We start from the raw sequence: 72,089 nt of genomic DNA on the forward strand, positions 1-72,089 counted from the left end.
AATATTTACATAAAATGTTTTAAGAGTCATTTAATTTTTCAACTAAATTTAAGCAACAAAATTTTGAACAATTTGGGATTGGATAACACTTTTCACACCATTCTTACTCCTATAGCTATGAGGAGAAAACAAGGGAGTTGATGTTTTCTAGAAATGAAACCAGTGCTCGGATTCAAATATCTGAACTGGTTCTCTGTGTGAATGGAGGCCTGGGCCTCCGAGGCCTAGAAGGGACTTTCAGAAGTAGCATCCATGCACTTCTGGTGGGCCATTCTAGGTCTGGGAGGCCTCCTCCAGGCCTCCGAAGCCTAGAATGGACTTCCGGAAGCAGTGTGCATTCAACTGGTTCTAAGAATTCAATAAAATTTAGCTACCTGTTCTGCCAAACTGGTGCGAACCAGCTGAATCCACCACTGGATGAAACAGTCAAGATATTTCAAGCATAATATTCAAACCATTTCAGATTTTCTGTGGAGCATAACTAAATTAAAACACATCAAAATGCAGCACCATGTGTTTTTTCTTCTCTTATTTTTTCTATGAAGGGATTGTAATTCAAGGTCATTTTCCTTTGATGCAAATATGATACACTGCACTTTTAAATAATACACAGCAAAACAACTATTAGTGAGGTCTTATTTTTCTACTGCAGCCTTTTATGAAAGGATCCATTTTTAACAATACATTTGCAATATTTTATATAAGAATTGTACAAGTAATATAGTATTTTCATGTATTTTATGTGACAGGATAAACCGGGGATTTTTAAGACTTCAGAAAGCTTTTTTAAAAGACACACATACACATAACACTCCTTTACTTAACTGATGCTCCTTTAGTACAAAAATAAGCACTTACACTACATTTATTTAAACTTTAAATTACTTCAATTTTTTTACATAACTTTGAAATATATTCTTTAAAAAATATATAGCAAACAAGTGCAATATTTCAAACTTAAAAAATAATCTTTAACCAAATCTGTACAACAGATAAATAAAATATCTATAGTACTTGGATTATAACATAACAAAACACTCTATCCTAACAAAACTTCTCACGATCTCATTTGTACATTCAACTCCTGACTTTCCAGCCATTACATCAATGTTAAACAAAACTGGAGAAAAAAAATGCAAATCATTAATGGTAAAACAGAACTTTTCACACCTTTTGAAATAAGTGATCAGCTAAACACAGGACTTACACAGAAGCTAATACAACATAAACATTTAACAGTTTGAAACCTATTATTATTTAGTGGGATTTCCTCTTTTCCTTTCCCATTGTTTAGTATAATCTATTACAATGGGAATTACAAATTCCTTATTCCATACATCAAAACACACTAATAAATAAAAAGCCCTATAATTGCACATACGCATAGAAATAACACTGTCTATTCATTCTTCAAGTGCTAAAACTGGATGCAACATGCAGACATTAGGGACATGTTGCAACTGGTATCAAAGCTAAGTCCCCAATGAACATATAAACATACTTCCCAAGGTATCACTTTTTTTTAAAAGGCAGACATTTCTTTGCCAAACAACTTTCCCCAAAGCACCTCAAAATGCTCATTTTCAATGCAAAAAAAAAATTAAGTTATGTAGACTACACACACCATTTCACCATAAATTTCCAAACTTAGTGTTGAAGCTGATACTGATAGAAAGCAAAGGGGAGATTTTTTTAATGTGAATATGTATCTTGAAATCAAGAACTACATATTCCACACAAATGTCAGTATACTGGATAACACTTATCTTATTCTAACTATAAATTGCCTAGTACTATACTTCAAATTGCTAGAATTAAAGTGTCAGTATTGGCATATTCCACTTAAATTTTTCAGATTTTAAGTGACATTATTTCCTTCAAATTCAATTACTATATATCTTACATCTGCATAGCATGCTTAAGAACAGATATACTACTATGAGAATATAACTAAACAGTAATGGAACTTGGAAGGCATATATAAAACATAATGAAGCATTTTATATTTTAAAGCCTTGTAATACTATTCCTGAACTACCTATTTTGCACGGGCTTGTGCATGATTAATTTTCAAAAAGAAACTGCAACAGCTTCATAGCCCTTTTAAAACAGTGATTGGTAAAATAGCTTTGAAATTCCTATATTTGAGGAGGGGTTTTTTTTGTCCTTATTTCTCATGCAGTCCATGCCAATTTTGAATAAAAAAACTTTCTCCCAAGCCAAAATGTAATTCTTACAGAAATCACAGAGCAATCATAGCTAAATGCCCAACTTCTTTGAAGTGTATCAGATAAAAAGTTCTCTGGTTGAAATTATTTTTATAAAAAAAGAAAAAAGAAATAAAATGTAACTACAGCAGTAAACCAGAAAGGAGAATTTGAAGGAAAATCACATTAAATATTAAATTTCCAATGAACATTTGAAACTAAGAGACTTGAAAATACTGATTAAAAATAAATAGTGAAAGAAAAATAAGACTGCTCAAAATAGTCAAAGTGAATGTCATTCATTAAATGTAGAGAAATTGCTGAAGATCTACTGTACCAAAATGTGAAGCAATACAGTTTGTAAACATTATTTTTCAGTGCCTTTTCCTCAGTTCTTGAGAAGTTCCCCAGAAATAATACATATACCAAGAAATTTAAAATAAATCACTAGACATTTTGTTCACAGATTCTATGCAGGACTTTGTTGAAGCCTTATGCTCTTCAATGATTTCTCTATGTGATTCCAGGAATTCAAAAGCCATCAAGAGAAGGGTTATGTAATTTGTTGCAGCATAAGCAGTTTGTTTTTTCCATACACTGGATGTAAATAATTATTAATCATTTTAAGAAATGCTTCCAGAAAAAGTTTTAAATGTCTTTAGCTGAGCTCATTTTGCTTGATTGTTACATTAATTTTAGAAAAGTTTGTAAACAGAATAATCCACCAGTAGAAAAATCAATTTTTCTCCCCATACAGTTGTATATAATGCATTCCTATTTTCCTGAAAGGATGTTATCCTTAGGCAACATATACATGTTTAGTGGACTTCCTATGTTTCTCTTTCTTGTGCTCCCCAGGAACAGAAAGAAAGTTGAGGGAGTATGTAATTCCAGCTGACTTTCATTTGATTCAGGAGGTATAAAATGAAGCTGAAGCAATGTCTGAAGGATTTAGTGGAAGTTAATTTCTTCACTATTTTTGAAAAGATGATAAAAAGAGAAATCCAGAGAGAAACACAGATGCCCATATTAACCTTTTCAGCAGCATTACATTATCTTTTGGAACAACAATCTGTGCAAGATCGTTTGTGATCTGGGAAATTTCATGAGCCACACACACAAATATAAAAGTGCTGACAATAATATTGAGCATCGGGGTTCCTGGAATAAGAACCAAGATTCCCTTTGTATCTGCTGCCAGCCAGATGTGATACTGACAGATGAAGAGCTGGAAAGAAAATATAACAATAATCAGAACTATGTGATACTGTAAAACATCTGAAAGACATTTGAACACATGGACTGTTACTACAGTCTGTAAGCTTAGTGAAATAGATTATGTCTACAGCAAAGCATCATCTCTACACCACCAACTGATGAAAAAGCAAATTCCCTCTAGTAAGGGTCGGTGGCTTATTCAAGCTGGAATACAAGTTGCTTTCTTTATCCATAGGGAATATGAAATCTAAATTCTTTTGTACAAATGGGGAAAAAATCAATTATTTTAACCATTGAGTGGTGGCGCAGTAGTTAAGAGTGCAGTATTGCAGGCTAACTCTGCTGATTGCCGGCAGTTCGATTCTCACTGGCTCAAGGTTGACTCAGCCTTCCATCCTTCCGAGCTCAGTAAAATGACCCAGATTGTTGGGGGCAATAAGCTGACTCTGTATGCCACTTAGGGCTGTAAAGCATTGTGAAGCGGTATATAAGTCTAAGTCCTATTGCTTTTGCTATGTATTAGTTCTGCCAAAGCAACCCATAATGTTTTCTTCTGCGATTTTCCCCACATAAACCATATGGCGACATTGGTTGAAATGATAGAATGAAACATCAGCCAGGTCATTCAGGAGGCTTCCATGCCTGAGGGTAGATTTTAACGTGAGCATCCTAGTGATACTCATGTTAAATTGCTACATGACACTGTCTCTCAAAACTGTCCATCTTTGCACAACTATCCATGTGGTTTCAAGGCCTGATAGTTATATATCATCTTTTGAAAAATATCAGGTGTTAAAGCAATGAAATGAGAAGCCAGATAAAGATATGGTCATAGTCAAGTAAAACCTGAATTTTCATTTATTTCTATTTAACTTTACTTCATTTTGCATCATATTAAAAATACAATCCAGGAAGAGTATAGAACACAATCCAGATTTTGGGGGTCTCATAAGTGTGCTATGTGATGCTTTACTAATGAATTCTTATTAAACCCAATTTAGATGTTTCACCTTTAAAACTAGAACTATGTCATGCTACTTGCCTCAAGAGAAATTCTGCCAAACCATGCAAAAAATGAACTGTACACTGAACGAGCATAGCCAGGTATATTCCTAATTAGAATGAAAGCTAAAATCTGAAAGACAAAAACAAAGTAGCATGTAAAAAATATAGTTTGTTTATGCTATGCATTTAGGCTACACAACCAAATGATCGTATAAGAAATTCAAATTCTGTTAACATGAAAATTATCAAGGAATAGGCAAACTGCTAAATTTTATCATATACTTGAGTATCTTTACAAATACTTTCTTCAAAAATGATGATGATCTATTAGTCATAAGTTATGTCCAACAAAATTATTCAGGTCATGGTGAGTTCAGCACACTGAACAATTTTTGTTCCAAGGGTTGCATATATTGCTTAAGGACTGCATGATTATCATGCTAGGGTACAGTGCGTACAGTAGCTTCTTGAGGCTCTCATATGATACAAAAAATAAATTTGGAACAAAGAAGAAATTTGGAAGGATGGAATCTTGGAGAAAAGATTCACTAGAGACCCTGAAGAATCCTATTCCAATGTCTACCAGGCTTAATTTGAAAGAAAAAGAAAATCTTAAATCCAAATTACTTCTTTAGGAACTGAACTTTTAGAATCTAAAACAGCTAATTCAAAAAAGCCAACAGGAAAGAACCGCACATTTTTCATCTGCTTCTGTCTTTTGGAAGGTAAAATTAGATAACAAAATAATATATTTCTTATGTTAACATCTCTGCAATGAAATCAAAGGTAACAGGAAAGAAATGAGAAACATTTTTCTCAATGTAATATGTTTAATTTAGCTGATTCTAGAAAAAATATCTTGTACACTCTTGAAAACTATTTTGAATCTAAACAAGTCTTAAGAATGAAATATTCTTAATTTGGACTTTACTTTTACTGTTTGGACTGTTGTGTGTTTTGAAAAATAGATTATTTAGAATCTAGTTATGTTGCACTTCAGTCTTTAAATAATTAACCTAGTATATACATAACAATATATGATGTTTTCCTGGTAAGCTAAACATCAATAACAACATTTATTAAAAAGACTAAAATAATTTCTGGTGATATTATCTGTATATTAAAATTTTGGACAAGCAGTGATTATGTATCCTAGCAAAAGATGTTACATATGTGCATAAGTGTAGTCAGTAGCATATGCTTTTTTAAAAATATCAAACATGCAAAGAAACAAAAATAAGTCCAAAATATCTGTATTACATCCAGAAATGCTAACTTTGCAACCAATATTTCTCATCCATAACTATGGCACCATAAGGATACCTGCATACATGCAAATGTTTCTCTGGGATCAGTAACACAGCAGGGATTGCTTTTTCCTTCCAGTAACATATACCTAAAACCAGCTTATTGCATTTGGCAATTGTACTAAAAAAAATATCTCATTGTCAACCAATATAATTCATTTAATTTGAAATCAAGTGAAAAATTGATTTAAATTATTTTATTAAAACAAATTAACGGCAATTCTTTTATAAGAAGTTGCCTCAAACAAAATGAGTTTGACATGCCTGCTCTAGATAGTTGAATGCTCCAAAATAAATTCTAGACCAGGCCTGTACATGCAGCCTACCAAGCACCCTTGGACAGAGCACAGACTTAAAAAAAAAGTAATAAAATCACCACCACTGCCCTGAAAGTCATGTTTCCTAGTGCCTCCATGGCTTACCATGATCACAAGCTCCAACACTGTAGATGCTCCTCTAGTCACCAAATCATTGATTAGCCCACCAGCATTCCTTTGCGGACCACAAAGATTTTTAATTTATCAGTGTGGGCCTTTCTACAAGCTGCACATATCTCTTCTAGATTTTCCTCTTGCCTTTCCGAGTTAACTCCTTGGTCTGTCATTGAGCAAGAATTGACTTTGTAGGGAAGTATATTACCATTTGATGTATATTTAACATATGTTCTACCTTTATTTACCAATTATATAATATTTGTATGCAATCCACATGGCGAGGTTTAATAATAATAAGTTGGAAGGGACTTTGGAGGTCATTTAGTCCAACCCCCTGCTCAGGCAGGAAACCGTATACCATTTCAGACAAATGGCTGGCCAGTCTTTTCTTAAAAACTTCCTGTGTTGGAGCATTCACCACTTCTGGAGGCAGGTTGTTCCACTGGTTAATTGTTCTAAATGTCAGGAAGTTTCTCCTTAGTTCTAGGTTGCTTCTCTCCTTGACTAGTTTCCATCCAATGCTTCTTGTCCCGCTTTCAGGTGCTTTGGAGAATAGCTTGGCTCCCTCTTCTTTGTGGCAGCCCCTGAGATATTGGAACACTGCTATCATGTCACCCCTCACCTTTCTCTTCATTAAACTACACATACCCAATTCCAGCAACCGTTCCCTATATGTTTTAGCCTCCAGTCCCCCAATCATCTTTGTTGCTCTTCTCTGTACTTTCTAGAATCTCAATATCTTTTTTATATCGTGGTGACCAAAACTGGATGCAGTATTCCAGGTGTGGCCTTACCAAGGCATTGTAAAGTGGTATTAGTACTCCACGTGATCTTGATTCTATCCCTCTGTTAATGCAGCATAGCACTGTGTTGGCTTTTTTGGCAGCTGCAGCACACTGCTGGCTCATATTTAAGTGATTGTCCACTAGGACTCCAAGATCCCTCTCACAGTTACTACTATCGAGCAAAGTACCACCTATACTATACCTGTGCATTTGATTTTTCCTGCCTAAATGTAGAACCTTACTTTTTTCACAACTGAATTTCATTTTGTTAGATAGTGCCCAGTATTCGAGTCTGTCCAGATCCTCCTGTATCTTAAGCCTATCTTCTGGAGTATTGGCTATTCCTGCCACTTGGTGTTGTCTGCAAATTTGATGAGTTCCCCATCTATCCCCTCATCCAAATCGTTGATGATGTTGAAGAGCACTGGGCCCAGAACAGAGCCCTGGGGCACCCCACTACACACTTCCTTCCATGTAGATGCAGTTCCATTGAGGACCACACGCTGAGTACGGCCTGTCAGCCAGGTACGAATCCATCTGGTGGTGATGCTATCTAACCCACATTTTTCTAACTTATCAAGTAGTAGGTTATGATCTACTTTATCAAATGCCTTACTGAAGTCCAAGCAAATTATATCTACAGCATTCCTCTGGTCCACTAGCTTTGTCACTTGGTCAAAGAATGCAATAAGATTTGTCTGGCATGATCTGTTTTTGACAAACCCATGTTGGCTTTTAGTGATAACTTTGCTTGCATCAAGGTGTTCACTGATTTGTTGTTTGATTATCTTTTCCAGAATCTTCTCAGGTATTGAGGTCAGGCTGATAGGTCTGTAGTTTCCTGGATCTATTTTTTCCCTTTTTTGAATATGGGAACTACATATTGGGGCAATTTACAATAGAAATATATATATATATTTAAAATCATAAGATTAAAACATAAAAGCAGGGCTTTTTTTCTCATAGAATGCTCAGAATGACGTTCCAGCACCTTTTTTTGCACACACAAAAAAAGCTTTTGCACAAGCTATGCTACTCCCTCTATTGGCTTTCAAAAGCCTATTGGCTTTCTAAAGCCAATAGGAATTGCTGCTGAGCGCACCAAAAGACCTGGCTAGCAAACGTTGCACCGGCTAGTTGTCTGCAGCGAAAGCGAGTAGGCAGGAACTTTGCATCCCTCCCTGATGCCCAACTACACCATCTCAACTAGGTAAGTGAGGACAAGGAGTGGGAGGTGGGTTCTGCGGAGTCCATGTGCATTCCATCCTTGTGCTCACCCGTGTCAGCCAGGCTGGTGGCCTACCTGGTGCTGGACCTGTGCCACCGTTGTCTCGCCCTGCGTGCATAAGTGGCCGCCCTGCATCACCTGTCCCGCACCGCCTCCACTGCCCGACCCGCAGAGCCCTGCTGCTCCGGCCCCGGGGAGGAGCCTGCCGCCAACACCCCTCGTACCTGTGACTGCAGCAGCGCCGCCCCACGCCACCCACCCCCGCCTCCTGCCTCCCGCCAAGATGAGAGTTCCGGCACTCTCTCTCTCTATATATATATAGGTATAGATATAGATAGATATAGATATATAGATATCACAGAGAATATAATTACCTGCATAACTGAAACAGAAGGATGCATTTCATTGCATTCAGTTTTATTATTACAGCTACTTGCCCATATGGAATATGTCTATAAATATAAAACAAAGTTATGAGCCAAATAAAGCAACTATTTTTTCAGCTATTTATGAAAACAGATATTGAATTCACCCATAAGAGAAATATCCATGCAATCATTCAAACTTAAAACACTCATCATCCCTTTTCAGGAAATGGCAAGTCTATATAAGTGGCTATTAGCTGACATGCTAGATCAAATAAGTCTCCAATTTAATAAAAACAGTATTTAGCCATTGCAGTTTAGAAACTTACCAGAAAAAACACTACTGAAATAAATAAGAAAATATTTGAAACTTTGGTAGGAAAGAGTGGTTCTCCCTTTCCTTCTGAGAGGACCTGTCGTTTCTGAAAAGTTAGATAAATGAAAGCGAACAACATTCCATGGAAAACAACCTATAAGAAAAAAGAATACTGCTTTATCTCAGCATTTAGCAAACATTAATTTAACATTACAGTTGGAACAACATTAAATGTTTGTCCCTTTTTAAAATTTTATTTTCCTTTGAAACTGAAATTATAATTCAAGCATAATTTTCAGTAATAACAGCATAACTATGGTCAGATCACTTAAAAATATTTATGAAAAATTTAAAAAATACATACATATCGATCTAATTTCCATCTAAACCACCATTCATAGACGCTCCCATTTAGTTCAAAAAACATGGACAATGGCCATATGGAAAAAATCTTTTCAAATACATCCTGTAAGAAACAAACATATATGTACACAACAGCTATATTACAGTACTAGGTATCTGACACAAATACTCAATTTCTGTGAGTAGAAATATATTTAGATGAAAATACAAGATTCCATACTCTTATCATGCAATTGATGTAAAAAGTCCACACACCCATTAAAGTTTTCAAGAAGTAAAAAAATAAGACCAAGATAAATCACTTCTGATTCCCCCCCTCACCTTTAATATAACATATAAACTGTACAATTCAATTAAAAATATTAGATTTAAGTCTTTTAGGGGGAAAGACAACAATAAAAACATACAATAACCTGGCTGATAAGTGTGCACACTCTTACCCTAATACTTTAAACACCTTTTGATTTTATGACAACATTCAGTCTTTTGAATTAGGAACCTATCACTATGGCACATCTTGCCTTGGTAATCTTTGCCTTCACTTCCTTGTGAAAGTAATCCAAATCTGTCAGACTGAGAGGGTATCTCTTAGGCACAGCACTTTTCAGGCCACCCCACATATTTTCAATTGGATTTGGGTTCAGGCATCTTTGCAAAATGAAATAATTTCATATTTCAATATAATGGCCAAATATAATAACCCATTCAATTCTCAAGTCTTAATATAATTAGATAACCAAAACTATTATTACAATAATTGGCTCTCTGAAAAGGAAATAATACTTTAAGATTTATCATACAGTATGCATATATATAAGGCTGAATTTCTCCAAGTCTTTATAGGTTCTAGACCAGGGCTTTTCAACTGGTGGTACACGTACCACTGGTGGTACGTGAGCACTGGGCTGGTGGTACACAGCGTCACCTTCCCCCCCCCCCCACATTGCACCCATGCACCACCCTTGCTGCATCAACCCGCCGGGATCTCTCTGTGGACTGGAGCCTGTCGGCGGAGGTCAGGGCCGGCCATATGCACCAATCAGGTGGCAACTCCATATGGCTGGCCCTGACCTCCACTGATGGGCTCCAGTCCACAGAGAGCTTCCGGCGGGTCGATGGCTTCCCAGCGGCAGCCCGGCCAGTGAGAAGGCTGGGAGGGAGGTGGTGGCCCGGCGCTGGGGCTGCCAGGGCTCAAGCGCCAGGATCAGCGCCACTTTGCAGATGATCAGCGCTTTTTCGGGGCTGCCAGGGCTCAGCAAGGATCAGCACTGCTTTGCAACTGATTGGCACTTTTTCAGGGCTGCCAGGACTCAAGCGCAAAGATAAGTGCCACTTTGCAACTGATCGATGCTTCTTTGGTGCTGTCAGGGCTCAAGCGCCAGGATCAGCGCCGCTTTCCAGTTGATCTGCACTTTTGGGGGGTTGCCAGGGCTCAAGCACCAGGATCAACGCCGCTTTTCAACTGATTGGCACTTTTTTGGGGCTGCCAGGGCTCAAGCACCAGGATCAGCACCACTTTCCAGCTGACTGGCCCTTTTTCGGGGCTGCCAGGGCTCAGCAAGGATCAGTGCCGCTTTGCAGCTGATTGGCTCTTTTTCAGGACTGCCAGGGCTCAAGCGCCAGGATCAGCGCCGCTTTGTAGCTGATTGGCACTTTTTCGGGGCTGCCAGGGCTCAGGAAGGATCAGCGCCATTTTGCAGCTGATCGCGCTTCTTCGGGGCTGTCAGGGCTCAAGTGCAAGGATCAGTGCCGCTTTCCAGCTGTTCGGCGCTTTTTCAGGGCAGTCAGGGCTCAGCAGAAGCACCAGGATCAGCGCCAGGCTCCAGCTGGAGCTGCTGAGCCCCAAATAAGCACCTGGAAAGCAGCACATTTCTGCTGAGCCCCGAAGAAGCACTTATCACCTGGAAAACAGCATTGATCCCTGCTCTCACACACATACAAACACGTGCAAGCAGTTACAGCTGAAGGCGTTTCAGCCTTCAACTATGGCTCCCAGTCCTCCACCATTTGCAGAGAGACAGAGAGGCACGTGCACTTCCCTTCTCTCTCTCTTTCATGCGGCGTTGCCCCCTAGCAGGGCTCCTGATTGGCCCTGCGCCCGCTCCTCTCCCATCGCCCTTTGCAGGCCTGCCGTAGAGCTAGATATGAAGCACAAAGGGAAGGAGCCGTGGAGGTGGTCGGGCGGGTAGCGAGTTCCCTCTGAAGAGTTCCCTCCAGGCTCTGCCCCCACCTGACGCCCCCATCTGAGGGTGGATTTCTGGCTTCCCTCTGCATGTCTCCAATAAGGAGCAAGGCCCCTCGCATCTTCTGAGGCAGCCAAAGCCCGCGTGGGAAAGAACGATCTTTATGGAAGCAAAATAAGCCCAATTTCGGGACTTTCAAGGGCAACTGCAATGGAAGTGTGACTGTGTCTGATACCCCCCTATCTTGGACTTCAGAAAGCGGTTTTCCTAAACTGAGAGTGCCTGGTAGCAAGAGGAAATAATGGGGAAAGGAGACGAGGTGGGATGGGGTGGGGTAGTTGGAGTTGTTGAAGGCTCTTGGGGGTGGGAAGGGAGAGTCACGTTGGAGGGGGGACTGGACTAAGGAGGCTTGAAGTTCCTTTGCAAGAACGGGGGCGCTCGATTGATTTATGTACTATTTTCCGGTGTATAAGACGATTGGGCGTATAAGACGACTGGGCGTATAAGATGATTTTGAGATGATTTTCATGGGTTAAAAAGTCGTCTTATATGCCGGAAAATACGGTATGTATTTTTTCCCCATTTTATGATCTTTCTTGCTGCAGTTGTTAAGTGAATTACTACAGTTGTTAAGTTAGTAACATGGTTGTTGAGTGAATTTGGCTAGCCCATTGACTTTTCTTGTCAGAAGGTAGGTAAAGGTGATCACATGACCCTGGAACACTGCAATGATCATAAATACAAGTCAGTTTCCAAGTATTTGAATTGTGAGCATGTGACCATAGGGATGTTATAACAGTCAAGTGAAAAAGGTAATAAGTAATTTTTTCGGTGCTGTTATAATTTCAAACGGTCATTAAACAAACTGTTGTTAAGAGAACTAATTGTAATATGATCCATGTCTCCATGGAAATCCATATATGTATCTGTAAATAGTGTAGCATATGGTAAATAGCAATATCTGCACGCCTAAGTAAATTATTGCATTATGTAACAACACAAGCATATAACCATATGTCTCAAACATGAAAAAAATATAAAATTCATGCTTCAGCTGTGTTTCTATAACTGTACACTTTTATTACAAAAACAAACTTTCTGATTATTTTGGGATTAAGTTATATTATCTATACAATTGTATACTTACACTTGTGAACCTTTCTAAAAATATTTTTGCATAAATATGATTTCCAGACAAATCCTAAAACTAGATAAAGAGAACCCAATTAAACAAATGAGTCAAAATTATATTTGTTTAGTTAGGACATATAAAGAATAGATCATTTTAGGTCATATTTATCCAGAAATACTGAAAAATTCAGTATGGTTCACAAGCCTTTAAGCTCCACAATATCCTTTTGTCTGCGGTGGTTTGGCAATTCTTGTAATTGTTTCAGAATATGCTTTGTTTTGTTTGTTTCTTTGTATGGGTGTGCACACACACATATCCTTAATAAAACATTCAAATATTCTTTTCCTTGACTTCTTTTTTGAACATTTTTGTTCTAATATTCTACTACCATGTTTAGTTATAGTAAATGCAGAAAAATAAAAAACATAAAAGCTTTTAAAACTAAATATCTAACACTCTCTCTCCATAATAAAAGAGCATAGGCTAATGTTCATTATGAAAACAGATGCACCATTCTTTGGACTGTCAGGGATTTCAACACCCAATTTGTCAGAAAATGGTTAATCCATTACCACAGAGCTTGACAAAACTCCCTGTTCTTTTCAGACACACTAAATTGTTACTTTGCTGTTTCAACATTGTGAATGCATTCCCTACAGTGTTAATTTTAAGTTGAATTTGCATTCTACCACACTAAAGTACAGTACAAACCTCGGAGTACGCTAAAAAATAAATGCAGACAAACAGGAATCCTAATTTTAACAGCAAGCCAGAATGCCAGAAGAAACTACCTGTGGAAAAGCAAGAACGAAGAGAAATAATTATTCATTTTTAGAGAAATATTTCATATTATTTTTAATACAGTAAACACCTTATGTTATATGCAACAATCCTGTAAATCCCATGAATAGGTCTGTAGATTGAATAACACCTTCTTTGGGATTTGGACGATCATATATTGAGCTGCAAGAGTACTGTGTTCATGCTGTAATTCATCATCTGTATGTTAGCCCTCCCCCCCTCCCCATCTCCAATCTTCCCAGCACTTTTCCTCCAGACACTCCATTCAGAAATCATCACAACCATCAACAACACCTGATCACATTATCTCCAAGGAAACCTTTCTACTGCATTGAACTACTTCTTTCCATAGTAATCATATCCAAAGAAAGAAACTCATTTTACTCCATATACATACGAGGGCAATTTGGAAACAAACCTCCATTTGGTTATCAATGACAGACACTCGCAGATACAGAACCTTTAATATACACATTAAAAAACTACAATATTCCATTACTTTTTGACATAATCGCCATTCAAATTGAAGCACTTGTCATAATGTCTTACAAGGTTTGAAATACTTTAGTAGTACTTGCTCGGTGCCAAATCTGGGCTATAGGGGGGTGATCAAAAACATCCCAACAGAACTGCTTCAAAAGTTCTTGGGTGCATCTAGTGGTGTGCAGCCGAACATTATCGGAAGTTAGCATGCCCCGATGCTTGTTACAGATGGCTCATCTGAGTTTTCATAACATTTCACAGTAGACTTCTGAATTGATGGTCAAACTATGCTCCATGAACTTCACTGGAAGTACTCCTTTAGCATCTTCACATTTTCTATGGCACTACTTCCAGTGTGGTGTTGGTTCACAATAATGCTCACCTGCACCGCTAGATGTACCCAATAACTTCTGAAGCATTTCTGTTGGTATGTTTTTGATCACTTCCCTATAGCCCAGATTTGGCACTGAGCGACTATTACTAAGGAATTTCAAACCTTGTAAAACAGTGACAAGTGCCTCAATTTGAATGGTGATTATGTCAAAAAGTAATGGAATGCTGTAGTTTTTTAATGGACATACCGTATTTTCCGGCGTATAAGACGACTGGGCGTATAAGACGACCCCCTACATTTCCTTTTAAATTATAGGGCTTGGGCTATACTCGCCGTATAAGACTACCCCTCTTCCAACGCACACCAAATAAAAATTAAAAAACTTCAGATTTGATTTTAATATGGTAATTTTAATTCAAATGCCTATGACATGCAGGTGCTTAGTAGGAAAACTGTCACTTATAAACATAAGTCTGTGTCATCAAACATGTAAACATAAAACAGTGCAAGTGGATTAAACTATAATAATAATAACAAGAAGAAGAAGAAGAAGAAGAAGAAGAAGAAGAAGAAGAAGAAGAAGAAGAAGAAGAAGAAGAAGAAGAAGAAGAAGAAGAAGAAGAAAAAGAAGCGGCAGTTGGAAGGGACCTTGGAGGTCATCTAGTCCAATCCCCTAAGGCAGGAAACCCTATACCATTTCAGACAAATGGCTGTCCAGTCTCTTCTTAAAAACTTCCAGTGTTGGAGCATTCACCACTTCTGGAGGCAGGTTGTTCCACTGGTTAATTGTTCTAACTGTCAGGAAGTTTCTCCTTAGTTCTAGGTTGCTTCTCTCCTTGATTAGTTTCCATCCATTACTTCTTGTCCTGCTTTCAGGTGCTTTGGAGAATAGCTTGACTCCCTCTTCTTTGTGGCAGCCCCTGATTCCAGCAACCATTCCCTATTTTCCTAATTCACTTTTTCACTTTTCCTAATTCACTCTAAAGCTTTCCCTGCGCAGAGCCTTAAGTAACACAAGCTGCCTGCAATTAGTGCAGGTTTGCATCCCACCAGGCTCAAGGTTGACTCAGCTTTCCATCCTTCCAAGGTAGGTAAAATGAGGACCCAGATTGTTGGGGACAATAAGCTGACTTTGTAATAATGCTGCTTGGGGGGTGTGTGAAAGCCCTAATAAACAGGCATATACACAGAATGAAGGCTATTGCTAAGCACATTGATTTGTGCTTTAAATTGTAAGCCACCCTGAGTCTTCGGAGAAGGGCAGGATATAAATGGGATTAAAAAAAAAAGACCAAATGGGAGATCTGCTCCAGGTTTTCCAGCCAGCCCGCCCAGTTCCTGAGTCAAATGTGTCCTTAGAGCTAAGCCGCTGCTCTGGCTGCTGGCTTCCCCACCTGCCTTTCAAGTTGGGATATACTACAGCTGGTCTTCAACTTTAGAAGAAAAGACGCCCAGACCCCAGCCTGTAAAAAATCACAGACTGCAGCTTCTTCTCCAATTGGTCCCGCTTTCCCTGCGCAGACTAAATGGGAGATCCGCTCCAGGTTTTCCAGCCAACCCTGTCCCTAAATGTTCAGCACCCGGCGTATAAGACGACCCCTGACTTTTGAGAAGATTTTCATGGGTTAAAAAGTAGTCTTATACGCCGGAAACTACGGTAATAAAAGTTCTGTATCTGTGAGTATCTGTCATTGATAACCAAATGGAGGTTTATTTCCAAATTACCCTCATAGTTCAGTTTGGGCCAAGACCACCTGAAAACCATTGTTTTGTACACAAAAAGAGTCACATATATAACTTGTAATAAATTCCTATTTAGCAAAGATGGGGAAATGAATAGAGAATTTTTAAGATATTCAAATGCTGGTAGAAAAATAATGAGTATTAGGTGGTGATTGTTAGGTATGTTAACAGTTCTTTTGGTGTAAAAATGAAATATTTACCATTGGCTTTCTTCAGGATAATTTGAGGCCACAGAGCTAATGTAATATATATAATTAAAAACCAGAAAGTGACTAGAGGAACGAAGTAATAGAACTGATAAGACCGATCCATTACAATACACAGCACCACAACCAGGAAGTTCAGTCGAAACAAAACCTGTTAATATTGAGAAAAATACTTAAGTATATGGCAATGAAATATTAAATAATTTTATTTGTACATTTTAATAGAATTTTAAACTGTCTTTAATTTCATCAGAAGTGTCAGACTACTTTAAGTACACTTGCAGTTTAGATTACTTCTATTACAATTTAGAGGGGAAATAATTTTGTAGTCCAGGCTCTAAAAAAGCTGAGTTAAACCTGAGTTTTAAAAAATCATAAAACTCCATTAAAGAATATTTTCTTGTTTAGCCAACAGGAGTCTGTATTCATTTTGGAATACATATTCAAAATATAGATGTTCAGATCTTGGCAAAATATCTCCCTTTTACTATGATAGAGCCAGTCAGATGGTTTAAAGCAGATTTGCAGAATTCCAGTTCAACACAGTAAGTTAAGATTATTTATACTGCCAGTGCTGAAAGTATTCCCCACAATTCCTATTGCATGCAGGGACCTTAATGTTAAAACTTATTAACTAATTGATAAAACTTGAACAATAAAATTAATGGAATGAGTATTAATATACCAGCTCACTTAATTTGGGGGAGGAAAGCAAAATAAGATAACAAGCTCTCTGTTCACTGTTACTGAAAATCACTCACAAAAACAGTATATTCTACTTTGAGAGGGGAAAACACATTACATTACACTGTCAGCTAATGATTAGAGATTTAGAAACATATTGATCATATCAGTTTTCTTCTCTACAATTACAGCACCTGATACATTGTAGATGGTTAAAAAAAACAGAAACAAGATCTTGCTATTAAAGGTGTATCATCTGAAACTTTTAATACTCTTACTCCCACAGAGCAATTTCCAAGTTCTCCAACTTAATCATTTTGCAGTCAAGTACATACATATACAAGGAATTAGCAAGATAAAAAAAATCTCCACCCAATAAATTTAGAGATAAACTGGAAGATAAAATCAAGATCTTACTGTGAAATTTTCTATAACCTATTATGGTTTGCTTTCAAAGAAAAGTAGTTAAGGCCTAAATTTTGATTGTAAACAGCTATCAAGGGACTGAAAGTATGATGGGATATATTGGACAAGCCATTACAAGATGAGTTAACACTTTTGGTCCAATGTCTTTTTCCTGTGGCCATGGATGTGGAAGGAGCTTCTCCATGACTCTTCTTGTTGGGAGGGAGAGGCAATCACTATCATTGGTCTGCTTGGTTCTCAATCTTTATCCTGTCTATCACTATCTCTCACTTAAGGCTGAAAAAAGCAGCTTGATACAATCCACATATCACAATTGAAAACCCCACTTCTGGCACAAGTATTAATCTTAAACATGGTTCATGGTCCCCAGTAGTTCCCAAATAATAAATAGCTCAAGGACCCCTTTGATATCACTGTGTGGTTCTGCCAATTTTGCCATCTTTCTGTTTCCAGTAGCATCTTGGTAAGTCAAAAGATCCACAATAATATATCTTTGATTTTCCCCCCCATCTTTTTTTAGTCCAGATACAAATGAACTGTTGCTTATGTTATTGTTTTTATTATTTACTGCCAGATAGCTTATAAAATTTTTAATTTGGTTGAAAATAATAGTGATTCAAGAATTCTAGCAGGCAATTTAAAACTTGGAACCAATGTTTATTTGAACTTTAGATTAGGAACTAGACTCTTTTTTTCTTTATAGTGCGTGAGATCTAGATCTCTTACAGACAGTCTGCAGTTACCAGCTTTATAAAATAGTTGCTTATAATTTTAATTTTATTAGGCTGAGAACAAAGTTTCCATTATTATAATTTCTCATCTCAATATTAAAATGAAGGAAAGTTTTTTTCCTAAAAGGCTCAGCTGTGTATCAGTTCTCTCCAATGGGTACAAAAGTCCAGGCATTTTGAGATTGAGTAAACACTTTCCTGTAAGTTTTAACTTTGATAAAATAGATCTACCATTCACCATTAGCACTAATGATGAATTTGAATCTACACTTGAAAGTTTGGTATAAAGAGGGATGCCTGGTTCAGAGGAAAACAAGATTCTTTGCACAGCTTCAATGGATGTTACAAGAAAGCTCCAAACATTACCTAACAGCAATAGGAACTAATTGAATTTTGTAACTATAGTCAGAGGGACGCGGTGGCTCAGTAGGTTGGAACGCTGAGCTTGTCGATCAGAAGGTCGGCAGTTTGGTGGGTCGAATCCCGCGTGCTGCGTAACAGAGTGAGTGCCTGTTATTGTCCCAGCTTCTGCCAGCCTAGCAGTTCGAAAGCATGTAAAAATGCAAGTAGAAAAATAGGGACCACTACGGTGGGAAGGTAACAGCGTTCCGTGAGCCTTTGGCGTCTAGTCATGCCGGCCACATGACCACGGAGACATCCTTGGACAAGCACTGGCTCTTCGGCTTTGAAACGGAGATGAGCACCGCCCCCTAGAGTCGGAAACGACTAGCACACATATGCGGGGGAACCTTTATCTTTAACTATAGTCAATCTTGATCATCATATATAAATTGCTTACCTGACACACTCTATAAATCCCAAAATCTCCTTTAATCCAAAAGTATGAAAAGTGTCCATAGCCTGTTTGGAATAGATATGCAGCAACCAAAACACGGATGTGCATGTATACTGGCAAGAACTATAACAAAAACATAGGAGCATTAAAAAATATCAAATAATTCTCACTGATTAAATTCCAATTTAAAAATAATGATATATGTAATGTGATTATCTTTCCATTTGATTTTAATTTTGGCTCAGTAAATTTCTGTATTACTAGATGTTAAAGCTTCATTTCCAACATTTTGTCTCATAGGTCTTTTCAATACATCCACAACTAACCATTCATTGGTTTCATGATGAAAGACAGATCTTTTTATATGTATGCATGTAGAACTTAAGAGTCAGATAACTTAAGCAACATGAAAGCATTTGTAATAAACAAAGAAAATGTTATAGATATGTAGACTGGGCATTACTCCAACTACTGCATTATAAGAACAAAATAATGACTCTTCTTAAAACTATGCACAAAACCCCATAATTAAAACAGGTCTTTTAAAGAGCAGTCACACCAGTGAGGGGATAAATGGTATTATATTTCATTTGCATCAATTAGTATTGTTTAATATTACGGTATCTTACGGAGAGATAAACTTATCACCTATTCAGGATGTTTTTCAAATCTCCCCAATAGAAAATTAAAGCCCTCTTCCACAAGTGGATGTATTCTAATTTGAGAACCATAAAGATAAGACAAAGAAAGCATAATAAATGTAGTATTAAATACACAAAATATATTTAATGTTACTTTTAAAATATACAGTCATTTTCAATAATTGATAATAATTGATATTTTATTCACATATTTTATTCATACAAGAAAATAAGAAAACTTGGACAAAGGTACATGTTTCAAAACAATTTGTAACCATCCCCATGAAACAAATGTTTTAAAAGGTTATTTTAAATTTAATGTTGTAGTCTAAAGGTCTATTTTCCTGAAAAATAATTATATTTTAAAAAACTACTTACTGTGCTTGCTCCAGAGATATGATAGATCAAAATGACAAGCTGCATCCATCCTTTCCATTCATCAGTCTGTTCCCTATTTAACACCTTAGTCTGTGCAAAATAAAGGAAAAAGTAGTTACTGTAAAGAACAATTATGTAAACCACAATACTACTATACAGTAAATACATCTGAAATTAGCATGCTTTAATTACAACAGCAATTAACCATAAGTATGCATGCTGAAATATTTGACAGAGACTGCAAGACAAAGGACTGCACAGAACGCTATGAATAAGCGGCAAGACCATCAAACCTTTTTGATTTCAGCTAACAAACTTAATATACTTCTTGCCAGTTAGCTTTTTAAACACAGCAGAAAGTGATTTCTGATGCAATATTCTATATGAAGAACTTTTAGGGGAAGAATGGCCACAGGCATTTTAGGTACCTCTTTGCTTAAGGTCACTGGCTGACTAAATGTTGTCCACTGAAATAACATTGTCAATAATTTTGGGTAGAAAGAATAAAAATAGGATTAAATAATAAACTATATTTATACAATTGCTCATAAAGTACAATTTTCTTTTTAGTGATTTTACAACATAATCTCTTTAGTTTATTACGCTGATTCAAGTCCCTGCATCCAATGAGACTGGCTTCCAAGAAAATGCATGGGACTAAACTCTCAATTTATTTCCCAAATAAACTCTTATTTCCGATTTTATTGAAGATTTTAATATCTAAAAGCAGTGATAATGAAACAATAAAGGCCACTACTCTTTGCAATTACTGTTTGTTTTATTTAATCTAAGTTCTTAATTTAAGCACAAAAAAGATACCTCTTTAGTAGTCTCTGTGTAAAATACTCCTAACACCAAGATATAAATGATTGGTATAAAAAATGATGAATGAGTATAAAACTTGTTCTCTTTCATAAATAGGTTTGCTCTATCACACAAGTAGAAATAGCCCATAATTAAGCCAAGTTTACATAAAGACTGGAAAAGTGTCTCTAGAGTAGAAACTGTTGAAGAATTGGCAGGTTTTTTCTCTTCTCCACTCTCCATATCAGTGCACAGTTTGTTCTTCTGGTTATTGTTACGACGAATGAGAACAAGAATCAAATATCCAATTACAGATGAAGCCAAAAAGCAAAAAGCTAGCTTTTGTATCAAAGTCACAGGAGGCTGAGGTTGGCAGCATGAGCCATCAATAGGTTTCACAATCTTGTTGCAGTGATTGTTCATTAGAATCATTGCACTCTATTGAAAAACAAAAATTGAAAACATAATTTTGTCGGTGGAATTTTGTTCATTTTGTTAAATTTTAAAGTGCATTTTATAAACCAAATACAATATCTTTATTTGCATAAAATTAATTTTGAAAAAGTTAATTTTAGCAGTGAAAATAATAATACAATATGGTGTAAGAAAATACTTAACTCTTCATCTTATCATCTGATTAGATATTGGAAATCCATGATAAAATCTCTTTCATTACATTACATCATGGAACAGTTGGCATATCTCGATGATTTTTAAAACTGAAGTATAGGGCTAACCAAAATAAAAGGCTGAAAATTCCAAGACAATATAGGAATTTTCTGGATTTTAACAATCCACAGAATAACCATAAAATACAGAGTAATTTCTTTGTTACATTATGTTAAAACTGACACCCTGCAACTTTTATAGTGTTCATTAAATTAATTCAATGGCAAAACTGAATTTGAATTAGTTTTTTCAGGTCAGTTTAATTATTGCATACTTGAGAGAATATAAGCATTCAATCAAATGATCTGAATTAACTGGGAATGATTTATGCAGGGAAAGAAAAATAATTAAATTAAGTATATTAAGCAATTTAATTCAAATTTCTATAATATTATATCTTATGAAATTTATAGGGTATTAAATGTTGCCTTTACAAAACATTTCTACTGTATATAATTGAAAGTGGTTTTGATAGTTTTTCAATACTTATTAAAACAGTAATAAAGTTCATTCAATTAGTCATATTATTTTAAGATCTAGAGCTATTTTTTCTCATTATCATTTCTAATAGCTATGTTTCAGAGATTACTCACTGTTTCTCTGCTTGATTCAGGAAGATGTAAGCCGTCTGATGACTGAATAATAGTTTCTTCTGCTATTAATCTAGATGCACTAAAAACTTTTACTTTAGCTTTTGAATTTTTTGAGCTGCTGTTCAGAATACTGACCGCTGCGTCATTGTAAGCATCTATTTTCTCATTAGTGATCATTTTCCTGCTTTCAGTCAACATATCCTCATAAACTGGATCTGAATTGATAAGAATACCTGAGTTACTACCTTATACACCAAAGCAACAAATAAGTAAATATTCAATTCCAAGGCAGTAGAAAATCACTTGTCTACACCCTTTTAGCAACAATGGCATATTTGATTGTCACTAAATTTCAGTGAAACAAACTGCCATTTAATAACAGTTCGAAAAACTACTGTAGTGTGGCTGGTGCCAAATGAAATAGCTGTGATAAATTAATGTTACCGTATTTTCTGGCGTATAAGATGACTTTTTAACCCATGAAAATCACCTCAAAAGTTGGGGGGTCGTCTTATACGCCGAGTCGTCTTATACGCCGGAAAAATACCTCTCGGATCTTTTCTCTTTTCTGCTGGGCGGCGGGATCGCTGGGTGAATGGAGGTAGGCATGGCGACCCATGGTAAAGCGGCTGACGGCAAACGGGTGATGGAGGGCAAACTCTCGTCAGCTTCTGGGGCGGCTACTGCAGCTGCCGCCGTTCCTCTCTCTAGGACTGGCCATGCTAGCGCCTCCAATGCTGGCTGTCAGGTCCCCGATGAGAGGAGGGGCAGGCAGTCCCCAGAGGCGCCCCTCTCGACTGTAGGAAGGGAGCACCTTTGCTCCCGCCGAGGCACCGTCTCACTCGCGCCGACCAGAAGAATTGCTTGCCCGGTCACAGAGTGCGGAACTGAGAGCAGCAGCGCACCAGGTGAGAGAGCTCAGAGAAAAGAAGGCGAGGCACCCATTTAGCGGGGAAGGAGCAAAGCTGGGCAAATCACAGAGCAGGTGGAGCAGAGAAACGTTACAGGGGAAAAGGGGGCGGGGTTTAAAAGGCAAGGCGGGTGGGACGTGGAGACATTCTGCAGTTAGAAGTAACAAAGGAGCCTCTGGGCGCTTTCTGGATCGGATTGTGCAAACTGAGCGTGCCGCTACAGTCCTCGTGTTTCCCAGGGTTGCCTGTCGTGCCAGAGGTATTCCCTGTAGCCCCAGATTCTTTAGCTCCCCACTTTCCTTAATTCGGGCAAATTTTGTGCTCTGTGGAGAAACATTAATACGCAAATGCCGTTTGTTTAACCGCGTAAAACTTGGGGGAAACCTTGGTATTTGGGAACGGAAAGACTTAAGCCTTTTCATTTCTGTTTTATGCACGGGCTGGGAGGGTCACGAAGTTTACCTCTTTTATTTTAGCAACATCGTGGCACTTATAAAAAAAGGGTACTAACGCTAAACGAGTTGTTAATATGCAGATTGTGTGCCAGGAAGTGAAATATTGAGTTATTAGCCCAAACCTTATAATTTTTTTTTTATTGAAAAGTTTTAAGATACAATTTTCCTTTAAAAATCCCCCCTTCCCCCTCCCTCCTCCCCCCCTACCTCCCCCCCTCCCCCCCGACTTCCCAGAGCTAAATACAAGGTATATATGTAAAAAGCAATCATAAACAATCATATACTAACAACTATAAACTCTAAAATCCATCACTCTCTAGCTTATATAGGATAAGACAAGCCTTAGTAATATTGAATATGTATAAAAAGAAACTAAAATAAGAAAAGAAAAAAACACGAAAGAAGACTTATTCAAATGCTACATAAAACTTCTTAACCCTATACTTGTTCTGGATAAACTCAATCCATTTTCTCCATTCCATAATATAGCGTTCTTGCGAATGATCTTTCAAATAGGCCGAAATCTTCGCCATCTCTGCCAGGTCGGAAACCTTTAAAGTCCACTCTTCTATGGTCGGCAGTTCCTCTTTCTTCCAATATTGGCCTATCAAAAGTCTTGCTGCCGTAATTAAGTTCAACATCAACTTGGTGTCCACAACTGTAGCGTCTGCAATTATTCCCAACAAAAAAAGTTGCGGACAAAACTTTATCCTCTGTTTAAAAATCTTCTGCATATTCCACCAGACTTTTATCCAAAAAGCCTTAACCTTCTTACATGTCCACCATATGTGAAAATATGTTGCATCTTCATCACCGCACCTCCAACATTTAGGCTGATAATTCGGATACATACTTGCAAGCATTTTAGGATCTAAATGCCATCTATAAAACATTTTGTAAAAGTTCTCTCTTCGATTTTGAGCTTGAGTAAATTTTACGTTCCTCACCCAAATCTTTTCCCACGTGTCCATTGTGATAACTTCCTGGATGTTTTGGGCCCATTTTATCATACAATCCTTAACAAGCTCTGTTTCTGAGTCAATCTCTATCAATGCAAGATATATCCGTTTGATATGTGCTGGTCCCTGATTTCTAATTTGCTTTATCAAATTTTCATCAGTCATTGTAAATCCATTTTTCTGGTCTTCTTTCCACCTGGCCCGTAACTGAGTATATTGAAACCAATTTTGAACAACCTTCTCTTCTCGCAAGAGGCTATATGATTTCAAACACCAAACATTTCTTTCCAAGCTGAGGATCTCCTTGTACGTAGTCACATCATGTTTGAAGCCAGCATGTATATTTTCTATTGCGTGTTTTGGAATTGCCCACAATGGTATCTTGCAACTTAACTTATGTCTATACTTCTTCCAAACTCTCAGCAATGCCTGTCTTAAAATATGCACCCTAAACACGTTGTCTACCTTCTTATCATACAACAAATATGCATGCCAGCCAAACAACAAATCATGGCCCTCAAGATTTAATAACCTCCCTTGCGTCAAATTAATCCAATCACTTATTCCTACTAATGCAGCAGCTTCATAATATAATTTAAAATTAGGCAATTTAAGGCCACCTCTCTCACGAGTATCCTGCATAATCTTAAGTTTAACTCGTGGCTTTTTCCCTGCCCATACAAATTTATTGATACCTCGCTGCCATTCCTCCAAATTAGAATCTTTCTTAAGAATCGGTATCATTTGAAATAAAAATAAAAATTTAGGCAGGACATTCATTTTTACTGCTGCACTCCGTCCCAACAAAGACAATTGCAATTTTTCCCAACTCTCCAATTCTTTTTGAATTTTCCCCCATAGTTTTTCATAATTATTTTTATATAGCTTTGTATTAGAGGGCGACAAAATCACCCCCAAATATTTAACCCTTTTAACAATCTCAAATCCAGTTAATCCTTCTAAGAGAGCCTTTTGCGAAACTGTCATATTTCTGGCCAAAATTTTGTTTTCTGTGTATTAACTTTAAATCCAGAAACCTTCCCATATTGTGTTATTATCTCCATCAGGTCCACAACAGAGTTCTCTGGCTGGGTCACTGTAACAACCAGATCGTCTGCGAATGCTCTCAATCTGTAGTCCTGATCTCCAATTTGTATCCCCTTAATTTTTTCCGAATTCCGAATTTTAACCAATAATATCTCTAATGTTAACACAAATAACAAGGGCGATAACGGACACCCTTGCCTTGTGCCCTTCTCAATATTACATGCTCCTGTCAAGCTATTATTAACTATAATTCGGGCAGTTTGTTTTTGATATAATGCCCTAATCGGTTGTAAAAAATTTTCCCCAAAATCCATTTTGTCTAAAACTTTCAACAAAAATTTCCAATTCAATTGATCAAAAGCTTTTTCAGCATCTAAAAAAATTAGCACCGCAGCGATCTGGTTGTTCCTTTCCAAAAACTCTAACACATCAACTATATGCCTCACATTACTTTTCATTTGCCTACCACTAATAAACCCCGTTTGATCCCCATGAATCACCTGTTGCAGAACCCTCATCAGTCTATTAGCCAAAACCTTAGCAAATATCTTGTAATCTGTATTTGAAAGCGATATCGGTCTATAATTTTTAACTTGAGTAGCATCTTGGTCTTCCTTCGGAATCAAAGAAATAAAAGCTGTTCTCCAAGACGGTGGCACCTTTCCCCCCCTCTGGATTGTCTGGAACAGTTCCTTTAACGGTTTTATCATCTCTAATTGTAAATTTTTGTAATAGGCCGCAGTCAAGCCATCCGTACCTGGTGCTTTATCCACCTTCAATTCCTTAATTGCTGTGAAAATTTCTTCTTCTGTAATCAGTTGATTAATCCCCTCTTTTTGTACTTGCGTAAGAACCGGGATGCTAGCATTCTCCAAATATATATCAATATCTTTTTCATTAATTTCCTCTTTAGCATATAATTTCGAATAGAAATCCACAAAAGCATCCTTAATAAGGTTCTGTTGAAACACAACCCTTCCTTTATACTCAATCTTATCTATATTAGAAGCCCTTTGTTTTTTCCTCAATCTATAAGCTAACCATCTGCCTGGTTTATTAGCGTTGCAAAAAGTATTATGCCTAGCAAACCGCAGATTGGTCGCCACTTGATCAGCCATTAATTTATCAAATTGTCCTCTTAACAGTCTAATAGCCTCCTTGGTCTTCACATCCTCTGAGTTCAAAATCAAAGCCTTTTCTTTTTCCTTTATTTCATTCTCCAGTTCTTTCCTTCTAGTTTCCACTGCACGTCTATGTTTATTATTCATATATATCAACACCCCTCTCATATAGGCCTTGCTAGCATCCCAAACCATATCCATAGAGGTACCCTTATTCATGTTAATCTCAAAAAAATCCTTCATCCGCTGTTTGCATTCTTCCACATTTCTCTGATTTCTAAACAAATTCTCATTTACGCGCCACGAGCGCCTGTCTCTTTTCTCCTTATCAATCTCTAACCAAACTGGACTGTGATCAGAGATAGTTCTTGCACAAATCTTCACCTTTTTAGTCCTCAAAAAAAAAATCATTAGTCAGCAAAATAAAATCAATCCTCGAAAAAGATTGATGTCTATCAGAATAAAAAGTATAATCCTTCTCCTGCAAATGTCTCTCACGCCAAATATCTCGCAATTCCAGGTCATCCTTCATTTCAAAAAAAGATTTAGGCAATCTAGCATGACTTGGAATGCGCTTGAAAACTCCAGCCTTGTCCAACTGTACATCCAAAACACCATTCCAGTCCCCCATAAAAATAAAAGATTTATAATCCAACTGGGTAAGCTTTGTGTGAAGTAAACTAAAAAAGTCAGCTTGTTGTTGATTAGGTGCATATAATCCAACTAAAAGCGTCTTTTTACCTTCTAACAGCAGCTCAATCATAACATATCTTCCATGCTTATCTGCTTCAATTAAGTCTGCTGTTAAGGCACTTTTAACATAAACAACCACTCAATTTTTCTTGTTCTCTGCAGAAGCAACAAATTGCGTACCCAACCTCGAGTTCGATAAATACTTTTGATCCAAAACTCTAATATGCGTTTCTTGCAAACATATAACATCTATCTTAAATTGTTTTAAATATTGAAAAACTTTCTTCCTCTTCTGTGGTGAATTTAGTCCATTAACGTTCCAGGTTAAGAATTTAGTTGCCATGCATATCCTCCCAAAGCTCTTGGAGCACAGCTTTGATAGGACTATCTTCTTTAGGCCGTGCTCCTCCCACTGCTTGGCTATGAGTACGTTGTGAAGATTCTGAAGACTTTTGCTGGTCTTGTTCTTTTATTTTCTTTGCTCGTTTTAAAGCAGCACGCGTTACCCTTTGCTCTCTAGGATCATCCAAAGAAGTTATAGCTTGATCTCCTCCAGCACCATTTTCCTCTGTTTCATCCTCTTGATGTTCTCCTTCTCCAGATCCCTTTGCAGCTTCCAGAAGTGTTAATGGGGTTGCTTTTAAAACATTATTGTAGAAATCACGCGCTTGCTTCACAGTAATCAGCCGATACCTTTTACCTTCATACATCACCATCAGCCCGTCTGGAATCTCCCATCTGAACCTTATATCTCGTTGCTTGAGCTCTTGCACAAGAAATGTAAAGTCCTTCCTTCTCCTTAAAATCTTTGGAGGGATTTCTTTTAAAACCAAGACTTCTTGATCAGCAATCACAACTTTACCATCATAGGCAGCTTGTATAACTTCATCTCTAATTTCTCTTTTTGCAAAGTAAACCACCACATCTCTAGGCAACTTTCTCTGTCTGGCAATCCATGAATTCACACGGAACACTTTATCCATAGTTGCTCTTATTTCAGATGCTGGCTGGTTCAATACCACTTCGAGAGCCTCAGAAACCAGCTGCTTTAAATCTTCCTTAATATTCTCTTTTAAACCTCTGATTCTAACAGCAAACTGCATCTGATAATATTGGGCAAGGCTTAACTCCCTTTCCATTTTGTCTCTTAAATTTTCATTCTCCCGTACTTTTACTTCTAATATTGCATTCTTTTGGGTCAAATCATCCACTTTTTCATCTAAATCTTCCACACATTCCGCCACTTTATGCACTGAAGACAAAATGTCTACCTTCATCACGCTGAACTTCTGCTCCATCCTCTCTTCCATTCTCTCCTCCAGTTTCTCCAATTTCTCCTCCATCTGTGCAAATTTATCACCAATTGATTGATTAATTGATTCCAAAAGTACCTGGGCATGTTTATCCAGAGCATCTCGTAAGTCCTTCGGTGTCAGTACATCAGGAGGGTGCAACGCCTGTAATGATGATTGTTGCACCGGAGAAGATCCACCACTCTGAAGAGTTTTAGGGGGAGGTTTAGCCGCCATCTTTTACTTTTCAATTGTGACGCACTTTCACTTAAAGTTTAAAAAGTCCATCAAGCTCGAGAGTATAATAAAATAATCCTCTTCACCTTTTCCTCTTGTACCGCTCTGCCTGCTCCTTTAATCCATAGTCCTTTCTTCAGGCAGGGGTGGTCGCAGACGCCTGGCTCTGCTCCAAGAAATCCGGAGCAGAGACGCTGGCCAGCTGGGAGCAACCCAGGCTTCGGGGGAGTTCAATCCTTCAGCCGCCCAAGCTCCAAGCTCAGGTGGCCCCGGAGAACTCGACCCCTACCTGGGGCCTCACCCCCTCCTCTTCTCCCGAGGAGGGGGCTTCAAATTCGCCCGAACAGCTGATCGGCGCTGTTTCGGGTGAAAAAACACACAGCTGAGCCGCGGGCAGCCCGGGAAGGCTGTCTCCGGCGCCGCGCAGCCACCGGAAGTCCAAACCTTATAATTTAACACGAAAAGTAAGGGGTCGTCTTATACGCCAGGTCGTCTTATACGCCGGAAAATACGGTAAATATTTCTTCACACAAATAAGTAAAAAATGGACTGAGTTCTTACTGAATTCCATCCTTATAATTTTAATTAGAAAAGTTGCTGAAAAAAGACTTATTATCCAAGTTTCAAATTATCTTTGTTCCCAGTATATGGGAATAAATTTGAGAATGCCTTCCCCAATTAGGGTACTATAATTCCACAAAGGAGTTAAGTAATACATAAAGCTAGCTGTTTAATCCAGCTACCCAAAGCATACTTGAGAGGTGGCTGTATATCGTCTGCCTGAATTTTTTTTCAATTAAATGGAGTCCCACTTCTATATACAATTAATTTCTGCCATTGAACTGTCCATATTTGGGAATACTTTCTTAATTTTCTTTAACTGAAGACCATTACTCTGATAGTTATTCTGGAATTCTACATAGCGAAGAGGTCTAACAGTAACCCCTATTTTTTAAGCTGACTTTTTTTTCCTTTTAGGTCAGGGCTGTCAAACTCAATTTCATTGAGGGCCACATCAGCATTGCAGTTACCCTTGAGGGGCCGGGTGGGTGGGGCCAGGATGGGTGTGGCCTACTGGGTGGGCGTGGCTGGAGTGTGTGTGACCTACTGGGTGGGCATGGCCAGCTCTACATTGTTCGCGTCAATGGTGCCTATGGGGGCCTGGGCAGGAGTGGGACAAATCTGAGGGTCTCTGGCAGAAGGAGATGGGACTGGGGCAAGTGCCAAGGTATGGTCCACTGGAAGAGCCTCACTGTTCCTCTCAGGCCATGCGGGGCGGGAGGCTGGACGGTGGTGTGGAGGTCAAATGCCCAGCCGAGCCCTCAAGCACCTGCAGCACTAAGCCCACCCCCACTTACCCAAGGGGGTGCCCAGCTGCTGTGCTTGCTCTCCTTAGCCAGGTTGCTCATGATGGGTATGAGGGCAATGTCAAGAGGGAGGCCCACTTCCTCTCCATGTAAGGAGACCTGGCTTTGTATCCAAAGCTTCCTTAGCAATAGGATGGGAGACCACCCAGGTTAGGCCAGGAGGAGGGGGCAAGGGGATGGTGAAAGGGCAGCAGGGAAGGACTAAGGCAAGACTTCCCTCAGACCCTCCCTCTCCTTCCTTCCTAAGAACAGAGTGATGGGAAAATATTTGAGATGAGGGAGGGAGAAAAACAGGCAAGAAACGCAGCTGGGGAAGTGTTATCCTTCATGAGGAATGAGGAAATGCACCATCACCTGGAAGTGGCCAGCACATGGCCCTCTCCTCACAGCGCCGAGAGGCTGAGCCGGGTGGCACAAATCTGAAGAGAAGCACAATGCTGCCCAGCCCCTAGCCTGCCCAAAGTAGGCAGGGCCATGTGCTGGCCACTTCCAGGCGATGGTGCATTTCTTCATTCCTCACAAAGGGTGATATCTCCCTAGCGTGCACCCAGGGGGCGGGGCCGATGCGGCAGGGGCTGGTCCCTCACTGTTTCCAGATGGCCTTGTGGAGCTAAGACTGAATGTATTTCAGCATAGATGACCACCACAAAATTGTTCATTGGCTCCTGACAGCCTGGGCCGGAGCCAAGGCAGCGGGGGCCATTCCCTCAGTTTCCAGGATGGCTTCATGGGCCACATGAAACCACTTCGCGGGCCGGATCTGGCCCCTGGGCCTTGTGTTTGACATGTCTGTTTTAGGTGATCAGGAAAATTCTAGGCTATTATTTAAATACGCATTTTGTGAAATTTTCTAATCTCTAATGCAAATTAGAGCAAATCATGTTCCAAAAGAAGTTAATAATATTTTTCAATATTTGCTCAGATATTGTGTTAACAGCTACTTCCAGTACAAAATGTGATTTCACAGAAATTTAATAATGGAGCAGTAATGATCCACAATACAGGGCAAACGTCAGCAGCTGATCTTAGAAAAAATCTGGCATTCCAATGCTAAACAAAAATTACAAGCATTTCACATAACTTCACCTTCAAGTAATTATTTTAGCTTGTCCCAAGTCACAACAATACACCAATGTGCAATACAACATAAATTTTACCTTGTAAGATCCAATAGACATCACTACTCTTTGCCAGTTTTTCCAGAAGGGGTGCAATTGAAGTGATGTTGATTCTGTACTGTGTGAGTGCTTCATTGCTGCCATTATGAATTTTTATAGACCACTAAAATATTAAAAGGATATTAAAAGACAATGAATTAAAACTGTTGCTATTTCAGAAATTTTATAAGCAACAAATTGATATATTTTATAACAGCTTTGAGACATTTCTAAAAATAAGACGTGTGTGTGTGTCTGTGTGTGTGTGTAAATATATAAAGGCATCCTTATTATAAGTTTTATTTTTGTATGCAGGTAATCTTCATTTAAGGACCACTCATTTAGCAACTGTTCAAGGTTCTCATAGCATTGAACAAGGAGATTTATGATTGGTTCTTGTAGTCATTGCAGTGTCCTATGGTAATATAAACAACATTTGAGATCTTCACTGCTGGCTTTTGGCCAGCAAATAGGAAAGATAGCAGGAAGTTGTAAATTGTGGTCATATGACATTGCATTTAATAACTGTGTGATTTGCTTTATGACTGCAACCAGAACTGTGCAGTGCAGTCACATGATTTTTCACTTTATGATTGTATTGCTTAACAATGGAGTTGCCAGTTCCAAGCAATGCTTGACTTATAATTGATCATTTTATGACCTTTCAAAATTATGACAGCCTGTAAGGCACTTTTACCCATATAAAATGTCGTACTGCATGCCACATTCCCCCATGGTTATCTGACTATATTCTGGATGCTTGGCAACAAGCTTGCTATGATTTCCCCTTTCCCTAAAGTATCTTTCTTTATATTAGATTAAAACAATTCTCATTATTTTGATAAACAACAATTAAGTATATAGTTTTTCCAATAATCCTATTTGTCATTTTAGTTGCCTTATCGTAAATCCTGTTACCGTGCTTATTTCAGCTTATTTCTCCCCCCAAATTCTAAATATTCTTACTAGTGACAATTTTCTCAACAATTAACTACATTTACATTGGTGGATTTAATTCTATTTTTTCCATATAAGCCCTCTCATACTTTTATATTTCTTAATCAACAAGTAAAAAAGTAGAAAGAGAAAAGAGGAGAGAGACAAAAAAGAGGGAAAAAAAGCAAAAAGAAAAAAAGCACTGATACAAAAAATAAAATATGACTGAAGATATGTATCCCTCCTAATTTAATATATATTTATTCCCTCAATTTATTCTTTTTGATCATAGCTGAGAATGTATTTAAACTATTTAAACTTTAAGCATTCCATTCAGTAGATCTAATCATCTAATCCTTTAACTCTCAGTCAAAACACATTTTTATGCTTTTATCGTCACATTTAAATAACTAAAACATTTGCTTTGTTTAAATCATTTCAACTTTTTTTTACAGAAAGGAAAAAGAAAAAAAAACATATTGTATTAATTATATTTAAATCATTTCTCTAAGAGTAATATGTTCCAAAGTTTTTCCATTTTTAGCCATATTCAAACAAATGTTTCTTTTTAAGTATTCTCTCTGATAAGTCCCATTATCTATTTTCTTGATTTCCATTTTAATCTTTTTTTCTCTGGCCATTGTCTTTCTTAATCAGTATGTTTTGCTGCATCATTCGTTTCCCTGTAAAGTATTTTTTCTCATCTTTTCCTTATCTTCAAAGTTGCTTGGACATATTGAAATATTTTCCATTTGAATTAAATCATGATTTTTTATTTTATACGGTTCCATCTTTCAGTCTTTATCCTCAGAATTATGTTCAGTCATCTCTACTGTATTTTCCTGGGAAATTTCTTGGAGTGAAATTAAGTTGGAGATAAGTTGATTCATACTCTCAAGGTTGTTCTATATTTCTTTGTGGTTTAAAATCATCGTCCTTTGAAATTGTTGCCACTTATCAGATTTGCTACTCTCACTTTGTTTATACAGTTGCATTTTTTAAAGAACTTTGAGGGTCAGAGAAAAAAAATCCTCACCCACCAGTAGGTGTCAGCATTTGCTCATTTTTCAGGTCTTCCTAGTCTTTTTTCTCTCTCTGTAAAGGGTAAGTTTCGCCACTTCCGGTAACCAAAAGGAGGGAGTAGAATCCCCCTCCTTTTTTCCCCTGGAGATCTCTTATTTTTGGGACTTTCTTCTTCAGGAAAATAGGTAGGATAGAGAAAATCAATATTCTTACCCAGATTCAAGCATGCTGTTTAAAATCCACTTAGCTTAAAAGCTTATGACTTCCGTTGTTTTCAGCTATGACTGGACATAGAGTTAGCCAGCCTTTCTTCTGTTGGTTTCTGGGAGGCTTCTCCTGGACCATTCGGGGAGACCACCATCTCTCCTAAGTCCCTGGGATTTCCTTCTTTCATTCCACCCCTTCAGGGTGGGTTCTGGCCCCTTAGGGTTCCCAACAAAAAGAAATTTCAGCCGAAGGGTTCAGCATTCCAAATCTTCCAACTGCTCCGCTGGAAAACAGGAACCGGAAGCCCCCTTCCAACTTTATTATTATTAACCGCTGGAAAAAATGTTGAAAAAATGGGACTGGTAGTGTGGGTCTCTTGACTTATGAGGACAAAGACTTATGACCATATTTCTGGTCCCAACTGTGGACATAAAACCAAAACCATCTGTATAATCATCAACTGAGAACTACCTGAAATGAGTTTGCACACATATATTAGCATTCCAGAAGGGCATACCATTAGTAAAAATATTCTGATGCCAGTTGTCTATCAAGATTTAACTACACTCTATTAGGTCCAGGAATAGTAGCAATGAGAAAAAAAATATGGAAGGTCAGGTTGGCAACTTATGTAATGTAAGAAAGGAGTAGTATACTATATTGATAATGATAGGTCAGACAATAAACTCATTCACTAGGTCAGAGGTCCCCAACCTTTTGGGCACCAGGGACTGGTTCCATGGAGAGAGGTTTTTCTGCGGACCAGAGGGTGCGTGGTTTTGTGTGCTTCCTACATCCCACCAATGGGGCTTTGCTTGTTTGTGTGGACAAGTTGCCGGCATGGCATGGCCCGGTAGTGGTCCATGGACTGGGGGTTGGGGACCCCTGCTCTAACTTAAAATAATGGAGTGGAAATAAAAGAGAAAAGGCAATATCAGGGTTTCATATGGAACCTAATACAGGTGAAATCAGAGACTGTCATACTTTTATTTGGTTACTGCAATGATTAGTATACAAGTAGCTTACCGTAGCTGCTCCTACTACAAGTATATGAGGTTTGGATAAAGAACCCTATGACATAATAAAAGACAAGTTAATCCCAATACAAATCATAATCGACTGATTTCTTAATTAGAAAAAGCATTTGTAAAACACGCTTATGATCACAATCATATTTACTAAAATTACTTTCAAAACTAGAAAACCATTCGTTGGAATTATAATAATTATTATAATAAAACATAACCTATACAACTCACTTCAGTCCAAGACTTGATACACTGCTTCATAGAACCATTGACTTCTGGATACCACAGGAAATCCTGAAGAGAAAAGGACATACTTTCATGAGTGTAAAAATCTGGAAACCTCTTATGTGCTGCATTTTGCCATGGACTTGAGGAAAGACCAATCAATGGTTTAAAACAGAAATATTTCTTTTCAAATATACATGCCTGAACTATATTGTAACCAATCCAATTTTCTTTTTTTTATTACAGAGTTTTACAAAAACAAAATTTTACAATATGTCCCCAAATCCCTCCCACCCCAAACCCACCCACTTCCTCCCCCCCACTTCCCAGAGCTAAATACAGGATTATAGTTACAATAATCATATTCTAAATAAAAATTATGCATAATATACAATTAACCAAATTCATAATGTGCTTTAACTCCCCTTTAACATAACTAGAAACAAAGTACCAATAACAATATCCCACTAAAATCTACTCATAAGCTAAATGGAACTTTTTAGTCCCATATTTGTTCTGAATATAATTTATCCATCTCCTCCAAACTGAAATATATCTTTCCTGTGAATGATCTTTCAAATAAGCAGAAATCTTAGACATTTCTGCAAGATTTGAAACTTTAAACACCCATTCTTCTATAGTGGGCAAACTATCCTTCTTCCAATATTGTCCCACCAGTAACCGTGCTGCTGTTATCATATTCAACATCAAATTAGTTTCTTTAACATCACAATCTACAACAATACCCAATAAAAATAATTGCGGAGAAAACTTTATCTTTCTCTTAAAAATCTTTTGAATGTTCCACCAAATTTTGATCCAAAAAGCTTTTATGTTTCTACAAGTCCACCACATGTGAAAATAGGTAGCTTCTGAACTACCACATCTCCAACATTTAGACTGTAAATTAGGATACATGTTGGACAACTTCTTGGGATCCAGATGCCATCTATAAAACATTTTATAAAAATTTTCTCTTAAGTTTTGAGCCTGAGTAAATTTAACATTTCTGACCCAAATTATCTCCCAGGTGTCCAACAAGATTGGTTCCTGAATATTTTGTGCCCACTTTATCATACAGTCTTTAACCAATTCCGTTTCCGAATCCAATTCAATTAAAGCATTATATATCCTCTTTATATGTGCACAATTTAAATCTCTAATTTGTTTTACTAAATTTTGATCTGTAATTGTGATGCCAACCTTTTGATCTAACTTCCACCTAGCTTTCAATTGGGTATATTGAAACCAAGAGTAACTTATATTTTCTTGTCTTAACTCCTCTAATGATTTAAGTTGCCACCAATCCAATTTTCTTAAAGGAAAAAAAAAAGAATAATGCACAATTGGCAAACTTTGAATACAGGAACAAGATATGGATCTCTGCAATCAGATGAATGAAAAGAAATTCCCAAGTAATTAAAACATTTAACTTGCTTTATTTGCTGTCATTAATAAATCAATTGTTAACTTTATATCTCTTATGAAAAGTCATTATAATTTGTTCTAAAAAATTAAACAGCAGTGTTTAATTTTACAGTAAGTTCTTGACTTATGACCACAACTGAGCTCAAAATTTCTGTTGCTAAGCAAAAAGGGACGTGGTGGCTCAGTGGGCTAGGACGCTGAGCTTGTCGATCAGAAGGTCAGCAGTTTGGCGGGTCGAATCCCGAGTGCCATGTAACAGAGTGAGCGCCTGTTACTCGTCCCAGCTTCTGCCAACCTAGCAGTTCGAAAGCATGTAAAAATGCAAGTAGAAAAATAGGGACCACTACGGTGGGAAGGTAACAGCGTTCCGTGTGCCTTTGGCGTCTAGTCATGCCGGCCACATGACCACGGAGACGTTCTCAGACAAGCGCTGGCTCTTCGGCTTTGAAACAGAGATGAGCACCGGCCCCTAGAGTTGGAAACGACTAGCACGCATGTGCGGAGGAACCTTTACCTTTACCTTAAGCAAAACAGTCAAGTGACTTTTGCCTTATTTTATGACCTTTCTTACCACAGCTGTTAAGTGCTTTACTGCAGTTGTTAAGTTATTAACATAGTTGTTAAGTGAATCTGGCTTCCTCATTAACTTCGCTTGTCAGATGGTTGCAAAGGCTGACCACAGGAAACTGCAAACATCAAAAATACCTGCCAGTTGCCTACCATCCAGATTTGGAAGACATGACCATGGGGACGCTTAAATAATGATGTGAAAAATGGATATAAGCAACTTTTTTCAATGCCACTGTAACTTCAAATGGTCACTAAACAAATGGTTGTAAGTCAAGAACTACTTATATTGGATGAAATATTTTAGGGCTCTTCTCACCACTATAACCAACAGTAAAATAATAACCCATGTTATCAGCACACAGGCATATTGGAATATGTCGGCAAGCCAGTTTAAAAGTGGATGGGATGACTTTTGTTAAGGTAATATGTAATAGTGTAACTTCAAATGTTCGCTGAACTAATGGTCATAAATCAAGCATTATCTGTATAATGGATCTTCCTGACTTAAATCCTACTTGTTCTTTGGCTAGGACTGTGGTGGAGAATCTATGGCGCGCGTGCCACAGGTGGCATGCAGAGCCCTCTCTGTGGGCATGCGCACCATTGCCCCAGTCCTAGGTCTTCAGCTGGGTTTTATAAAACCTTTTCATTTTAGGCCTCCGCTGCCGTGTGCAAAAAAAAAGGTTCAATCAATCAATCAATTTCAACTTCTCGCGGGAAAAAAAAATGTTCTTGCAAAGTTGGAATTGATTGAACTTTTTAGTCCCATTCAGTCTGCTGTTACCACCACAGCCATGCCCACCCAATGGGCCACGCCTACCTGGCACCCGACGATACATAAGTGGGTTTGGGATTGCAGCTCGGGCACTCGATCTCTAAAAGGTTCACCATCAACTGGGCTAGGATATTATCTTCAGTCATAAAATGTTACCATTTGAGAAATACTGTCAAATGTGCTTCCATACAAGTTCATTAATTTCATTCTTCCACACTGTATGTCTTTCTTAAAGAAAATATTGTTTCACTTGATACTGCAAGAATAAAACTGATGAACTGTTTAAAGAAGGCACCTAACTAAAAATTGGAAAAATTCCTACCAGTTACCATGCTTACAACAACTATAAATGGTTTAAACTATAGAAACTATGATCATTTTTATTCTAATGGTTATTGCCTATTTTTCTGTGGCACTCAAGTTGCCTCAAATTTTCAAAGCATTCCTTTCCACAACTGTCCTGCTACCAGGGTAGAGAATGGAAGGCAATAGTTGCTTGTTGAAAAGTTAGCTGAATACTTCTTCCTTTGCTGGATACGTATATATAATTTTCAAGTACTACTTCCAGCAATTATACCAACTCTTTCTCTTTATTAGTTAGAAAATCAGCAATACTTACCACTTTAAGTGAAGATGATTTGTCTTCAAAAGGAATGTTTTCATGCTGTCAAAATAAAATATGCACATTGTAACATTTTCCATAAACTTTTGGATTTACATTTATATGCTGTTTACAACAAACACCACGTAAATTAGCAGTGGGGAATCCTGTTGCCCTCCTAATGGTACTGTAGCAGCCCAGTCAGCTTATCAATGCTGAAGTACGCTGGGGACTGTTACTCAGCAACATCTGAAGGTTTATAGGCTTTACTTCCAACATTAATTTAGTGTTTTATGTGTATTATCATGTTTTAATCTTTAACCAGACGATGGTAAGAGGAATATATAAATATATTATATATAAATATATACGAGATAAAACTATGGAGCAAGAAAGGTTTTTTAAACCCTTTTTTCTCACTTCACAATCTTAATTAAAACCATTCCTCTCTGAATCCGCTACTTGTATCAGAAAGGAAGTTTTCTATCAATGGGTTTCTAAGCCAATACAAATAGCATTTGGAGGATTTCTTAAAAATATTCTTCCCTCTCTGTAGTTTCAAAAGCTGTTCCTACAGCTTTTTTTTTAAAGTAAAGATCAAATGTGTAATCTGGTCCTTGCTTTATAAGTGTCCAGCTACTGAAGGTGCATTACAAATATATAAAGAAAGTACATGAAAGCTCTAATATAATTTTCAATAACATATTCATGGGCAATTTGTTCCATGGAGACTAAGAAGTTGGAGTAGTGCTGGAGTTAAATCTTAATCAGGCCATTTTGAACTCCTAGGTTTATCCATTTTCTTCCTTCTAAGTGGACCATACTGAAGGCAAAGGAGGATGGCGTATGATATTCTTTTCTATCAATCATCTATTTTTAATCTACAAAGCTAGCAACTACTTCTTTTTCTAATGTTACCATAGTTATCAATTCCAGATTTTAAAAAAATCACATGTGTAGTCCAACAAAGAACACCTAGCTTGCAGAATTTTCCAGGTTACAATGTATTAATTAAATAATGCAGGAACCCTATTAAAGCTAGGAACTATGAGGGAAGGAGAGATGAAACAAGTGGGCATGAGGTATCTATGCACTTTAACAAATTTTTATACTTAAGACAAGGAAATAACTTTTCCAAAGAAATGTTACAACATTTAAACTCTTAGAATGTATAGCTTTCTGTACAATTTTCTTGTCACCTAGGAATGTTCTAACCACAATAATTGGTACATAACACGAATTATTGGGCATACATAATATGCCATTGCCAGAAATATTTATCTAATTGGAAGGACTGATAAAATCTTTTTCTCCAGAAATCTCAATAATGTCTTGACCACTATTTCCCCATTGCTATTAACAACAGGGGAACAATATCAAGTTGAGGATTACTGTGTCAAAGACTGCACAGAACTATACTACCCAACACAACTATACTTTTAATTGCCCATCTGATCTTGGAGCAAAGCAGGAACTATATTCAGAATTTTTTCCTCCCAATTAATGTCAATGAACTAGGGAGGAGCATAATACATACGTGGCTGCAAGTCACAGAAAAAATATATTCAAGGATTGCAGACCATAAATTTCTACTTCTAAATATAATGCTTATTATAAAATATGTGACAGAAGATGGACAAGAATTAGAATTATCTTGTTTCTATAGCGTCCCCTGACTTTTTTCTGATTTTTAAAATACTTGCAAATTTTATTAATTTTTATTTAAAAAACAGAAGTTTTTATTAAGGTTCTTGTGACATGAACATATGCTACTGAATTAGGGATATCTTACATAGTAGTAAATGTAAAGAACAGTGATAATGTTTCTGTAGATATTTATGGTTCCATAGTTATAAAAACAGTGAGGACAAAAATATTGAAAGTTATACCTTGTTTCCTTCCTCCTTAATTTGAGGGTTTATTAGTTTTATAAATGAGTAGAATAGTTGACGAATCCTAGAATCACCTATAAATGCAATATACTTGTTTTTGAGGCATGCTTTTGCTTCACTGTAAAAACAAAAATAAATATTAATTGGTTTCAAGTATGAGAACAAAAATAAAGTTTGCAAACATTTAAACAGAAAAATATGCTGGTGGGTAAATCCTATTTATTTCAGAGAGGCTAATAAAATGAAATACACCCAAAATATTTGGAAAAATCCAAACAGTTATGTTCACAATTGCCAACCCAGTGTCCAAGAAGCCTTGTTAACAGTAATAACAACAATAGTAGCAACAATAAGTATACAAAGATAAACAACATGAGCAGACAACAGTCTCACACAGCCTCTAAAAAACTAACAGTAACATCTAACATCAAAATGTTGTTATCAAATAGATATTTTTTAATTTAACAGAAGATGTAAAATATTAAATTCATGACTGGCAAAGTAATCATAGCAAATATTCTAAGTAAATATATTTGGTTTTAATTAAACATAAATTAAATTTAGTTTGTATCATGCTTTAAATACATTTACAACAATATTTTACCTCTGTTTGTATCTATGCATCATACAGCTATAAGGTTGCCATGTTTTGTCCCCAAGGAATCTTCCAGTAGAGAGAAGATATTCACAAGTATCATTACCTAAAGAGAAAAAAAAGAAATAGAGGTATAATTACCTTTAAAGCCCTACATGGCTTAGGCCCGGGGTACTTGCGAGACCACCTGCTGCCAATGTCAACCTCCCATCGCCCGGTTCGCTCCCACAGAGTCGGCCTCCTCAGGGTGCCGTCGGCCAGGCAATGCTGGCTGGCGACCCCCAGGGAGAGAGCCTTCTCTGTGGGCACGCCGTCCCTCTGGAATGAACTGCCTCCGGAGCTGCGGACGGCCCCTGACCTTCGATCCTTCTGCCGTGACCTGAAGACATGGTTGTTCCAAACAAGCGGGCGTGGACTGATCATGGTTTTTTAAATTTGGTTTTTATTGGCTTAAATTGTCCTTTATTTTTTATTTATTGTTTAATTCTTTTTTAATCTTTGTATTCTATGTTTTTTAATTTTTTATTGTTGTGAGCTGCCCTGAGTCCTTAGGGAGAAGAGCGGCATATAAATGTTATTATTATTAATATTATTATTATTATTATTATTATTATTATTATTATTATTATTATTATTAATACATTTAATACCATTAAATATCTACATCTGCCTATCCCAGGTCCTGACTTCATAAGTAGACAAAAATGTCAAATCCAATTTGAACATCTGGCTGATAATAATGCAAACAGAAGTAGGACAACCAAGCCAAAGGAAAGTATAGTGTCTATAGTAATAGGCACGTTGAGTAAAATACCAAAATATCTTGAGCACTACTTGAACAAAATCATCATTGACAAAGTCGCCATCATTCAATGGTGAAAGGCAGCTTTGGTAGGAACAGTTTACATCCTGTAACAATACTTTTAACACTATCAAATAAAGGTAGTCGTTGACATACAACAGTTTGTTTAGTGACTGTATGAAGCTACAATGGCACTGAAAAGTGACTCGACCATTTTTCACAGTTACAACTGTTGCAGCATCCCCATGGTCATGTAATCAAAACTCAGATCCTTGGCAACTGAATTATATTTATGACGGTTGCATTGTTCCAGGGTCATTTGATCACGTTTTGTGATCTTTTGACAAGCAAAGTCAATGGGGGAGCTAGATTCACTTAACAACTGTGGCAAGGTCCTAAACTGGAACAAAACTCACTTAACAACTTTGTCATTTAGAAACAGAAATTTTCGGCTCAATTTTTTTTTATTTTTTTTTAATTTTAATTCCATTTATATCCCGCCCTTCTCCGAAGACTCAGGGCGGCTTATAAGCTTGTGACCATAAGTCAAGGACTACCTGTATGTGCCTATTCCAGTCCTTGAAACGGACTCAATATGTATATAAAAATGCCAAATCCAGTTTAAATATCTGGCTGATTGTATAACCAACCATTTGTTGTTATTAGTTGCAAAGTTGTGTCCGACCTATCGCGACCCTATGGACAACGTTCCTCCAGGCCTTCCTGTCTTCTACCATCTTCTGGAGTCCATTTAAGCTCACGCCTACTGCTTCAGTGACTCCATCCAGCCACCTCATTCTCTGTCGTCCCCTTCTTCTCTTGCCCTCAATCTTTCCCAGCATTAGGCTCTTCTCCAGTGAGTCCTTCCTTCTCGTTAGGTCACCACAGTATTTGAGTTTCAATTTCAGGATCTGGCCTTCTAAAGAGCAGTCAGGATTGATCTTTAGGACTGACTGGTTTGATCACCTTGCAGTCCAAGGGACTCCCAGGAGTCTTCTCCAGCACCATAGTTCAAAGGCCTCAATTCTTTGGTACTCAGCCTTTCTTATGGCCCAACTTTCACAGCCATACATTGCAACCGGGAAAACCATAGCCTTGACTATATGCACTTTTGTTGGCAGGGTGATGCCTCTGCTTTTTAGTGTGCTGTCTAGATTTGCCATGGCTTTCCTCCCAAGGAGCAAGCATCTTTTAATTTCTTGGCTGCAGTCCCCATCTGCGGTGATCTTGGAGCCCAGGAAAATAAAATCTGTCACTACCTCCATTTCTTCCACATCTATTTGCCAGGAATTGAGAGGGTCGGATGCCATGATCTTGGTTTTCTTAATGTTTAGTTTCAACCCACGTTTTGCACTCTCCTTCTTCACCCGCAACAAGAGGCTCTTTAGTTCCTCTTCACCTTCTGCCATTAGAGTGGTATCATCTGCATATCTTAGATTGTTGATATTTCTTCTGGCAATCTTAATTCCAACTTTTGATTCATCAAGCCCTGCCTTTCTCATGATGTGCTCTGCATATAAGTTAAATAGGCAGGGCGACAGTATACAGCCTTGCCGGACTCCTTTCCCAATTTTGAACCAATCAGTGCTTCCGTGTCCAGTTCTCACTGTTGCTTCTTGGCCCACATATAGGTTTCTCAAGAGACAAATAAGATGGTCTGGTATGCCCATCTCTTTAAGAACTTGCCACAGTTTGTTATGATCCACACAATCAAAGGCTTTAGCATAGTCAATGAAGCAGAAGTAGATGTTTTTCTGGAACTCTCTAGCTTTCTCCATGATCCAGCGTATGTTGGCAATTTGATCTCTAGTTCCTTTGCCTCTTCGAAATCCTGCCTGTACTTCTGGTAGTTCTCGATCCACATACTGCTGGAGTCTAGCTTGTAGGATTTTAAGCATAACTTTACTAGCATGAGAAATGAGTGCAATGGTGCGATAGTTTGAACATTCTTTGGCACTGCCCTTCTTTGGATTTGGAATGTAAACTGATCTTTTCCAATCCTGTGGCCACTGTTCAGTTTTCCAAATTTGCTGGCAAATTGAGTGTAGTACTTTTACTGCATTGTCTTTTAAGATTTTGAATAGCTCAGCTAGAATACTGTCACCTCCACTAGTTTTGTTGTTGCTCAGCTTTTCTAAGGCCCACTTCACTTCACATTCTAGGATGTCTGGCTCGAGGTCAGTGACCACTTCATTGTGATTATCAGGGACGTTAAGCTCATTCTTGTATAGTTCTTCTGTGTAATTTTGCCACCTCTTCTTAATCTCTTCTGCCTCTGTTAGGTCTCTGTCATTTTGGTCCTTTATCATGCCCATTTTTGTATGAAATGTTCCCTTCATCTCTCCAATTTTATTGAAGAGATCTCTGGTCCTCCCTATTCTATTGTTTTCTTCTATTTCTTTGCACTGTTCATTTAAGAACGCATTCTTATCGCTTCTAGCTATTCTCTGGAATTCTGTATTCAATTGGATGTATCTTTCCCTTTTCCCCTTGCCTTTCACTTCCCTTCTTTTCTCAGCTATTTGCAAAGCTTCCTCAGACAGCCATTTTGCTTTCTTGCATTTCTTTTTCTTTGGGATGATTTTGGTTCCTACCACTTGTACAATGTTGCAAACCTCTGTCCTCTTCAGGCACTCTGTCTATCAGATTTAATTCCTTAAATCTATTTGTCACCTCTACTGTGTATTCATCAGGGATATGATTTATTTCATATCTGAGTGGCCTAGTGCTTTTCCCTACTTTCTTCAGTCTAAGCCTACATTTTTCAATGAGAAGCTAAGCCACAGTCAGCTCCTGGTCTTGTTTTTACTGACTGTATAGAGCTTCTCCATCTTTGGCTGCAGAGCACATAGTCAATCTGATTTCTGTGTTGACTGTCTGGTGATGTCCATGTGTAGAGCTGTCTCTTGGGTTGTTGAAAAAGAGTGTTTGCGATGACCATCATATTCTCTTGACAAAATTCTGTCAGCCTGTGCCTTGCTTCATTTTGTATTCCAAGGCCAAACTTGCCTGTTATTCCGGTTATCTTTTGGCTTCCTACTTTAGCATTCCAATCCCCCATGATGATAAGGACATCGTTTTTTGGTGATAGTTCTATAAGGTGCTGTAGGGCTTCACAGAACTGGTCAATTTCATCCTCTTCAGCAGCAGGAGTTGGGGCATAGACTTGGACTACTGTGATATTGAATGGTTTGCCTTGGATTCAAACTGAGATCTTTCTGTCATTTTGAGGATTGTATCCCAGTATTGCTTTTCCTACTCTTTTATTGACTATGAAGGCTACTCCATTTCTTCTGAGGGATTCTTGTCCGCAGTAGTATACCTGATGGTCATCTGAATTAAATTCACCCATTCCTGTCCATTTTAGTTCGCTGATACCTAAGATGTCGATGTTCAGTCTTGTCATCTCTTGTTTGACCACGTCCAGCTTTCCTTGATTCATGGATCTTACATTCCAGGTTCCTATGGAGAAAAAATCTTTACAGCATCGGACTTTCATTTCACCACGAGACACATCCACAGCTTAGCGTCCTTTCGGCTTTGGCCCAGTCGCTTCATTCTTTCTGGCGCTACTAGTACTAGCCCTCTGCTCTTCCCCAGTAGCATATTGGACGCCTTCCGACCTGAGGGGCTCATCTTCCAGCGTCATATTGTTTTGCCTTTTGTTACTGTCCATAGGGTTTTCATGGCAAAGATACTGGAGTGGGTTGCCATTTCCTTCTCCAGTGGATCACGCTTTGTCCGAACTCTCTGCTATGACCTGGTCGTCTTGGGTGGCCCTGCATGGCATAGCTCATAGCTTCATTGAATTACGCAAGCCCCTTTGCCACAACAACGCAGTAATCCATGAAGGGGAACCAACCATTAAAATTTATTAAATTTACATGTTATCAAGCTCTCAACCAATTGTTAAATTCGTTAATTTGTTGTTAAAATAAATTAAAAATAAAAGAACAATACAAAATCCCCAAATAGCATAAGATAAAATAACTAAGGAAAATAAAATACTGGAATACATTTATATGTGGGTTTTATTATCATCTACTGTCTGCTGAATCTAAAATATCACATATTATTAAAACTACAGCCCAAATAAAAATACAAATTAATAATTAGATTATTGTTCAGACTTCAATTATTCCTGGTATTGGAGATGATCTCTTTTGGAGAGCAACAGGTTTCCCACTCATTTTAGACCTACTGAAATTTCTGGAAAAAATGACTATTGCTAAAATATAAACAATTTAGTCTCCAAACAACCCCTGAAATTTTTATTGTAAGACTGAAAATAAAAATTATTTTAACATGCATGTATATAAATAACCAGAAAAAGATGCAATTGAGGAAAATATGTTCAAGCGGTGCCTTACAATCAAATGTTAGTTTCATATTTTATTGAAAAATGTTAATTGTTCTATGATTTGCTTCCGTATTCCCTCACTTGGATAAATAGTAAAAGAAAGAACATAAATTATTTCTGTTGGATGGTGGAAAGTACATTACCTCATTGTAAGTATTGAGAAAGATTCACAAATGAAGTTATTATAAATTTTAAAATATGTATGGCCTATTTCTTCCTAACTAGACTGAATTTCAATCTACATGTTCAGATTTATTTCTTCAACTATCACAAACTATCCTAAATATCAGGGGGAAAAAGATATGAAATTTGTCTATGCTTATTTTACAAAATGCAGTACTCTATGTAAATTGCTTATCAGTCAAAAAATGATTTATAAAGTATTAGACATGTCAAGGAAGGCTCTAAAATCACCCACTGGCAACATAATATTCATACACAACACAGATATTTATTTATTTATTTATTTATTAGTTTTTATAAACCGCCCTTCTCCCGAGGGACTCGGGGCGGTGTACAGAGGAAGGACGAAGAATACAGACCGAACAATAAAATAATAAGAAACACTAATGAACACAAACTGGGACCCCAATTAACGCTATCATGCCAGGCCAGCCTGCTGGAACAAAAAAGTTTTTAAGTCGCGACGGAAGGTACGGAGGTCAGGGGCCATCCGGATTTCGGTAGGTAAGGTGTTCCAGAGGGCTGATGGTGAGGTGTTCCAGAGGGTGTTCCAGATATATGTAGAGCTTACAGGTAATTCTCAAATTATGACCGTTCATTTAACAACCATGCAAAATTATGAAGGTCTTTGAAAAAGTGACATACAACTTACATTTATGTCACACAAACCCTCAGTTCATGGGACCACAATTTGGACATTTGACAAAAAAACTTGCTTTTATGACCAATTACAGCATCCTGCAGGCACATTATCGGAATTTATAACTTTTGTTGTTTTCCAGAAAATAATGCCCATGTGATTCGCTTAGTGACCATGGGAATTCACTTAATTGCCACGCAAACTGTCATAAAATTGGGCCCCACTCAATTTATAACTGCAATGACTTGACAGAAATTTCAGCCCCAAAAGTGGTAGCTTGAGAACTATCTGCACTCTTTTCTCTCTCCCAACTAGTCTGATGTAGTTTTTCTATTTATTTTGCATTTAGAAATACAAATGCATTTTTTTACTTTGATAATGCATAAAAATATCAGTGTCATGAAGAAATTACAAATAGAGCTACCTAAATCCTTTTGGATTCTTAGCTGTATCCATTAGAGTTGCATTTTAAGATGGGTGGCCATACACATGTTTTAAATAAGTTTATGTAACCAGTTGACTATTATTAATATTGCTGTCACTTTAAGAATAAATTGTTATGGAATATTCCCTTGATAAAAATGGAATTTAATAATACAACTCCAGAGGTTTGTTTTGTTCTTGAGTTTGGTACATTGCCAATACAGGAAGAAAAGCAATTAGATGTAGTATAAAAATATCTTTAACTGAATTATCTTGCTTGTAATTACTCCCCTAGGCATATGCAAAGTTTTCTGTTCATTAATTGTTCTATGCGCAAAACAGCTGGTTTCAAATAGTCTGTGCCCAAACTGAAAATGCATGTTTGGGGAGTTTTGGTCAATTCCATGTATTCCATATACAGAACAAAACATGGCTATTTTATCCATAGAAGAATACGGGGCTGTTTTGTTCCAGACAAAAGCTTGGCACTTTGATGTGCCAAGAGAGGATGCTGGGAAATTGGGAAACAGGTACATTGATGAATCACACTGGAAGCTGCTGAAGGGAAGAAGGGCAACCTGCATCAGAGTTATCCTGTTTATCTTGTAGAGATTATTTTATTAAAAATCTTCTAATTCTTAATAGCTGAGAACTTCTCTCCAAGGTTCCTCACACAGGCTTCTCTAACTAGATTTACTGAAATGATTTACATAGAGGATCCAACATATCTCTAAATGGCTTTTTTCAAAATGTCTGGTTTGATATTCTTTCTTCCTTTCTCCTCAAACCTCCTCACAGTTTTTCAGACTGGGGTCAAAATAAGTTGTCTTTATGTGTTTTATAAGTCACCTTGGAAGATTTTTTTACTTAAAACAATGGGTTAAAATGCACCAATAAATATACTATAGTGTAGTCTAAAATATTTAGAAAGTATTTTAAAATTACAAACTAAAATAAGAAATCAGATGTGGAAATTTGATATCAGATTAGTTCATCAGAAGAAATAAATCTGTGACTAAGTCTCCACATCCAGAAATAAAGTACCAGTCAATAGTATGGATCTGTAGCAGCAGTTGCAAGTTTTCAAACTCATTATCCATTCATTAACCATACTATTGTGAATCTTGATGAAATAGGGATGCATTAACATGATGGAAACAGAATGTAACTGCTTTCAGCTGCTGAAGAATGAAATATGATCTTCATTCCTGCCTCCTTGCACTTTTCAAATTTTATATTTATCTCCATTCAATCAACTTCTGCGAAGCATCTTTCTAAGCATACAGTACTAATGCCCTTTAATTTTTGATTCACTATTAGCTTTTCTCTGTATAAAAAAATGGCATTCTTACAAATGACAGGCAGAAGGACAAACCTTTTCCAGTTATATCATCAATATATGCAGTCTGATTGCCAACATACACAATTTATGATTTCATTTTTTTGGATGCTAAAACTGATATTATTTGAATTCTCTTTTTAACATCACTATCCTTTACCATTCACATCTTAGAAACAGTTATTCCAACATTCCCTCATTTCTAGTCTTTAATTTCAAACATACAACATAACTATTTTCCTTCCTCTTTCTCAATATTTGTTCCTCTCATATTTCAATTCAGTCTTCCAAATACCATAGTTGTCAAATAGGTGGATTTACAGATAAGGAATTTTGTCATAATAATGCTTTTTGCTTTCACATATTTTTAGTATGGATGTATGGATCTAACTGTGGCAAGTCCTTAAAGAGATGGGCATACCAGACCATCTTATTTGTCTCTTGAGAAACCTATATGCAGGCCAAGAAGCAACAGTGAGAACTGGACACGGAACCACTGATTGGTTCAAAATTGGGAAAGGAGTCCAGCAAGGCTGTATACTGTCGCCTTGCCTATTTAACTTATATGCAGAGCACATCATGAGAAAGGCAGGGCTAGATGAATCAAAAGTTGGAATTAAGATTGCCGGAAGAAACATCAACAACCTAAGATATGCAGATGATACCACTCTAATGGCAGAAAGTGAAGAGGAACTAAAGATTCTGTTGTTGCGAGTGAAGAAGGAGAGTGCAAAACTTGGGTTGAAACTAAACATTAAGAAAACCAAGATCATGGCATCTGGCACTCTCAATTCCTGGCAAATAGATGGGGAAGAAATGGAGGTAGTGACAGATTTTATTTTCCTGGGCTCCAAGATCACTGCAGATGGGGACTGTAGCCAAGAAATTAAAAGACGCTTGCTCCTGGGGAGGAAAGCCATGGCAAATCTAGACAGCACACTAAAAAGCAGAGACATCACCCTGTCAACAAAAGTGCGTATAGTCAAGGCTATGGTCTTCCCAGTTGCAATGTATGGCAGTGAAAGCTGGACCATAAGAAAGGCTGAGCGCCAAAGAATTGAAGCCTTTGAACTATGGTGCTGGAGAAGACTCCTTCTAGTCCCTTGGACTGCAAGGCGATCAAACCGGTCAGTCCTAGAGAAGATCAACCCTGACTGCTCTTTAGAAGGCCAGATCCTGAAGCTAAAACTCAAATACTTTGGCCACCTGATGAGAAGGAAGGACTCACTGGAGAAGAGCCTAATGCTGGGAAAGATTGAGGGCAAGAGAAGAAGGGGACGACAGAGAATGAGGTGGCTGGATGGAGTCACTGAAGCAGTAGGCGTGAGCTTAAATGGACTCCAGAAGATGGTAGAGGACAGGAAGGCCTGGAGGAACATTGTCCATTGGGTCGCGATGGGTCGGACACGACTTCGCAACTAACAACAACAACAATGGATCTAAAGCCAAAAAGTTGCTTCAGATCAGGCATGACTATGCCTGATTCACGTCATGTCTTCGTTTTAGCTTCAGATAAGAAACTCAGCACCTTTCTTTTCAATAACAAAGAGAAATACTAAGTTACTACTCTGTATTGTGGCAAAGCCACCTGAAAGATGCCATACTATAAGCACAACAACCAAAGCCCAATTTTACATAAGTGTGCTTATACTATTTTGCACAAACCAGGGGCTCTAATCTAGAAACAAACCATTTATTTTGAGACACTAAAATATATCCAGAGTACCATGAAGTACCAAGTGTTAGTTTTTTCAGTATGCAAATTTAAAGTTTCTCAAATGGAAATTTTACTATTTGACACAGAATTCTATAGTCCAGCACAGCAAATCTCACTGAATGTGGTGGTAATTACTAGGAAAACATGCATGTTCACAGCTTTTCCAGAACACTATGAATCATTGAATTTCATTGTTCAGTAATTTAGTTCCTGTTTTAATTCTTGTTCTTACTTTAATCCTTTACAGTTAATTATTGTTAACAATTAAAACCAAATCCTAAAAACAGATACTGGTTAACAATTGGAAATACTGTATCAGTATGTAACCATATAACTACGAATAAAAAACAAAAGAGAAAAAGAAACAGGAACAGAGTAGGGAAGGAGAGAGCGAGCTTATTTCTCTCTCTTTGTCTTCTGAGCTTTATTAATACATGTTCAACCAATCCTAGTATTTTTAATTAGATGATAGTGGGACATAATAAAGGTCCATTGTATAGCAATTTAGTTCCTTCTAACTGAATTAAAATCCTGAGATAATAGTTGGCGATTTTAATGTTATTTAGGATCTAGGGTTAATGTGTTACTTAATGTGTTTTAACATAGAAGGTTAGAAGCTGGCTGGGAAGGTTGCAAATAGTTATCACATGGCCACATAACACTGCAATTGTACTAAATACACAAAGGTTGCCAGTGCCTGAATCACAATCCTGTATCAAGGATGCTGCGATTATTGTAAACAGGGCGACTGGTTATAATCCATTTTATTCAGCAACATCATAATTTTGAATGGCTGTTAAACAAATGGTTATTAAGTAAAGATTACCTGTTGGTCCAGTCATTTGATGCTGAACAGGAAATCACATTATTTTCTGAAATTTTTAAACTCACATAAGTACACAGAGCTTTACTTGAATATTTGCTTCACAATGTACCAAACCCTGCAGCCATTTGATATGATGTATGAAGTAATTCCTATTATAATGAATTCAGAATGCACAGAGAAACAAAGACACTGTTGCTCCTTTACATTCCTACTCTTGTTATTTAAAGACTATTCTTCAAATAGCCTTTGGTTATATGGTTCTTTTATATATTAACCAAAGAATGATGTAATGGAGTATTGATTTTAAATGTGAATAACTTAAATTCCACACACAAATGTTACACATTTTGCTATCTATCTCCATAGAAAAGGAATACAGGATACCAATGTAGCAAATCAATGATTGCTGAACTAGATACTGCCTCCCTGATCATTACACTGGTTCTGCTATTTTCCTGGTCCTTATTTTGTCCTCATAGTTGCCAGTTGCAAGCCTAAATATTTACTAAATCAATTGCACTGGAGCTGAAAAACAAAGCTTTATGATGAAGGGGATTCAAACTCATGTTCAAATATATCATTGCATGCCTATCTTCCAGGATTTACTTTGCTTATCAAGCCACTTCCTTCAAGGACTGTCAAAATGCATCAATCACTCCTATTTCCTACTATTGTTTATAATGAGCAGCGCTAATTAGACCTACACCTCAGGGCAGGGAATTTCTTTAGATTACAACTTTGAATCTGTTACACCTCTTGTGTGGGTAATAAATGAGGAAATACTTGGTTTAACTGGGGGCTGCTTTATCTGAACAGGTGAAAAGGCACTTGTCTGTAAGCGAAAGGAACAAAGCATAGAGATATTATCGCTTCTACGTCCCAACTTATGGAAAAGAGGCTAGAGCAGGATGTTCGCCGGGGCAGATGCTAGCCGCCTCCTCGTTACCTGGTCTTTAAGTTCCGTCAGAAAAAAAAATATACACGACGAGCCGGCTCAGCTCAAAGGCCCCGCTCCCAACTGACCATCCCTTCGGATTCTAAGAAGCCTGTGACACACTCCTCCAGAAGGAGACGAAGCGGCAGTCCACGGACTGCGCGCCTACCTTTCGCGACCATGTCCCTGAATTGGTTTTCTCTCCTTAGCCAGTCCCCGTCTGCGGTCATAGTCGTTCCAGCCTCCCTGCTCTTTACTCACCTTGATACCGACGGGAGACGGCGTAGCAGGCAGTCAGAAGGAGAACAGCGCCCAGCGCCAGCGCTTTGGCGCTCCTCACGCTGAAGTAGTGGTTGATCTCCCGTTTGCCCAAGCTGTAGGCCAGGGCCGCCATCTTGGCTCCTCCATGACAACAGTGCGCGAAGAAGCGGACGGGAGGGCGCACACGGGCAGCGCTGGGCTCCCAGGAGGGAAGGCGAAAGCAGCTGCTACTGCCGCCGACGCCGCCACCGGGGGCGGCGGAAAGGCAAGTAGATGAACGGCCCAGCCGCAGCTGACAGGGCGTTACTACCGCCTGTTTGAGTTACTCCTGCTCAGCGGCGCAAACCCTCCGTTGCTTGCTCCTCCTCCTCTTCGTCGCCTTTTCAACTCGGCAGCCAGGAACACGTGCACCGGATCTGCGGTCTCTTGGGGCGACGGCCTCGGGCAGCGTTCCTCAAAACTTAACAATTGGAAAATAGGCGGACTTCAAATCCCAGAATTCCCAAGCCATCCATGGGAGGCTGGGTGGGGAAACTTAGGAGTTGAAGTCTATACATTGTCAAGTTGTCAAGGCTGAGAAACGCTGGCTTCTGTGCTACCGTTCCCGTGAGACCCAACGCGGGGCTCCGTGGGAGAGCTGCGAGGATAGGGATACTTCGAGGAATAAACCTTCCCACCCCGTTTAGTCGTCTTTTCCTTCCTCTTATGGCATTCGGGTTCATGGTGAATGAGGATGTAGTAGCGACTTTTTTTGGTGTCACCTGCTTAAACTGCAAGGGTAGCGCTTCGCGAGGGAAACACAGGCTGGCGCTAGCCTGACGCAGAAGGAGGCGGTCAGGGAGCAGCTACTTCCCTACCTACGAGTTATCCAGGCAGAGAGCACATCTCTGATCGCGTACTCGTCCTATCTTTATGTAAGGTTAGTTTAACAGTATCTTGCAAATGTGAAAATAGCCCATCTTTTATTCTCACGAAAACTAGGAAGGGTCCGTTCTTGAGGCTCTGTATTTGTCCTCCCTCGGATTCAAATTTCGTTTTTCAGACCTTCGTCTAGGTTGTGACTTTTCTTGTCTCCCAAAATTATTCCTGTTAAATAGCGGGTTCTTTGATGCAGGAATGAAGATGCGAACAGAGTACAGGTAACTCATAGTTTATTTCGTGCTGTGACTGTACTGAGAGAAATGGCTGCAACCAATACATAGTCTAGCCCAGGGGTAGGCAACCTTAGCTCTTTTATGACTCCTGGACTTCAACTCCCAGAATTCCTGAGCCAGCATGGCTCAGCTTGGAAACCTCTCCCTTTCCCCTCAGCATGGTTGGCTCAGGAATTCTGGGGGTTGAAGTCCATGAGTCATAAAGGAGCCAAGGTTGCCTACCCCTGATCTAGCCCCTAGGTGGGAGCCAATAGGTTTAAATCAACCATTGCTGCCTGGAGATAGCCAATTGCAGCACAGGGGACTTGTAGTCTGCGTTGCTGGAGAGCCCTTAGCTGCTCCAGCAACTCACCTGGTATTTCCTCAAAAAGCCCAGTACATAACACCCCTCCCCCCTTAGCTCAGACCATAATAAAATCAATTAGTCTCAACAATTGTCAAAACTTAATATCTAAACATGCTAAAAGTGATAAAAAACAAGGTGGACTACAATGTTATTAAACAACGTCTGAATGAATAGGCTACCAAAATGGCACTTTTAGACATTTAGATCATAACACTAGTTCTGTAGTCTAGTGGCAACAGGATTTACACAACTTATAGCTCTTTATTTTACAACGTAATCTGCAAGATATGAAAGAGCCTTGTGAGCCCTAGAGGAACATCTCGTAGTTCCCATCACTTTGTGGTCTACCAGCTTACCCAGTGGGCTGGGTAGACTTGTGTCCGTTTGTGCTCCTGAGTGAAGGGGATTCGATGCACTCTAGCTAGCCTCTCCAGGTTGGTCCACCCCAGAGTCAGACTGATTGGCAGAGTAGGCACAGCGGTTGCTGAGGTTTGGCTGGCTTGCTCCTTCAGGGGGTCCATGTTGCACTCCAGAGCTCTCCAGTTCTCCCTCTGGTTCCATCTCAGTTAGGAAGGAAAAATCCTGGTAGTCCATGTGAGGGCTGGCTTGGCCAAATATTCTGGATCAAAGCCGTTGCACTGTAATTAATCCCTTGTTAAGACTTCTATGGTCTCTATAAGCAGACGCCATTACCATTAACAGCTCTCTCTCCAGATAGTTGAACTCGTGGAAACACCCTTTATCATCTAAAAATACCTTTATTGCATGTAGAGTAGAATACAACAGGTGGGGTGCGTTAAGATGATGTTTGAACAGTATTCCCAAGGTCAGAAGATGGTAATAACTCACAGCATCTGCACGTGGATCTGGAGCACATGTCTGCTGGTTATCACATGTCTGCTGGTAATGGAGAATGAAAATATCCAGGGATGAAGAAAGAGGAAGTCCATCCCAGAAAAAGGGAGGGGAGAGGAAATACATCATAGGGTAGGAGGGGTTCTGGCTGCCCGCACTGTAATTTCCCCAAAACGGCCATGTGGTGGCAGCACACTCCCCATCTGGTATTTCATAATACCACCATATAAAATCATATTACGGTAGTTATTCAAATGCAAATAGACGTTTGTGGTTTGCTTGTTGTCATAAACACCTGAGAGATATAAGAAATAAACATGAGATATATACGACATAAAACCTGAGGGATATAAGCGATAACCTGAGATATATAAAACATAAAAACCTGAGAGATGTAAGAAATAAACATGCATACATATTGAAATAATAGAAACTGCCATTAAAGGCTGCAAATAGTCTAGATTAAAGTTCAAATAACTTTTCTTCTCGGAGTCAGGACCCAACCAGGAAAGGCGACGAATTCAGTCTTCAAGAGGCAAAAGCAAGACAAGTTCTGCAATAGTCTGATGAAAGTTTTTGGTGCCTTTCAATTCTTGAGCTTGATGGTCCTTAAATAGAACATGGTCTCTGACTTGAAGATTGGGGTGAAGATAAGACCTTTGTGACTGGACCGTGAGCTTGTTGCTCCCTGCCATGTTGCTCCCTGCCATAATTTGAAGCAGGGTTGGATACAGGTGATTGCTTTGGATTGCCTAGAAGTGGAGCAGGATGCATAGCTGTATCGTGCTTGTCGCTATCACATTCTGTGCACTTGACAAAGGCTTTACAATTTTTAGCAAAATGGTCATATGATGCACAGCACCTGTAGCATATTCCAAGTTTTTGGGGAACCTCTTTCTGCTCTTGTATAGTCTTATCTCTAAGCTCACGACATTTTCTAAGAGGGTGAGGGTTTTTGTGAATAGGACACTGACGATTAGGATCTTCATCCCCACCACCTGAATCACTCCATTGAGGAGGAGATGGTACAGGATGTGAGATGTCCGTCTTTCTTGTAGACACAACTTCACGTGAGTCTCTGTGTTGAGCTGCTGTGTTAACATACCTTGATGATGATGATGGAGCAGGCACACTGGGTTCATCGAAGTCAAAGTTGGGATCGTTGTTCATCCAGGTGTGGTGGCTTATGAACCTGCAAAAATATGAGAATGGGGGAAAGGAAACATTATTGCGTAGTTTGTAATCTGAGCCGTGCCATTTCCAGTCCACCTGCAGGCCGTATGGCAGTTTTGACACCACTGGATTGACACCATGGGAGGTATCCAAGTAGCTTAGACCACGTAGACATGGGTCTGTTTTTGCCAATTCTATCTCCATGAGGAGATCATTTAGTTCCTGGAGCTTGAGATTGTCTTTGTTGCTTATTTCGGAAAGTTTTGTAGTTTTTTGAATAGAGCCTTCTCTAATGCTTCTGGGCTTCCGAAGGCTTGTTCAAGTCTTGCCCATGCATAAAAGACTGAGATCAGTGCATGTTGACTCTCCAGATGCAGGTCTCACTGCTGCATGGGCAAGACTTGAACAAGCCTTCGGAAGCCCAGAAGCATTAGAGAAGGCTCTATTCTAAAAACTACAAAACTGCCCACATTGTAATTTCCCCAAAACGGCCACGTGGTGGCAGCACACCACAAGTTTGAGGACCTTGGGAGGGACTTATGATGCAGTCCTCATTTAGTGGCCATTCTGGAAACCGTTTCCTGAGCTGATCAATGTGTCTTCTGACAACTCACCCTCCCTCCAACCCCACTTCATAAGATAGGGGTCCAGATGCCTTGGTACTTTGACCAGGAACCCACAGATTTACATGACCATAGTTCCTGGCCCAAACCCAATCGCCCATGTGCAGCCCTCTCGGGGGTTTAGGTATAGAGGCTTCTGCTGCCACTCTTTCTGGATGCAACCTGTCCAGTTTAGTGATCAAACACCTCCACCAACGTAGTTCTGCAGGACTTTTGCCTGTGGCAGTGCAGGGCGTAGAATGCTGGCAGAGTAAAAAATCTGCCAATCTGTGATGCCAATCACCTGTGGCAATGCGCTTGAATGCCTCTTTCATTGTCCTCACCATGCGTTCAGCTTGACCATTAAAAGATGGATGAAAAGGCACAGACGTTGCATGTCTGATGAGATTAGCTATAAGGAAAGCCTGAAATTCAGCAGCAGTGAATTGGACCCCATTGTCTGAAACTAAGACATCTGGCAACCAATGTGTGGCAAAGAGTTTTCTCAGCACCTGGATGTGAGGCAGGACATAAAGTGAGACAGGACATAAAAGTGAGGCATAAAGAAAGTGCATGTATTAGTTAGAAAAGAACAAGGAAATGGAGAATGCCAAACCACAAGTTCAACTGTCGGTCACACCTCATAGGCCAGCACAGAGTTCAGTTACAGCTAACCACATATGTCTTGTTTGTAGCTAACCACAAACATGGTGCCAGAAACTTAGACACTTAGCAAGACACCTGTGACCTTTGCCAGAGAACAGGTTGCAAGACATTTAGCTATAATTTAGCATCGCTAAGGGGGGCTAGGGATGAGCTAGAAGGGGCCTAGAACTCATGTAACCAATCAGAGCTCATAAGTTACATTTCTGTGTTTTGCTACTTTTGAAGGCTATATATGTACTTGCTTTTCCATGAAAATATGTTCAGACATTGATATTGCTTTTTGTTCTGAACCTTTTGTGCAAAATAAAACAAACTTCTTTTGATTCTGGGGTCTAAGTCTCTTGATTCTGCAACATTTATGACACCCCATTGATGGGACTTGGAGTGATATTTCGCTGAGGATGGCGCGGACCAGCCAGTGCCCAGCCGGGGCTGTCACGCTATCCTTTAGCCGTCATGGATGATTTTTCTGAAAGGAGGCGGAGGGCACTGCAGGGGTACTTGGTGAACACCCGACCGATCCAAGAACCTGGATTGAATCAAAATAAGTCACCCACGAACAGAGACTGAAGAGAAGACACCTGCAGGCAAGTATTGAGAAATGGTAGCCCACTCGATTTGAGAGTGGAAGAGGGGGCCTGATCACCCCCCTGGGTCTGAGATCAGTGAGTCCTAATGAGGCCCAAGAGTTGTGTGGGTGGTTAAGCCATTGCAGTTCCTGTTGGTGACAGTTGGAATGTCTGGCACTGCAGGTCAGTGGCAATGTTTTAGGAAATGGGTGGTGGAGGAAGTATCCCTCGGACACCTCTTCACTGTATGTTGAAGAATTTTATGAAAGGTTTTAGTGGAGATTATGGTGACCCTAGGGCTAATCCAGATGACTTAAAAAAATTCTGTGAGAATGAATGGCTGACCTTTAATGTAGGATGGAAGCCTGAAGGTAGTTTTAATCCAGACATCATCTCAAAGGTGCACCAAATTGTTACTGACCCAGATTGTGGTCACCCAGATCAATACCAATATATTGACCAGTGGCAAGTAGTAGTCAAACAGAATCCTGAATGACTTCGCAAGTGCCAAATTGAAGTCATGAGAGTCTGCATGCCTTGAATGAAAATAAAAGCATCAACAGATTAATAATACAATATAATATTCTTATTTTCTAATATTTTTCAAATATCTTAAACTTAATAACCAAAATTTCTTTTACTTCAACTTTTAGTACTTCCTCTCTCTTCCTCTTTATATCTACTATCTCATATTTAAACTAATAATTTTTTTCTTCCACTACATAAAGACCTATTTATTACATTCATCAATAAGTTTTTAGCTTATATATATCTTAAACACCTTTTTCCTCTATTATCAGTTTCTTTTCTGTATTTTACATTATTTGTATTTCTTTCATAGTATTTGATTGTTCCACTTTTTCTTTAGTATTCTGTATAGATGATTCTTTAGTTGTAGTCATAATTTGAGTTTGCATATCCGGGCTAACTTCTTGTTTTTTATTTAGCTTCTTATTTCATCACCAGCTATAAGGAGGGTTTGTTCCTGCTCTTCTTCCATAGGGAAAATCCATTTCTAATCTTCTTCCATAGTAGTATATTAAACTAAAAGCTTTACAATCAGGAAGTCCACTAAGTAAGGAGCACAGCTGATGTTTCAAGGTTGCATGTATCTTATCTATTAGGCTGTCAACCAAGTCTTTTTAAAACAATAACAGCTTACAATCTCACATTTAGCCACAAGATGTCGCCCCAGAGTTATTTTAATCTTTTCAGTTTTTTCTTCTATTTTAAAAGAAAAACCCAGATCTTCAGTAAAAATAGAGAGTAAAAATTAGAGAAAAATAGAGAATAGAAAATAAAAAAATCTTTTAATCCACCAATTTTAGGAGATAGAGTTCCAATTAGGATCCCATTATTTTTTCAATGTTTTAAACTCTGCTGGGTAGTTGGTTGCCACTTTTTCTGGAGGGCGGGCTAAAATCTCCCTTCCCTCTCCATAGGGGGAAAAATACTTAACAGCTTATGCATTTACAGAAAGTAATTAGGCTTTAGGAGAGGTAGATCCCACCCAGTCTCTTTCATGCTGCTTTGACATTGTCAGATGGTGAGTGTGACTTCAGCTGTCTGCAGCCTAGTGATGGGCCATATCTCTATGGCCGGTCTTTCGTCTGCTGGTTTGGAGGGATTCGCTGGCTCTAGCCGGAGAGCTACTGCACTCCTGCGCTCCAGTGAGGGCTCCTCCTTGCTGACTATCAAGCCTTTTCAGAGTCCCCCAGCAATCTGAAACTGGACTGGGAAGATGGAGCTCGTCTTCTAGGCGTCCATAGCGGCCGTGCAGCAAACCAGAAGTCTGGGACTTCAAACTTCTATTGTAGGAAATATTAGGGGTATATAGGCATTCACTATTTCAATATGTATACCTTTTTTCAACTTTATTTTTAACTTTTTAAACTTTATTTCACTACCTTATACCTGCTTTGTAAAACTATATATCGAGTCATATTATGACACTATGCAATACCTGTTAGAAGTAACATAAGTGTGCATATTTTCTGCAGGTACCTATTTTAATCTTGTGTGTACCTACATTTGATACTTGATATCAGATTCCTCTGACTCTATGTGCTCCTTTTGCCAAAGAGTGTGGCTTACTATCATCTTCCTGTCACTGAGAAACTTTAGACAGGAGAAATAAAAAATGCAAAGAAAATCTCTATAAATAATCTGACTTGATCAGGCTATGATCATTATGAAATATGGACAAATTTATGGAAGTACTACTTGCAAAGAAACAATGAATGATGAGTTATGTGACAAAAAGCAAATGAAAATTCGTCAGAGATCAGCCTAATGTAAAACTTAAAAATCTTCTGACATCAGAATTTGATTAAAATCATCAAAAGGAAAGTGACCTACTCAGCACATTTATTTCTGAAGGCACATATGCATAAAAGAGCTGTAAGTTAAGACAGAACAAATAGAGATAGAGAGCTTGCTACTATTTTTAACAAGTTTTTTTTTAAAAAATCTTAATTTCTTGAATGCCAAATACATTTTAAAATTTTATTACCTCTGTTTTTGTCCTTCTTGCTCAAAGTCAATTTTTTTTTGCAAAGGTTCACTGTCCAGTTTACTTTGCACCAGCTATTTCCTTTGGAAATAACAGAATAATACTGTAACTTATGCAAAGAAGGAAGCATACTACTTCCATTCTATTTAGTTACTAAAATCTGTTCCACTCAAGAAGCAATATCTAGTGAAGCCACGAAGTTGTGTTGATGCAGAAGATTTGAGAAATTGCAACTGACACCAGGAAAAAAGTGTTGAGCATTGCAGAACAAGCTAATTCTCCTTGAACTTTATCTTAGAATGAGCCACATATGGGTGCCTAAGGGCTTCCTGGAAAACAAGAAAGGAAAGAGAACAGTACTGATTCAATGAGAGAAAGATCATGGAGAAGGAGAAAGAGGAAAATGTTTTGAAAGATTTGAATACTGAAGAGAAATTAAAATCTAAACAAGATTTGGAAGATCAGGGTATTGATTTATCACTGTGGCCTCAGTTGCAAATACAAATGAGGCATGAGAAAAATGCTAAAATATATGGCTTTTATAAAGACCAGATAACGTTTGATCGAGTATTGTTGACATCAGTTGATCAAGAAACTGTATAATTTTCTATTAAATTTAAAAATGGAAGATGAACAAGAGAAAGAAACAATGATAACATGGGGGGGAAAATTGGGCACAATATAAATTTAAAAAATGGCAAAATCTTTGGGAAAGAAACTCAAAATTGACAATGGCAACTACCTATAAAGAAAATGTATATAAAATGTTTTATAGATTGCATTTACCACCTGTGAGATTAGCAAAAATGTTTAAAAACATGTCTAGTAACTGTTGGAAGTGTAAGCAAAAACCAGGCACATACTATCATCTTTGGTGGATGTGCCCTAAAGCAAAAAAAATGGACAAATATATATATTTGGTTAGAAAATTTGTTAAGAAAACATGTAGATTTTGAACCAGAACTATTTTTATTAGGTATAATATCAGAAAAATATGATAAAGAAAATGTGTATTTAATGTTGCATGTATTAACAGCAGCAAGAATTGTATTTGCTCAGCACGGGAAAAATGAAGAAACGCCGTATGAAGAAGAGATAATCAAGAAAATACTGGACTGTGCAGAAATGGATAGACTTATGCTGAAGATTAAAGAAAAGAAGATACAGAATATTTTCAAATATGGGATGTGTTTTATCTATGACTGGAAAAACAGGGTAGAGATTAGGAATTTAATATGTATTATCAAGTAAAACAAATGGACCCAGACAACATATTGTTTATCAAGCACCTATGAATTGTAAAATTAATAAAATATTATTTTAAAATAAATGTTTTGAAAAACTAACTGGAGGTGGTGCTATCAATTAGCACTGATGATGTTGCCTAGTTAGGGTAATGAAACGTCTGCAAGAAAACAAGCAAGCTCAGAGAACACCAAAGACCCCTCATTTGAACCCTGAGCTACAAATATTCTCCTCCATTAGTTCTAAACTGTATCTCATACTGGATATACATATGGCACTCTCTCTGTATCAGCTTGCAACCTGGCCAAGCAATCTGGGTACTTAGGAAATAACAAGATTATTTCTTCTTTCTTCATTATAGATGGTCTTGACTTATAGTCATTTAATGACTGTTTGAAGCCAGAACGGCATTGAAAAAAGTGACTTACAACCAGTGTGGCATCCCAATGGTCATGTAATCAATGTTCAGATGCTTGGAAATCAGCATGTATTTTTGATGATTGCAAAGTCCTGGGATAACTATTTCTGATCTTCCCAGCTGGTTTCTAACAAGCAAAGTCAATGGGGAAGTTGAATTTGCTTAATGACAGTGTGATTCACTAAACCAAGGGTCCCCAACCTGTGGTCTGTGGCCCAGTACTGGCCTTGGCCACCAGGCCACAGGAATAGCTGGCAAGCCTCCCCCACTCATAGCACCACTAGCAGCTCATTTGTGCATGTGCGGGTACACTAGCACTGCCACCAACATAAGACGGGGGCTAGCGGCCTGTTTGCTCATGCACATGGGCACCAATGGCCCATTTGCATGGGTGCCAGTGGCCCATTTGTGCATCTGCACGGGCACTGGTGCCCCACTGTGGGTGGGTGCGGTCCATTTGAGCATGCATGTGCCCTAGTGCTGCTGTTTGCACGCCCGTTTGCACAGGTGCAGGCCGCGTGCATACACATTTCCCTGCTCCTCTCTTCCGGGCTGTCAAGCTGGAAACGTTAGGGATCTCTGCACTAAACAATTGCAATGATTCACTTATCAACTTTTGGAAAAAAAAGATTGTACAATTGGGTGTGACTCACCTAACAACTGCCTTGTAACAGACATTCTGATCCCAATTGTGTTTATAAGTAGATGTGGATTACCTGTATTATTTAATGACCATTTTGAATGGCATTTCCATCTACAATTCTTCAAGCTGAAACTGGGCAATAGCTATTTTCATTGTAAATGTGGGTTTTGGTGGGCATGTTATATGGATCCAAAACAATGTTAATGTTTTAATTTTTATTCCTGAATGATTTTCATAGTTGTGTATTGTTCTTTTATAATGTAAGCTGGCCAGAGTTGCTTGATAGATTGGCAATAAACAAACAATTTTCTCTGCACACCAGATGTGTTGAGAGATTAATTGGCTTAAATTCACTTCCACTTTCATGACTGAGGGTGGAATCTGAATTCCTCCAGGCCTTAGACCAGCACATTGACTACTAACTCTTGTGAACATACATAGTCAGAATTAAACCTTAGGTTAACAATTAAATAATATGGAAACCAAGATATATCTGTGATTAATTTCTTATCTTTTGTGATAAGACCTCAGGTAAATATGTTTCTGTTTTTGTAAATAGGTCAGTAACAAAAAATAGGATGTTTCTGGTTTTTCTTAGTCTTACTAATTTAGTCTGCCAGCATCCCAAATTAATAAATGCAGCAAAAAGCTGTTTCCCCTCCATGGTCCATTAGTTATCAAGTTATGTAAAGTAAAACAATTAATTGTTGCTGAAGCTTCTTCCTATCCTATAGAACAGTTAGTGTACTCTTTCCAACTGCTCAGACCTCCAATGTATGAAGATAAAGTATAGCATCTATTTTAATTCGTAGGATCCAATTTGGTCCCCTACCTAAATATCATAATCATAATATTGAACTTCTAATCCCTTCTTTTGAAATATTTATTAAGTTAATTCAATTTAGTTGCTACCTGACTTCAGACCACTTGTTTATATGAACTAACTAACATGGCTGATACAATGTGTAAATCAATATAATGCTACAGAATTTAGAACATAGAACAAATTTTCTGTTTATGGAGGGCAATCTCCAATGCAGTGACAATAATGTCTTGGAAACCTTTTAAGTTGCAAATAAAGGACCTTCCTTCCTTTTTAGCAGCATTTCCTACTAGATGCCCTTCCTTTGTTGTTAAAAAGACATCCAGGATGGCTTGGAGGTCTGCCCAGTTAGTGGTATAAGTTCAAATAATGGACAGAACCAATTCAGAATATTTGTGAGGGGTTTCAGTGTAACAACCCAATCAGTCCTCCCATGCATAAAGGCTAGATGTGGAGAAAGACATCTAACCAGAACCTTATTAGTGTCCCCTTCCAATGGCTACCTGCCCTGTGAGGGAGTAGATCCCCTTTTAGGGTGGTGGAGCAGAAGCTAAAGCAGGAAAAGATGGTGCTGCGGAAGGTCACCACAACCCAGTCTTTAAGTACCTGCTTATTCTTCTGTAAGGTCCAAAAATGTGCACATTAAGTTGATCATGATCCATGTCTCTTTAAGCATAGTCTCCCATGGTTTCAAAAACTCCCAAATTTATGGATCCCCCTGTGGGCCAAACAGTGGGTATGTCCTGGTGACAGAGGGCACTGTACTTAATTAGAGTTTCAATTTCACATACCAATGGGTTTTAAACTTACCAAAGTTCCTTATGACACACTCAAAGGAGCTGAGGGCATATTCCTTCTTTTTATTCATTCTAACTGGTCTTCCTGGGGCTGAGCCTATGTGTTCAAGTCACTCACACCACCTGCACAGCCTGTTGGGCTACAAGAGATCCATTGACCTTCGGCTAAGATCAGTATCACACCTAGGCCTGGTCAACAATGGGAAATATATATAAGGAGCAACCACAAACCTCAGAGCAGCCACAGGTTCAACACTCACAACCCGATGGAGCACAAGAGTACAAGGTTAGCACCCCTTGCTATTTAACCACCACCCCCTGAGATATGAGGGGGGTCTAGGGGCGGCTGAGGCAAACCCTTCCACCCAGCTCTGGTCAATGGTGGGAAATGATTCAAGGAAACAGACACACTTTTACACACATACACACACTCCCCCAGGCAAGCCGGTGCAACAAAGCAATGTGTATCTTTGTATCTTACCTTATCTTCAGCCCTCCTGAGTATGCAGAAACCAAGTAAAAGGCAAGCAAAAAGAAGAAAAAAACCTGGTTCCTGTTAAAAAGCACAGTGAAGAGTCAAGGGGGGGCACCTCCAGGAAATCCCAGAGTGTGCTTGGTACCTTCCCCTTTCCTGAGCCTCCCTAGGACTAACCAAGCACCTCTCCTGGAAGCCTGGTTTGCCAAAGTGATATGCAGGTTCTGAGGTTTTGCTTGATAAAAAATACAGGAAACCAGAAGTTGCCTTTAAGCTTTTACATTTTTATTCAGCTGGACAAAGATAGGCTTGTCTAAAAAAAAGCCCCAAATGACAAGAAATCCTTGTATTTATTCTTTCTGATTACATAAGCAATCCATCCATCAGGTTGTAATGTGAAAGCTCCTTTGGGCTCTGTGCCCCCACCCACAATTTTATCTGTTGTGTTTTCTCCTTGGGAGCACCCTGCCTGACAAGCCTTTTTAGCACCAAACAAAAATCGGTTTTAAAATGTATTTTAAACATTCTTATTTAGTTTATCTGATATATTACACTTCCTAGAAGCTTTGCAGAACAATGTCAGATAGAATGAAATACTGGGATCTAAGTGCTGAACTCCAAAAGTGATATAGGTATAAGACAATTAGCACTCACAAACTTTAGTCAAATGAGTACAGCCAGCATGATTTGTAAGCCACAATTAATAGTTTAGTGCAGCATCTCTATGAGGTAAAGCACCTAGCAGCTGTTTAGCCGTAACATGCAATTTTTCTGTCTCTGCCTCCTTCTCTTTTAGATTGCGAGCATTAGGACCCAAACTACTCCCATTCCCATCTCTGATCCACTGAATGATTTAAAATCAGTTGATACACCATGATAAAATGGTGGAATTTCAATAATATAATTTTGTTCCAAAGGCAGGAGAATTTTAAGAATAGTAAAAAACACTTCCTTCCCCCTTATCATCCTAACCTAAAATCTCCAACCTGCCTCAAACAATTAAAAGTAAGAGGGCAAACAAATCAATACTGCCTCTTCCATTAATGTCATCACATTAATTGGACAGTGCAGCCTGCTAGCTATTTGGAATACATCAGTTACCTGTAGAAGTGGTGATCCTTGGCTTAGGGCCTTGTGTATGTAAGAACCGCTTTGTATACAGAACCTTTTCCTCCTATTTAATTTATCATTCCCTTGGAATTCTGAATTATACATGAGAGAACATTATGCATGAATTACTGAACAGGAAAAGTTATTAGATATCTAGATATCTAGATCCGTACCAATCGGGTTTCAGACCAGGGCACAGCACGGAGACGGCATTGGTCGCGCTGGTGAATGATCTCTGGCGGGCCTGAGATAGAGGTTATTCTTCTGTCCTGGTCCTATTAGATCTATCAGCGGCTTTTGATACCATCGACCATGGTATCTTACTGCGTCGTCTTGAGGGGCTGGGAGTGGGAGGCACCGTTCTGCGTTGGTTCTCCTCCTACCTCTCGGACCGTTCGCAGACGGTGTTGGCAGGAGGGCAGAGGTCAAGCCCTAGGCCTCTTAATTGTGGAGTGCCTCAGGGTTCGGTGCTCTCGCCCCTCCTGTTCAACATCTATATGAAGCCGCTGGGAGAGATCATCCGTAGCTTCGGGGTGAAATATCATCAATATGCTGATGATACCCAGGTATTCATCTCTACCCCGAACCAACCCAGTGCTGCCCTCGATGTGATGTCCCGTTGTCTGGAAGCGGTACAGATTTGGATGGGAGAAAACAGGCTTCGACTCAACCCGGCCAAGACTGAGTGGCTGTACATACCGTCATCTCGTTTAGTCCAAGAGGTTCCATCTCTGACTATAGGAGGAGAGATGTTACCTCCCATTGATAAAGCACGCAATCTGGGCGTCCTCCTAGATTCACGACTCAGTTTTGAAGATCACATTGGAACCGTGGCTAGGGGGGCATTTGCCCAGATTCGTCTTATATACCAATTGCGCCCCTTTTTGGACCGAGATGCCCTACGTACAGTCACCCACGCACTCGTTACCTCCCGTATTGATTACTGTAATGCTCTCTACATGGGGCTGCCCTTAAAGACCACCCGGAGGCTTCAGCTGGTGCAGAATGCAGCTGCACGGGTTGTGATGGGAGCTTCCCGATACTCCCATATTACACCCCTCCTGCGTGAGCTGCATTGGCTACCAGTTGCCCTCCGGGTGAGATTTAAGGTGCTGGTACTTACCTTTAAAGCCCTACATGGCTTAGGTCCGGGATACTTGCAGGACCATCTGCTGCCGGGAACAAATTCCCATCGTCCAGTACGCTCACACAGAGAAGGCCTCCTCAGGGTACCGTCAGCTAGGCAATGTCGGCTGGCGACCCCCAGGGGGAGGGCCTTCTCTGTGGGAGCACCAACCCTATGGAATCAGCTCCCCCCTGAGCTTCGGATAGCCCAAAACCTCCAATCCTTTCGCCGCGGCCTCAAAACACACCTGTTCCACCAAGCTGACCTAGACTGACAGGCATTTTAATTAATTTATATTTAGTATTTTTAATTCATGTTTAAATTCTCTAATTTTTTTATTGCACTGATGTTCTCAATTTCATTTTATCTTGATTTATGCACTTATTATATGTTTTATTGTGAGCCGCCCTGAGTCCTTCAGGAGATAGGGCGGGATATAAATCCCATCAATAAATAAATAAATAAATATTGACTTGATACCTAGATCATTCTTTAGAATATTTTTAAGTCCAAAATCTGTCTCCAGGCTCTTTAATATCTATGTATTATACACAGTCATGTAGAGTTGCATGTACAATATATAAAAGTCTGATCCTGGAATTTCTATAGTTCTGCAAATTTGTTCTGAGACAATAGGTGGCACTCTGGATCCATGCAATAGATCTAAGGAAGCTTAGATTCTTTTTTCCCCCTTCTTTGATACGTTTGCTTGATACATGCCACATCCCTAACCAAGAAGTTCACCACGTATCTTGGAACTATGCAGAGGAATGCACATATCATGGTATAGTCATTTACTTAATTCAGTTGAACTGCAAGGGAATATCTATAAACACACTTGCAAGATAAAAAGATAAGTTTGCTTCAGGCTGAGCAAACCTCTTGTCCTAAGTACTGTATAAGATGGAAGTGGATTTCCATTTCTTTTTTTATATTGTCTCTCTTCTCTCTCTCCCCCCCCCCCCAGTTTAGTCTATAGCCCTGGAATTTTCTGATGATCTCTACTATCCAATAACTAATGGTATGATTTTGCTTAGGTTTTGAGACTAGTAAAATCAGCCAGATGCTGCCAAGGGCTAAGACAATATATGTAGAGGTAATTTCCAAGATACGAGCATTCACTTAACGCTCGTTCAAAGTTACGTGATCAGCACCCCCTAGTGTTTATGAGCAAATCCCAAAATTACAACTATTTCAGCACCATAGCAGTTGTTTGCCCTTTCAAGCCACCGACCACAGAGGCTCTGCAATATTCACCCTATTCCTCTCCCCACTCCCCACAACTGCTTCCCACTCCCTGCCACACTGGACTCAATTACCTTGCAAAATCTGTCTCCTCTCTGCCACAGTTTCTTTCTCTTTGAGGAAGAGGAGAGTCAGCTTGGAAATGCTTTTCGCGCTGACAATGGAAGCTCCTGGATGCCGTAATATTGTGCGAGTTCAAACACAAATTCTCTGCAAAAGAGATCATGGCCCCTGGAAGCTTCCATTCTCTTGGGGGGGGGAAGTATTTATTTCATTTACATGCCTATGTGGCAAAACGTGGAATCTAAGTCGGCCAGGTGCAGAAACCAATGCCGTCCATGGCCCGGATGCCCAGCTTGATCACGTGCGCCAGCCTTCATTTGAGGGCAGGAACAAAGCCTTCAACTGAGTGGGGAGGCATTGTGGGACCAAGTCCCTTGCACCTGTATCCAAGCTGGCAGCAGCGGCAAACATCTGAGCAGCCATGATTCCCCTTCCTAGCTCTCAATAAGAGCGAGGCATGCTTTGGCTCCGTTTTCGCTAAGAAGGGGCTTGAGAAATGGCTTTTTCCTGGTGAAAACAAGCTTCTGGAGTAATCATGCCTCGTTTTTTGGCTCTGTTTTTGCCAGAAAAAGTCATTTCTCAAGCCCCTTTCAGACAAAAATGGAGCCAAAGAGCCCTGATACTGGCAGAGTGAGGCAGCAGTGGCCAGAGCAGACTACTGGTTTTAAAAAAAGTTTAATCAGACCTTCCAACTTTGCGAGATCATTTTTTTTTCCGTGAGAAGTTGGAAGGTCGGATTGATTTCTTTTTTTAGTCCCACAAACTTCTTTCGTTTCCCTGCACATGGAGAACAGAGCTGGAAAGGAATGTGCCTAACTCTTTGGCTAAGTTTTTGCAGGAGAAAGCCATTTCTCAAGCCCTTTCCTGATGAAAACAAACCTCCAGAGGAAATGCACCTTGCTCTTTGGCTAAGTTTTCACAGGAAAAAGCCATTTCTCAAGCCCCTTCCTAGAGAAAACAAGCTGCTGAAGAAAGAGCACCTTGCTCTTCTTAAGAGCATTCCTGCAAAAACAAGCCTCCGGAGTGAGTGTGCTCCCTTCAGAGGCTTGTTTTCACTATGATGGGACTTGAAAAATGGCTTTTTCCTGAAAAACGTAGCTAAAGAGCAAGGCGGCTCACTCTGGAGACTTGTTTTCACTAGGAAGGGGCTTGAGAAATGGCTTTTTCTGGGAAAAATGGAGTCACAAAATGAGGCACTCCATTTCTAAGTGTGCACTTGCATGCCGACAGAGCTTCCAGTTTCCCCAAGGTCTCCGTTCTGGTGAAAATTGTTCCGTCAGTAGCAGAAAGGAGTAGGGGACAGGAGCAAACACCGTGAGAGTTCAGGTTTCCATCCTCTGCAAGAGGAGAGGTGCCTGAACTCGTGCGATATTATGGACACCAAGAGCATCCATTGACTTTCCTCTCCCTCAAAGGCAGAAACCGTGGCAGAGAAGAGACAGATCTTTTCAAGGTAAGTGAGTCCGGCGCAGCAGGAAGGGAAGGAGAAGCATTAGGTATTTTAGTGGGTCAGGGAAGCCTTCAGGGCCTGTTCCATCATTAGGCCCTCCCCATGGCCTTCCTCACCCTGAGATACCTCATATGCACTTAATGAGCTGCGTGTGTCTAAATGAGCAAAGGAGTGATCCAGTGGTGGGATTCAGCTAGTTTGCACTGGTTCAGGAGAACCAGTAGCTAAATTTACCTGAATTCAGAGAACCAGCTGGTTCAGTCCAGTCCAGGCCTCAGAGGCCTCCAAGGTGTAGAACGGCCCACTGGAAGTGCATGAATACCATTTCTGGAAGACCATTCTAGGCATCAGAGGCCTCGAGGAGACCTCCCAGGCCTAGAACAGCCCACCGGAAGTGCGTTGGTGCCACTTCTGGAAGTCCGTTCTAGGCATCGGAGGCCTAGGCCTGCATCATATACCGTAATAGAACCGGTTGTTCAGGTATTTGCAGTGCTTTTTTTCTAAAAAAAAGGTGCCAGAACTCTCACCTTGGTGGGCGCAGGAGGCGGGGGGTGGCGCTGCTGCAGTCACAGGTGCAAGGAGTGTTGGTGGTGGGTTCCCCCCCTAGGGCTGGAGCCGGCTTGGCTGGTGCTATGGGAGCAGCAGAGCCTGCTCTATATGGCGGGGCTCCACGGGGCGGGCAGCGGAGGCGGTGCAGGCCAGGTGATGCAGGGTGGCCACTTAGGCGTGCAGGGTGAGGCGCAGGTCCAGCACCAGGTAGGTGGTGCAAGTCCAGCACCAGGTAGGCCACCAGCCTGGCTGACACGGGTGAGCAAAAGGAAGGAGTGCACATGGACTCCGCAAACCCCACCTCTCTCTCCTTGTCCTCTCTTACTTACCTAGTTGAGATGGTGTACTTGGGCAGCAGGGAGGGATGCAAAGTTCCTGCCTACTCACTTTCGCTGCAGACAACTAGCCGGTGCAACATTTGCCAGCCTTGTCTTTTGGCGTGCTCGGCAGCAATTCATATTGGCTTTCAAAAGCCAATAGAGGGAGTAGCATAGCTTGTGCAAAAGCTTTTGTGTGTGTGTGCAAAAAAAAGGTGCCAGAATGCCATTCTGAGCGTTCTATGAGAAAAAAGCCCTGCTTTTATGTTTTAATCTTATGATTTTAAAAATATAATTTTTTCTATTGTAAGTTCCCCCAAACCTTGCCATGTGGATTGCATACAAATATTATATAATTGGTAAATAAAGGTAGAACAGATGTTAAATATACATCAAATGATAATATGCTTCCCTACAAAGTCAATTCTTGCTCAATGACAGACCAAGGAGTTAACTCAGAAAGGCAAGAAGAAAATCTAGAAGAGATATGTGCAACTTGTAGAAAGGCCCACACTGATAAATTAAAAATCTTTGTGGTCCGCAAAGGAATGCTGGTGGGCTAATCAATGATTTGGTGACTAGAGGAGCATCTACAGTGTTGGAGCTTGTGATCATGGTAAGCCATGGAGGCACTAGGCAACATGACTTTCAGGGCAGTGGTGGTGATTTTATTACTTTTTTTTTTTAAAAAAAAAGTCTGTGCTCTGTCCAAGGGTGCTTGGTAGGCTGCATGTACAGGCCTGGTCTAGAATTTATTTTGGAGCATTCAACTATCTAGAGCAGGCATGTCAAACTCATTTTGTTTGAGGCAACTTCTTATAAAAGAATTGCCATTAATTTGTTTTAATAAAATAATTTAAATTAATTTTTCACTTGATTTCAAATTAAATGAATTATATTGGTTGACAATGAGTTATTTTTTTTTAGTACAATTGCCAAATGCAATAAACTGGTTTTAGGTATATGTTACTGGAAGGAAAAAGCAATCCCTGTTGCGTTACTGATCCCAGAGAAACATTTGCATGTATGCAGGTATCCTTATGGTGCCATAGTTATGGATGAGAAATATTGGTTGCAAAGTTGGCATTTCTGGATGTAATACAGATATTTTGGACTTATTTTTGTTTCTTTGCATGTTTGATATTTTTAAAAAGTCATATGCTACTGACTACGCTTATGCACATATGTAACATGATCACTGTTTGTCCAAAATTTTAATATACAGATAATACCCCCAGAAATTATTTTAGCCTTTTTAATAAATGTTGTTATTGATGTTAAGCTCACCAGGGAAAACATCATATATTGTTATGTATATTCTAGGTTAATTATTTAAAGATTGAAGTGCAACATAACTAGATTCTAAATAATCTATTTTTCAAAACACACAACAGTCCAAACATTAAAAGTAAAGTCCAAATTAAGAATATTTCATTCTTAAGAATTGTTTAGATTTAAAATAGTTTTCAAGAGTGTACAAAAAATACTATTTTTTGTAGAATCAGCTAAATTAGACATATTACATTGAGAAAAATGTTTCTCATTTCTTTCCTGTTACCTTTGATTTCATTGCAGAGATGTTAACATAAGAAATAGATTATTTTGTTATCTAATTTTACCTTCCAAAAGACAGAAGCAGATGAAAAATGTGAGGTTCTTTCCTGTTGGATTTTTTGAATTAGCTGTTTTAGATTCTAAAAGTTTAGTTCCTAAAGAAGTAATCCTGTAAATAATTTTAATATCCTCCTCTAGTGCAGGCTCTTTTATGACTCAAGGAGTTCAACTCCCAGAATTTCTGAGCCAGCATGGCTCAGCTTGGAAACCTCTCCCTTTCCCCTTAGCATGGCTGGCTCAGGATTTCTGGGAGTTGAAGTCCATGAGTCATAAAAAAAGAGCCAAGATTGCCTAGCCCTGCAATAGGCTTAGGAAAGCCAATAAGGAAGCTGTTTAGTTGTTGTTTTTTTGCAAAAAAACGGTGCTGGAACACCGTTCTGAGCGTTCTATGAGAAAAAAAGTCCTGGCTATTTGAATCCCACCACTTTAGGGATCTCGTTCAAAGTATGAGATTCACTCTACGAGTTTTTGAGTTACGAGTGGAATGGACAGGCTCAATTA

General features: G+C 38.9%; 1 protein-coding gene and 1 long non-coding RNA gene across 2 annotated transcripts; both read right to left on the reverse strand.

The window, feature by feature from the left end:
* Nucleotides 1-634: 634 nt before the first annotated feature.
* On the reverse strand, nt 635-52,168 carry CASD1 (CAS1 domain containing 1). Its single transcript, XM_083378690.1, has 18 exons — nt 51,837-52,168; nt 40,361-40,457; nt 39,754-39,874; nt 37,883-37,927; nt 34,497-34,559; nt 34,264-34,308; nt 31,072-31,195; nt 21,833-22,047; nt 20,586-21,008; nt 19,767-19,856; nt 18,751-18,870; nt 16,105-16,261; nt 13,255-13,334; nt 9,230-9,331; nt 8,879-9,019; nt 8,559-8,636; nt 4,468-4,560; nt 635-3,435 (listed from the first exon to the last, which is right to left on the reverse strand). The coding sequence occupies exons 1-18, from the start codon at nt 51,967-51,969 to the stop codon at nt 3,181-3,183; spliced, it is 2,382 nt and encodes a 793-aa protein (XP_083234816.1). The 5' UTR covers nt 51,970-52,168; the 3' UTR covers nt 635-3,180.
* Nucleotides 52,169-56,273: 4,105 nt separating this feature from the next.
* Nucleotides 56,274-59,321, reverse strand: LOC310650253. The gene is made up of 3 exons (XR_014494335.1): nt 59,231-59,321; nt 57,547-57,737; nt 56,274-56,478 (listed from the first exon to the last, which is right to left on the reverse strand). It is a non-coding gene; the product is annotated as an uncharacterized lncRNA (long non-coding RNA).
* Nucleotides 59,322-72,089: the final 12,768 nt, after the last annotated feature.

This window comes from Vipera ursinii (genome assembly GCF_947247035.1).
Source record: "Vipera ursinii genome assembly, chromosome: Z".
Lineage (NCBI taxonomy): Eukaryota > Metazoa > Chordata > Lepidosauria > Squamata > Viperidae > Vipera > Vipera ursinii.

What these genes read in the sequence shown, in the direction of transcription:
- CASD1 (XM_083378690.1), bottom strand. Translation starts at nt 51,969, where the DNA reads ATGGCGGCCCTGGCCTACAGCTTGGGCAAACGGGAGATCAACCACTAC. An exon ending in TGTCTATTGGATCTTACAAG is followed by an intron (nt 22,048 to 31,071) that starts GTAAAATTTATG and finishes TTATCAATTCAG; the next exon opens with ATCCAGTTTATGAGGATATG. An exon ending in GATGGAAATTAGATCGATAT is followed by an intron (nt 9,020 to 9,229) that starts GTATGTATTTTT and finishes TTTTTCTTATAG; the next exon opens with GTTGTTTTCCATGGAATGTT.